This window comes from Thunnus maccoyii, chromosome 9 (assembly GCF_910596095.1).
Source record: "Thunnus maccoyii chromosome 9, fThuMac1.1, whole genome shotgun sequence".
Taxonomy (NCBI): Eukaryota; Metazoa; Chordata; class Actinopteri; order Scombriformes; family Scombridae; genus Thunnus; species Thunnus maccoyii.
The window spans coordinates 12,509,127-12,566,155 of NC_056541.1; the positions used below are offsets into that span (position 1 = coordinate 12,509,127).

Sequence of the window (57,029 nt, forward strand, 5' to 3'; positions counted from 1 at the left end):
ATCTTTTTGGACTGGGGAGATATCCTGGCACAACCTACTGGGCAACGTTGGATAATAGGACTTACGACGGAGTATTAGGCCCACACGGAGGGGGAAAAAATGTGAGATTTCGAGAATAAAGTCATACTTCGAGATAAAACAAACAAACAAAAAATGGCACTGTATCTACTATATCTTAGCAGTTTTATCTCTTTACTTGGATATGTTATGATTGCAATGTGGACCCAAACGCAGACACAGACTAGGAGTAAGATGAATAAAGAGGGTTTATTGTTAGGTATAGGTTAGGAATGGCAGGGTGGATGAATGAGGCATGAGTTGGCAGGAGGGAGCAGGTGGTTAGTGGGTTGGGGAGCTGGAGCAGGCGAGTAATGATCCTGGATCACAGGATAGCGATTAGCAAGGAATTTGACTCTAGTAAACAAACACTAAGAACACAAGAGAGGCCTGAGGCTTCTACTACAACTGTAGCTGAAATAACGATCTGGTGAAGAGCCGGAGTTGATATATTGGAAAGGAGATGAGCTGATGGATGGCAGGTGTGCAGGGAACCAGGACACACCTTCTATGCAGAAGTTTGCTATCCTTGTTAGGACATTGCATTGACTTCCATTCATTGTGGACAGCCTAACCCAAACCCTAATCCCTAACCCCTAACCTTAACTAACTGACCCAAAAATCAGATTTTTCCCAACTCCTCACACGGCTTTTGTCCCCAATTGGACAAGCCATCCCCAATCAACTGGTCTTTAGTCTGAAATTTGTCTCCAAAAGTAGCCTATGACAGACCAGACACACACACAGCGGAGCAGAGGAGACACAGGGGAGGGGGACACACAAGAGGTAAACTGGAGTCACAGGATATGCATTTTACATTTAACATTTAGTAGGTTTTGATCTTGTGATTATTGGAAAAGAGAGAGAGCAATAATTACAGTACCATTAAACAGGATGTGCAGTTAATCTTCTGGGTGTGACTGATACACATTTAGTCCAATCATGTGGCATGGCAGTGCATTTATTCTTTTTATTGATGAACAGCCTCACCCATCTGTTGTTACAGTAGATGTTTGCTTTGTCTTTGTGTCCAGGTCTCGCTCTATAAATGTATCTGTAACTATGTTACATGTATATACAGTAATCCACAACCTATTAAAACCCCTTAAACTCATTAAAAACATAAATACTTGACATTTGAAGTTTTGACAAAGGTTTTATTTTATTTATTTTATTTACCAGATGACAGAGGCTGAGGTCTCGGGGGCTGCAGGCCAGCTCTCATTATGAAGGGTGAGGGAGGGACCTTACACAATGTATCTGAATGAAGCCTATGTGCTCCAGCAACCAGCGCAACTTTTCTCTGTAGTTTTTTGGTTTTGGTGTAGAAGCAGGGGCTGGACAAAGTAGTCCAAATGCATTTCTTTGCCTTAAGTAAAGCACTTTGAATTGCCTCTGATAGATGCTTTACAGATTAACTTGCCTCGCCTCGGCCAAAAGGAGCAGAGAGGAGGAACAGCGCCTCCAGTGTTCAAGTTCTTGTATCTTAATAACGTCACTTATTGTAAGGGTTTTCTTTTTAGCATGTGGAGCTTTAGGTGTTTGTGTGCTTTGTGTGTGAAATACAAAAAATTATACTGTAAGTGTGACTGTGTGTGAGGTGTCATGACATGGTTAACCTGGCGTGTATTGTTCAGGTATTAGCTGATTATAGACTCTGTGTGTGTGTGTGTGTGTGATGTGATTAATGATGACAGATCATATTGTGAGCTGCATGGATTTCATGATGTTGGTCAGCCAGAAAAGACATAAACAACAAACTGTGGAAGTTCAGTCAGACACTCACTGTATGTCAAGGGAAAGGCCATTTACAGCGAATGTTTACACTTAAATTTGGCAGGAGAGTCTCTGCTCTTTGAGGGAGGAACAGGATCCTACTGAGAGTAACTAATCCCTCAGAGAAAAACAAAACAAAACAAAAATGAACATTAGATCTTACAAGAGACAAACATTAAACACTGAAGTGCTTCTGCACACGAGGGGAACGTTGGGCTGGTGGAGTGAGCTGCAGCAGCACTGGTTGTCATGAGCGTCCCAGCAGAATGATTATAAGGCTGATGAATGAGCCACTGATGAATGAAGCAGTAATTCAAGTGCGACTTCAGTGCTCCTCCAGAACTAACGTAATGCTCAATTTAAATACTCAAAGGTTGAATAATTATTGTATTATTTATAGCCCAAGGTATAAATCAGCCAGGCTGCTCATATTAGCTTATTGCAGATATACCAAAGTCTGAATAATATAGAAAATTAGTTCCATTTTGTTTACTACTTTTCTTTACTAGGTTTTACTAAGTTAGGTGTGATAAAAACAGATGTTGACATGACATGTAAATATAGATGATGCACAAAGACTGAGTTGGCTGTTCACATATGAAATATTCCACATTCTTTTGTTTATGTACAACTGTACGATGCATGTTTTGTAAAATAGCAGTTGTTTAGCATTACCAGTGGTGGAATGTAACTAAGTACATTTACTCAAGTACTTTATGTAAGTTTCAAGGTAATAGTACTTTACTTCAGTATTTCCATTTTGTGCTACTTTATACTTCTTCTCCACTACATTTCAGGGGGAATATTGTACTTTTTATTCCACCACATTTATTTAACAGCTATATTTACTAGTTACTTTTCTGATCAGTTATTTTATACTTAAAACATATGATCAGTTGATAAAATGTGCATTATTATAGATTAGACTAGTATACTAGTTCTACCTTGACAACATTAATAAAATAATATATATACATGAATGCTAAATACAACACTCTAAATTGGGCCTTTTTGCATAATGTGTACTACATTTTGCTGACAATACTTATGTACTTTTACTAAGATTTTGAATGCAGGACTTTTACTAGTAACTCAGTATTTTTTCATTGAAGTATTGCTGTTTTTACTTAAGTAAAAGATCTGAGCACTTCTTCCACCACTGAGCATGACACAGAAATAAAAATTTAACTAAACTCTATCGATATCGGCGTATATGTTAGCTGATAAATGACATTCAACCAGAGAGAAGTGACGAGTTTAGTTTAGTCTTGCCCAGAACATTTACAAGTCGCAATAGTTTAAAAAACTAATTTTAGGGAACCTTATTAAAAATGTTTATGTAATGGGTTGTGTAAAGAAAACTAATGTAGGTTGATAGGCTATAACACTGTCAGATTTTTAAACTCTCAAATATTAATATCTAGTTCAGTTATAATTGTAATAGGGACAAAACTTAAAAACTAGTTCAAAATTAGTAGTGAACAATCTTCTGTTTGGGTCTCACATAGAAAACACTGTGAAGCACAAATGAGCCAATAACAACTGCAGATGTGTGTTGTCTTAACTTTCTACACACACAGTACATTCATACACAATGCAAACACATTTAACACCTCACATTTGCTGACAAAACATGCTTAATTTGGGGTTTTTGTGTCCCTTTTTTTCTGCTAATGAATGTCACACTTGTCAGTTCACTTAATGTGTGTTGATTCTTTTTTTTTTTTTTTTTTTTTTTTGCTGCCTCGTCATCTGAATGCCTGAATGCAGGACGGAAAAGAAGTGAATGGACGCATTAAAAAGGAGAAGTCGCAGCTGTCGACACCATCTTTTAATTCACCGACATCACAAAGGTCCTACTGTACTGTACATAATACTGTGGCACTTAGAGTCAGCATGCTCGTAGATACTGAAGAATCTAGATAAAGCCTTAATTCAGCAATATGAACACACTTTAAACAGTCCCTTTGTTTCTTCACAGTACTGTACAGATACACATTATCAATCTGACCAGTTAGAGATAATCTGCCATCCTCCAAAATACAAAATTATGCAATATTTGAATAATCCACTTAAATTCTGTGAAGAACTTTTACTAAACATGATGTTTAACCAATAACTGATAACACAGAGATTTCTTAAACAAATATTCAGTTAGTTCTGGTCCTATTTCATCACCCAGTGCAGCACAGATGAGACCGATACAATGTAGGATATGTAACTATTAGCTATACATATATACATACACACTGCTTTCCATCAGTGGTGTATCAGGTGCAGGTATCTACAGTGCCTTTATTTCAGGCGCATATAATACATAGTCATTAAAATCGTAGTGCAAGCTAATTCCACATCACATATTTGATGACAAACATGCTTTATAGTTCATTTCTCTTTTTTTTTGTGTGTGTGTGTGTCAATGCATTAATTTATTGTGGTGCTCTTAGTTCATCCAGTGCTCTAAAAACTCTTGAAGAAACAGCAGGTCTGTGTTGTTTTTTTTTATTGTGTGTGTATGAGTGTGAATGTGTATGGAAGTGAAACAGTGTGTTTGTGTGTGAGAGAAACAAGGTGTTAAAGCTACAGTAGTATCCTTGTGTGCGCTTATGTCAGTGGATTATGATCATCTTTGCTCCTCACACCCCTCGCTGGTTGTTAATCCTTTTTAGAAGCACGAGGAGCTCTTCTGTTGCTCCACCGAGGACACAAAAAAAACACACTGGAAAGACGGGAATTTTACCCAGGAAGCTCATCTTCTGTCTGTAGTAGTCCTTTTAATCCAGACGCAGTTGCAAGATACAGCTAAAGGAGCGCAGCGAGGAATAGTAAAAAAACAAAAACAAACGTCTAGTTCCTGTATCTTTACAGTACCTACATAATGTGCCAGTACAGTCATGTTTTAGTGTGGAGTTTGATGTGTAATGAAGTGCATGAGTGTGTTGTGTTTGTGTTTGAGGTGTGATGAGAAAAATAACAACAAAAACATCCTGATTACTTAAATCACATTCTCAAACAGCTGCATGGAGTTCATGATGTTCTCGTCCTGGAAAAAAAGAAGAAAACCATTTGTCATCAGAAGTTTACAAAAGTTCTGTTTGATTTTTTTTTTTTTTTACATAGTTTAGACATATTTGTTTTTATTAAGTGGCCACAGTGACAGTGTAGTGTAAAATTAGATTTATTATTTTCATTTTGCAATTATCTTCTTTAACTGGTGCTTATTTGCCTGATTGACATAATTTAACAACTGGAAATTATCTATACCAGGGGTTCCCAAACTTTTTAATGTCAGGGACCCTCACAATAGATGCACAATAGACCACAAACTCTTAATTGAGAGGATTTTGTCTTAAGGAATCTCCTCTGAGCAAATTTATATGGTCAGATGTACAGATTAAAAAAAAGTCTTTAAATTACAGTCAAAACAAACAATCTTATTTGTTTCCTTGTTGTTCCTAATTTTAAAAAAATGTCATAAAAGTTAAAATATTCTATTCCTCTTTTGCAGGGGACCCCGTACAACCCTCTCAATGACCCCTGTTGGTCCCCGGACCCCAGTTTGAAAACCACTGCTCTATACAATATTTTATAGTGTAAAAAGTCCACAACATAACATTGTGCACAGTGCCTGCAGTGATGAGCGTTAAGCTGTTGTATCATGTTTGTCAGAGATTTGTTGTCCAGCTATTGTAGCGTCATTAAAGTGGATCAAGTTAACCTGAAGAAACTGAAGTTGTAATGCAGTAACTAGTCAGCAATAAGTGTACAGTGTTACAATATTTCTGAATTTCATCAGCCTGTATGTACATGTCAGAGCAAAGAGTGTAGCTGATTAGTGTAGTTTAATGTTAAAGTTTTGTCAATTATCCCCAAAGATTAACTGAACTCTCTTCTTTTTTTCTCCATTGCTGCATGTTGGAACAGCTGAAAAGTTATTGTTTGAGTTTGGGGTGAGACATTGACTGAGATTATAAATTAGATCATGGATAGATCAAACTGAATATTTACTGTGAGTCAGAACTGATGTTAACAAGGCAACCAAACACAACATGAGTGAACTCATATTGTTTCATTTCAGCCAGCTGGTAAAATTAGGGAAAAACCCAGTAAATCACAAGTTTTTCTTCAGCTTGTACATTATGATTTTTACCATTTTTGCCTCATTATATCCTATATTTCCCTAACCGACAATGTTTTTTTTCCAACACGTGTCAAGAGTTGTGGCCACATGCAACATCAAGACATAAAATCTTCCACCAAAGCTCATAAATATCAATTAACATTTTACAGCTTTTGGAGCTGTAAAAACATGTTTTTCTCACCTACAGTCTGCAAGAAAGTTGAAGCTACAGAAACATCAGAGTGAACAACAGAGGTGTGGGTGTATGATGGTGTTCTAGCTAAGTTCCCATGAAAGCTAATTCATATATCCCTAATTTGAAATGTAATTTTCCAAATATAATATAATTCATATTGTATGTATAGTTAAATTCATTCCAGTCTCATTCTCCTTTTGAGTAGATAATGAGTAAATATTTATGTATTTAGGGGTGAACTTCTCTGTTAAATATCTCCGAGGACTGATAGTGTCAATCTAAATAACAGAAATCAAAGACCTCAAACTACCGTATGACATGTACAGATCAACTCCCGACTGTATCGGTGTTAAAAATATTCCATGTCTTTTGATTGAACATCGTTCATTTAACGATGCAAATTGCATTTCACCTTCAAATCACACTGTTGTGTTTTGGAATATGTCCATAATTTATAGTTTGAGATGTTTTTCACCCGTTTGTCAGCATGTTTCAGCCAAATTAATATTTTACTGTCATGAACCACCTTCTTCCTCTGGTGGTTTGGGTTATGTGCATTTAAGCTTGTAGTTTTGCGGTAAAGGTGATAAACGCTGAGAATTAGCGTCTGGGTTTTTATCACTGGCTCCAAAACGGAGACAAATCCATGTCTGTCTGATGCTACAGACAAGAGGAACCGGGTGTAGGATCCAGAAACAGAGCACCTGTCTTTCTCTTCAGGCTGCTTTGTCTAAAAGACCCTTTACATTTGCAGTTCAGGCTTTTTCCTGTATTTTCTTTTTATTTAACAGAAAAGAAGAAAAATATTAGAATGGGATTAACATCTTTTGGCTTTTGTGTTTTTCCCATGTTTCTTACTCTACTTCCTTCTGTCCATTCTGTGTTGGTTTGTTTAACATAATTCTCAAAATATAGATTAAAAGAAGACAATAAACATGATTGTCTTTTTTGGCATATATACAGTAAGCATTATACTTCTGCCGGTGCCTTTTCAGTCACTACTTAATGCATAGACTGTTGACTTTGTCTATACTGTCCAGACTGTTTATTGTATATTAGCTTGCATATTGTATATATTGTTTATACTTATTGTATTATGTGTGACGACTGAATAAAAAATACTACCACTACCAAAAACTACTACTACATAGGAAACTGATAATAAGGCGTAGAATGAGAGACTTGTTGCCCTAAAAATCATATGAGCTCATGCAAATCAAGAACGAACGTATGAGCTTCAAGTGCTCGGAAAGGAAATTCATCTTGCTTCAAAATGATCGTCCTCCTGATAGTATTTGCGTAACAGCAGAATGAGCGTATGATTGAGAAGTGGTGGTGGGAGATAGAAAAGAAGATAACAGGATTAAAGGTTTAAGGTTAAAAATAACAATACTAGAATGAGAGGAGGGGTCAGGATATGATTGAGGTAGAAGACGGGAAAGTGAGGGAAGTATTTCTGGAACATGAGCGACGCTTTACCGTCTGTGTGATTGTGAACAATCTCAGTCAGTGTGTGATTAACCAGTGACATCATGTTGTCATCATGCTATTCATAGTATTCCTGTTGATGAGCAACTGTGATTTTGTTTTTTTGGTCGTGCAGCTCTTATCGGTTTGTGGAAGAGTGTGAGTCACCTTCTGACAGGTCTCGATGAACTCTTCAATGGTCACTACACCGTCTCGGTTTTTGTCCATTTTCTGTAGGAAAAAGATAGAAGAAAGAAGACAAAGAAAGAGGATTCATTTTCAGGCTGCTTTGTAGAGGAATAATTGCGGCCTTGCAGCACAGTGCACTTGTGTTATTTCTTGTTTGTGTGGATTCAGAACCTGGAAGAACTTGTCCACGTGTTCAGAGGGAGCCTCGTCTCGCACACATGGGTAGGTGTACCTCCCCATCATGTCATAGATTGACTTCATAATCGCCAACATCTCCTGAAGAGCAGAGGATAGACAGTAGGTGGAAGAGTTAATCCCACTTTTAACTGTTTTTCTCCCAGTGTGACTACATTTTACATTTAAAAAGCCCCAAAGCTCCATAAAGAGGTAACCAACAAAGACAGTCGCCAGGAAAATGATAACAATAAACTGGATGAAGATACTATCACTGAACATCACTCAATACACTCAAAGACTAAAACAAGTATACTTCTACAAATGAAGATGGACACATTTCAACAAAGATGGACTCCTGTGAGGGTTTACTTGGGATTATGAAGGCTTGAAAAGGATACGGACTGAGGTTTTCTCCTGTTTGTAAATGCTCTGCTCAATGTCAAGGATTGTTGGAAAAATAAAGTTTTCAGGAAATTGAAGCAATCTTTCATCAAAACAAAAGAAATCCGTGTTTACTATCACTTCTGTCTAAAGAAATTCTTTGCTTGACTATGACGAGCAGCTGGTCTTGTTCATGGAGGTGGAGAAAGAAACTGAACAAAAACAGTAACTGATTAAAGAATTAGTTTGACGTTTTGGGAAATACACTTGTTTGGTTTCCCATCTGCGTCCACACAATGTTGGATCGGAAAGATTCCCAGGTTATGGATTTGTTGTCGTTGTACAATAACTGAGTTGGTCATATAAGGGCTTAAAATACTGTGCTTTGACAGAAATATATTATATCCATTAAATTTGAGTTTGATTACATTGAACGACTGACTTGAATGACGTGCAGTGTCCATGTTTGCTTGGTTTTCATGTAATTCCATATTATTAAGTTGGATATATGTAATTACGACTTGGAGGTTGATATGAACGCTACATGTCGGAAAACTTGTGACATGAATGCGGCATTAGAAGTTCAATACTCTAGAGTGTGTGTGTGTTAGTTTAGCATAAAGACTGGAGGCAGCTGGCTCTGTCCAAAGTCAAAAACCTGCCTACCAGCACTTCTAAAGTTCACTAATTAACATCTGCAGACAGCCGACATAGTTCCAGCAAGTCTAGACAAAAACACAGATAAACGTTGACATTTCCTAAAATGTCAAACTGTTCCTGTAACTTTGCAGTTCTACTTTGTTCTGTTTGGATGTGGTAAAGTCAAAATCAACACAAAGAGAAATAAACAATTAAACATGTCATCCCTTCACATTTAAAAGGGGAACTCCACCGATTTTACACATCAGAGTCTGTTTACAGGTCTTGGGCGGCACTACTACATTTACTGTCTTTGCCCGTAAAACTTTGGAATAGTTTACCTTTTTATACTTTTAGATTAACCAGGTCAACAGAATTTTTTTCAAAATGCTTATTAAAAGTCATTTACTGTATATTCACTTGCTTTTTTAAACTGATGTTTACTGTTTTGTGAGATTGATTTGGTTGTTTTTGTTGATATTATTTCTGTTTCGTCTGTTTTCTGTCTTGTAATATAAATCTTGTTATTATCACTCTTGTTTGATGCTTTCAATGTGAAGCACTTTGTAACTTTTGTCTTGAAAAGTGCTTCATAACTAAATCTTTATGTACATACACAAAGATCTTTATTGCATAATTGAAAAACATTTAAAGCCTATTGTGGCTCCAGAGGGAGCTGCGAGAAATCTGATGAAGTGATGTCATTGGAGAAAGCATCGGCTCGGGCTGAAAACCAGCGATGTTATAGGAGTGCAATGCTACATCAGTGGAGTACTCTTTTAATCAAGATAATCAGACCAGTGGTGTGAGATTAATCACCTGAAATATGACTGAAATACACAACAAACAGTGTCAAAATTATGTCTCTGTCATTCCACATGCACAGTAAAATGACAACTTTTCCACCACTAGGGGTCTTCTTCAGGTAAAGGTGAAGAAGATGCACAGCGGTGGAAACATCATGTCCATGTGGAATTAAAGATTTGGGAACAATTCAGCAGTGTGCAGGTATTCTTTTGCTCATTTTGGATGTGCATGTGCCCACTGAAACATACCTCTTTGGTGATGTAGCCATCTTTATTAATGTCATAGAGGTTAAAAGCCCAGTTGAGCTTCTCGGTGACCGAACCTCTGAGCAACACAGACAGGCCGATGACAAAGTCCTCGAACCGGATCGAGCCATTTCTGTCTATGTCAAACGCGTTGAACAGGAAGTGAGCGTAGGTGGTTGCATCTGTGTGATAAGAAGGACAAAAAGGAGTCAAGGTCATAGATTTAATGTGTTTTGTTAAAGCATCCAGAAAAGGAAAGAGGAGACATAACTAAAGAGGAGAGATTGTTTTAACGTCTAACCTCCTTGGGGAAAGAACTGAGAATAGATGGACTTGAATGTCTCCTCATCAACCAACCCACTGGGACACTCCTGCCCGAGAGAGGAGAAAAAAAAGGGGTGTGTATCAGAATAATTCAAGTCTATATAAAGCATACTAATGGCGGCAAAGCAATTAAGACAGTCTCAGTTCTCCTTGAGATGCAGCAGCAGCAGCAGCAGCCGGACAGACGTACGTTCTTAAAGCCTCTGTAGAGAGACTGAAGCTCCTTCCTGGTGAACTTGGTCTGAGCCTGCAGCTGGTCCAGCCCCTCCGGCTGGTGACGCACCGTCGACAGCTCCAAATCACTGTCGCTGCTGTCTGTGGGAGAAAGAGACAGAGAGAGAGACAGAAAGGGATGGATAGACGGACAGGAAGAGAGAAAAAGAGAGAGAAGGATGCAGAGAGGGATAGATGAGGATAAAAACAGGGAGGATGGGGGCAGACGTTGAGTGTGTGGATGCAGGCCAACATTCAGGGAAGGGGTGGGATCACACATTTAAGAGGGAAGGCATTGGAAGGGAAAACGTGCGAGTTTAAGAGAGAGAATTAGCAAAAAACTGTAGAGGCAGGCGAACGAGGGAGTTAAAAAGAAGAGGAGGTACTTTCTTTATGGCGGAAATGTCACCAAACAACTATTTGTTTTTATTTGTGTTCGCTTTCGAAAGAGCCACAGCAGAAAATCTGAATTTAAGAAATTCAGCTGAAAGCATTTTTATCTCACAGAACAAATCACAAATGCACATTTACGGCAAGTGTTGCGGCACTGTTGGTTACCAGTTCACACACACTAAGAGAAAGCACTGCACGACTGGGAAAAAAAGAAAACATTCAAAAAAATTTTTAAAAAAGGAGGGAGTTTTCCGGAGAAACAGAAGTTAGTTTGGTTTCTAGTGTTACCATACTCACCATCTTTAGACAGAGAGAACAGAGGAGGAGGAGGAGGGGTGTCGACACCAATATGGAAATGAAAGAGAGTAAATGGAGAACAGTGAGAGAGCGATAGTAAGAGGAAGAAAAACAAAACAAAGAAAACAAGTCAGATCGGACACTGAGAGGTTTATATGAAGAGCACTGAGCGGTCCAGAGGAAAAGACTCAGGTTATATTCTGATAAAACATCCAGCAGAGCAGTGAAACATAATACGCTGTGAGACATAAACCAGAACCGCAGTGAATGGGATTCAAAGTGTGAGGTGATCCACTCTGAGGTAATAATGAATCGTTCCTTTATGGTTCATTTCAAACAATGAGACAGTTTAGACCCATACATACTGTAATTCAGCAGGAGACGACCTCTGACCTCTCGCAAGAGCCACAGATGAATGCTCCAAGCGAGAAAACGGCACCATGTATAAAACCAAAAGTACTGTGAGTCATTCTTGTTGCTCCGTCTTGACCTTGTAAACAGACTTTTTTTCCTTTTTCCTGTTTCCCAGTACTGTACACCTACGCAGTATTTACAATAAATACTTAGAGTATAATTTATTTCTCCTTCACTCTAAGATGCCAAATTGTTTCTGTCTTGTTCCCCTTAGTCTAGCTGTCATCCACCACACCTACATTTAAGGAACAGTAGCAAGCGGAAAGCATTTTTTTGGTACCTGATTCATGCAACTAAATCACTGTAAATTGTGGTTACCAAAAATCTTAACTCAAGGTCCAGTTCAGTGGGTGCAGTTTGCTCCCTCATATTGCTAAGGATGACTATGAGATGCGGTTGAAAAATTCAGATTACTGTTTCTTTGTTTGTTCTTTGGTGAAAATATTTTGGGTGTGTGTCTCCCTACTGATTTGTCAAGGGTTAAAAATGCAATCATCATGTCATCATTATATTTTAGTATAATTTACCTTGAACCCTCCTGCTAGTGTCACAGTTTCATAAAGCTTCACATTGCTAAGTACTCCAGGATTACAGGATTTTAGATATATAAAAAGATATATAGATAAATAAAGTCCAGAGCTGTGGCAGAGCTGTAATTGTTGGAAAAAAAAACCTTCAACAAACTCGCCACTCGTTCCCACTTTGCTTTTTGTTTTCTGGTTTTTACTTTTAAAAAGTGAATCTGGGCCACAAAGCTACAGATAGAAAACATATTTGGCTTATATGTGAATTAAAAAACACCTGATTGTCATTTTACTTTTTTTTTTACTGTCAACAAATCTCATGAAAAGATCAAAACCAACACTGCGTAAGTCCGTCGCTCAACATTTTCTGCCTTCCCTACTCAGTCTGTGGCACCGAAGACCATTCATACCTACTGAAGACAGAAATCTTTTTTTTTTATTTAAATCATTCTTAGAAAAAGGCTCCGTATTTTTCTAAAGCAACTGAGCAACTGTAGTTTTTAGCAAATGTTACTCAGACTGGAGTAAACAGTGCATTTGTTGGGGATTATGATTTCAGATTTATTGCAAGTGCATGTTTACAGCAGCAGGAAAGTGTGCATGTAGTATCAACTAAAAATAAACTGAAGTGTTCATCGTGATGAAGAAACATGTTGCATGACACCCGACTCGTTGTTGTGTTTTAATTTTTTGGGACAACAATGGAGGTCTATGGCACAGAGAAATATCAGGTTTTGGATGCACAGATAAAACTTGTTAGTAGGATCAATTCCTTTTTATGAAATGTTATTGACAATAAGAAAAATATAAAATCAGCAGACTTATCCTTCCGAGAGGGTGAGGTATTCTGGGGACCAAAAGTAGCATTTGATTAGGTGTATTGAAACAATAAGACACCTTTTCTGTCATTGAAAGAAGTTAAAAACATTTGTTTTGTTATAACATGAAATTATTCTAAAAATTCAGCATTTTAATCCCAGATAAACTGAAAATGATTTATGCTGGATCTACGTGGACCTGAATCAAATACAAAACAATTTGCAAGTGACAAAAAATAAAAACTTTGACTCCAGTCTCCTCACTCCATGACAGGTCATCCCCCTCCCCTTGTCTCCTCCTCCTCCTCCTCCTCCTCCTCCTCCTTGCCCCTCTCCCAGGTTGTCTCACCGGTCTCCGTGATGTCGATGAGGCCCAGCAGGTGCATCAACTTGAGGAACATGATCACCAGGCAGACGATGCCAACTGTCTGCAGTCCCTCCGTCTCCCACCTCACACTCATCTTCCCCTCTTCTTCTATCGTTTCTTCCACGGTCCCTTCCTTTTTCTGTCCTTCACTTTGACACTACATTCTCATATTCTCATGACTGTTTCACTTTCTGTTGCACTTTTCTATCAATCCATCTCTGTAACTCTCTCTGTTCTTCTTCTTGTTTCCCTTCCTGTCTCTGAAACAGTGTCACTCACTCATCACTCTCTTTCTGTCACATTTTTTTTTCTTCCCTGCAGTTTCTGTTACTCTATTTAGCTCTCGCTCCCTCTGCCGTTTTAATTGACTGTATTTTTTTTTCCCCGTTGCTCTTCTCTGCTCTAATGTATCTCGTCAGTACCTCTTTAAGGATATTCTTCACAACTAAGAGCAGGATCTGATGGTCCGACCCTCTTATTAAGGCCAGATTATTGCTGTAAAAATACTTCCAAAGAGAAAGAGCGAGAGAAAAAAAAAATCCCCTAAAAAATCTGGACCACCATGTTAATCCATGACAAATCCAATCAGAGGAAAAGCAAGCTCGGATACTCTCACATCATCACACACGTAGGTTTTTTTTTAGCACAAGCATGCAGTTGTTTGGGATTCCTCCGATGAATATTTTTCCTCTAATTGGTGACAAAAACTCTATCAAATTTAAAAAATGTCATTCATCCAGAGGTGAAATGTGTCACAAAATCCTCCACTGACTGAATGACTGATGCTCTGCAACCTCCTCTATATCCCTCCTGCACCTCATGTCTTAGTTTCTGCTAATTAACCCGTGAACTCCTGAAGAACCAGAGAAATGCTGCATTTCTATCAACTTCATCAAATAACTACATAAAACATCAGTAAGAACATAAAGACACTGCATACCGAAGCTTTAAATGAACAAAACTTAGAAATATTTGAATTCTTTTTGTTAAATGTGACATATTTAAAACCAATTTGTCTTTAAGAAAAATGGTGAGACAAAGGTCAACAGGTGTCCTGAATCTCATTTTCCCAGTCAGCCTTGTGATCCAGTTTCTAATTGTTTCCCCGTCTCTCCTGGGGTCCATAACACAGATTTAACATCACATTAACTCAGTGGAGTCCTGTCACACACTCAGACTTTAATAAAGGGAAACAGTGAACATACGCTCCCTCAGGCCCTGTGACACTTGTTCAAAACTCATCTCGTTGTCTCAGAAACATTTTGGAGTGATCGCTGCTTCCCTCTAGTGGAGACTAAAGAGATGACAGGAGCAGAGATGTTTTCCCTCAACACATGACAATGAAATGGATAATATGGGAAGGTCACTTTAAGGACAGGGTCACAGTTTTTCAAGTCTGTCTTAAAACATCAGTCAGGAGCCCATATGAGCACTGAAAGAGGTTTTCCTTGCTGTAATCATTCCCTCTGTTCATATTGGCTATGAAAAGATCCCCTTCAAATGTGCTTTCAATGTAAATGATGGGGGACAAAATCCATTTACAGTGTGTCCACACAGTCATTTTGTGCAAAAATGTATTTAAAAGTTTATTTGAAGCTTATATGAGGCTTCAGCAGTCTGAGTTAGTCATATCATTTCCTCAGACAGTGTTTCCCTGTTGAGCTGTGGTGGAAGAACAGTAACAAAAAGAGGGACTTTGACATTAAATTGACTGTAACGTTGGAAGATATCTACTTGATTTGACTCATTTGGACGGCTGAAGCTATATATTAGCTTCAGATAAACTTTTAAATACATTTTTGTACAAGAGGACTGTGGATTTCTTTCCCCCATGGCCATAAAGGAATGATTATGGCAAGAAAAAAGTATTTCAATGTTCAATTGCGCACTTGAATATTGATTTAAGACAGATGTTCACAATATTTCTTGTTAGTCTTAAGACAATACTCAGGTCTCCATATACAGTTATTAATTGCTATTTTTCCACCTGTCTGTTTTGACCGTGAGATCCCTTCCTAATGTGATTCAGATGTAAGTGATGGGGACACAACTGACAGCCATAGTCTTGTGTAAAAATGCATTTCATATTTCAGGAAATATGAGGCTTCAGCATTCAAACTTATCCAAATCTAGTGCGTATCTTTTAAAGTTTCTGTGCTTTTAGTGTAATATTTCTTCTTTGTGTTACTTTCCCTCCACTACAGCTCAGCAAGGAAAGTCTGGGGAAACAAAAAGAGGGAATTTTGCAAAAAAAAACAACTGTAACTTCGTAAGATCTCCACTTGATATGACTAACTCAGACTGCTGAAACATCACCCCTCATCATTGTGAAGGGTAATCATCCCTCATCACTTATCAGTTGCTTTAGGAAGGGATCTCTGGATGGCCAGTATGGACAGAAACCAAATTAAAAAATCAGATTACAGTAACCAGAAACTCTTTCCATGTACATGTGGGCATGTGAGTATTGTTGAGGTGAGGTGCAGACCAGTGTGAGCTTCAAAATCAAAACTCATGGATGAAAAATGTTTGGTGCATTAATCATGGTGTACGGGAGGAGATTTTAAGTTTGAACTGTCCTTTAAGGTTTTGGCTCCATAGACATGGTGTCTCATGACAGATTAATTACCTGCTCATCCAATACATGAAATATGTCAAATTAAAGGAGAATGAATCTGGTGGTTTTAAGGTGCAGTCTTAGGTTTTCAGATCTTAAACAGAAAAAAGTTTTTTTAATTGCTACTTTTCTAATTTTAGGAAATGAACAGACGGGTCGATGTTTCTATTATTCTGACAGACCAAATGGATTTTTTCCCCCTTAAACACACAATATAAATAATCTATTTAGAGCTGCAACGATTACTCAATTAGCTATTCTGATAACTGATAAATCGTTAAAGTCAATTGTTAAGTAAAAATGCCAAAAAGTGGATGATTCCAAGTTCTCAAATGTGAGAATTTGTTGCTTTTCTTGGTCTTACACATTATACTAACTCTTTCAGTAACACACACAAAATACTATTATTGTACATATAAAGTTTTACACAAACCAGGATATGTGATGACGTCATCTGTTCAATGATCTAAAAACCATCCGGCAAACATGGAAAAGAGCACACAAATAAAGAGACGAACACACACAAAACTACTCATTTCCTTCCCATCTCTCTACAGTATATTGATGTTACTCGCCATTAAAATATCTTGCACGAGACTCAAATGTGGAGTAAAAATACCAGATATTGGTATCAGAAAGCCTCAGAATGGGGCTCAAATTGCTCCAAAGACAAGGCCGCTTCTCTGGCATTGATGTCATCCCAAAATAGGACCGAGCTGGACTGAACCCAAAATCGACATCAGAGTGGAGGACCAGACAGAAACAACAATCAAAGGCCAAAGGGTTTGTTTTATATCTGGTCAGTCAGCGTCACAGACATGCAGACGAACACGAAAACAAACCTTTTCTTGAGTGCTGATGATATAAATAATGCAACAAACAAACCTTATTGGTTTGTTGATTGATAAAAGACTTCTAATGTACTGCAGGAAACTGGTGTCAAAAGTCATGTCAAAAAGGATGTTAAAGGTTATTTTTTGGCATTTTTGAAACAGTATTAAGTAAAAAGAAGGAGAGAAAGAGGGGGATGACATGCAACAGAGGCTCTGAGCTGGATTTAAACCCGAGATGTTGCAGTTACAGAGAACACTAGACCACTGATCACTTCTTTGACATGTGGCATTTTAAAGCAATATGAGACCGCTAATTTACTTCTAAAGTGTAAATAACGGTGCTTCAGGCCATAGCCAAGATTTTAGAGTCTCATTTTCATGAGTAGAATCTCATCTATCGAAGATTTTTTGACTCTAGCCACCAACCCAACCTGTGTAAAATGTTCTCAATATTAAAAAAAATAAACATCACATCACAAAATTTCACATTTTTAATATCAATTTAACACTTAAACTATATTTTTTGTCAAATATAACTATATCATAGTTTAAAATGTTGTTTCAAAGCCCTACAGATGTGTAAGGTATTTGTAATGACAAGTCAAAGTTTACAGACTAACAAACTATAAAAGAGCAGCAACAATAACAGACAGGAAACACCACAAAATGACTCATGAATGACCACGGAGCTGCGTCAGCACAACTGAGAGATTCTCAGTAACAATGGTGAACATTAGAAAGCTAGTATTTATAGCTGGGCTGCTATTTGGGGACTATTTATATCCTAGAGTGCAACATCTCAACTTTTCTGAAAAGTCATATTTCCCCGCACGTTGACATTTGATGCGAAAGATACCTTCAACTCACAACATCTGCTGCCCAGTGATTAAACACGGTGAGGTGAGGATGACGAGGAGATGCAAAAGCAGATGAGAAAATGACACCGCAGTCAGTAAATTAGTCCTGCTGGGAGATGACGACATGATGAAGTGGCAGGAATAAAAGATGAAGACACATGATGAGAATTTTGGAGGCTACTGAGAGATGGCCAGTGTCCTTCAGGGTCCTGGAGATGTACTCCAGGCTCCATATTTAGGCAGCCTCAAAGAAAGCCTGTTCGATACTGCATGTATAATTGATGTGAAGTAATGCTAAACCGGGGTGTGGGCCCGGCCTCTCTGGATCACCACAGTGGGAGGAGGAGGAGGAGGAGGAGGAAGAGGAGGAGGAGGAGGGAGCGCTACAGGAGGAACTGAAGATTGAAGAGATTGAGAGGAGTGATAAATAATGAAAGGACATTACTGGTGTTTTTGTTGAATTAATTACTTATAATGCCGAGCCATATGAGAAGCACTAATGTGCCGGCTGGAGCCTTCCTGCTGTAATTGTCTTGGCACGCTGACTGCAGGGCACTCTAACTGGCTGGCCTTCAGCCCAAAACTCTAATCAAAGGGAACTGCATCATTCAAAGAGCAGTATCTGATGTCTCTTTTACAGTCCCAAATGTACACAGTCTATTGACCCATCAAGGTTTTATGGTATATCCCTGAGTAGGCAAAATAAACATCCCATTAACCTTTTTTCACTCTAATGTCGTTCAGATATACATACATCACGGGACATTTTGTTGCACAGGATGACAGTTAATGAAGAGACAGAACAAAAGTCCATAGACAGACTCGAACCAGGGACTTGGTCATCTTGTCAACACCTCAGGACTTTTGATTCTTTCATAGTGTCTATATTTTATATCTTCTTTTATTTGTCTTTCACTGCGAAACTTTTTGTGATGTCGGATCTAGAAAGTGTCATGAATAGAGTTTACTTTAAAAGGTGTTGTGGGCAAAATAATGACTCGATCCCAATGATGGAAGAAGTCTTCAGATCCTTTAAAAGTATCAATAGCACAATATTAGTACTATATTAAGTATAATCAGAAAAATTTACTTGCGTACCGAAAGTAAAACTACGCATTCAACAGCAGAATGGCCCTGTTGGAATGTTTAAATGTTTATAAATATTATACTATTGGATTAGTACTTTTATTACTAATGTCTGTCTTTGCTTATGTCTGTTTTTGCGAAGCTGTTCTGTAACTGTTTGTTTTTGCTCTGATTTTATTTCTGACCATGTCTGTGTTCTGCTTTTACTGTAATTGACCGTCATGATTATTGTTTTAAACTTGTTTCTTGACTTTAGGCTGCCAAGCTTCACACAATAATGTTTATTAACATTTAGTGATAACTGTCCTTGAGAAATAAACTGAATAATGCATGAACATGTAAGACGTAAGCAACACACCGATGTTTATAGTTGTATCTGGTGGAGTTGGATTCAATTTGAAGTACTTAATAAACTGTTGGGTAGTTAAATCTATCTTATTTTAATTCAAATATAGGAGATATATGGAAAAAAACAGGTGGATAAAGCCATCTGAACAGTTTATGACAAAATTAGACACAAGTACTGTATATTAAACATCAGTAAAACTTCAAAGAACTCATGGATGAAAATTATTATTGGAAGTGTAGAACTGAAGTAGATACCTTCCCTCATTTAATGTGGTACTGTTCTTCTGGTTCTTTGTTTTGGAAACAAGTACTAGAGAACAGTTGCATAAACCACTGATAGAATCTCTCCAGCTCTGTTTATTAGTGGACACGTCCCTCCTACCAGCAGGGTACATCCAAAAACAAATTTAGACTTGAACTGGAGAGCTTTTTAAAGTCAAAAAACTCAGCTTTGTATTCTTGAGATAATCCCGTGGATTTAGAAACGGTTTATTTAGTTTAAGAAGCAAAGAACACTTAATCTTTCACTTAAACTGAAAAATTAACCTAATTTGGAGATACAATGACGATATGTGAACTTTTTTTCTAACAATTTGGAACAACTGTTTTTGTTGTGACTAATAACACTACAGTTTAACGGATAAACACTTGTAGTTGTGAAGTAGTGCGTCAGACGTACAGCTTCCAAACCGCAGGTACCTGTTAGCCAGGAGAGGGGTCCGAGGTCGCGCTTACCTTCAAACGAAGACATCGGCTCCAGGATGCCAAACTGCTTGAGAACTGCCATGAAGAGGATGATGACCACGCCGATGGCAAACAGCTCCATGCCTTGGATCCCCATAGTTTCTGGACGAGTGGGGGTTGGGGAGGTGGGGGGGGGGCACTCAGGGCCAAGCCTGCACGCCAAGGCCTGGCCCTGGGTAGAGATGAAAGGAAGCCTTGGCCGACCCCAGTTACGTCAACAACAAGTGTTCTCACAAGAGGTGCGTCAGGAGGTGACACGAATCAGGCTGGTTGGTGGAAGACCGCGTGGGTTTGTATCCAGGCTCAGGCCACTGAGACAGCATGAGAACCAGGCCTGCCAGCTGGATGAAGGCCGCTTTAATGTCAACACTGATGCTGAAGTGGAAAATATGTGGAAGCCGACATATATGGAAAGCCTCCCTCTCTAGACCCATGAGGGAAAACGGGGGTTGTGTCACGAACCATTTATTACAGTGCATTAAAGGAGACGTTTAGAGTCACTTTCCAGACTTTCGTCCTGCACGCACTCTGAGGAGCTCGGACAGATTACTACTCACCCTCTTAATCCAAACAGCTATTATCGGTCCTCACGTCATAGTACACACTAATAAATCACATTGTGGGTTTAGATAAAGATGTCTTCAAGAAGAAGCAAAACACTCGGTGCAGCTATGGTGTCCATTTCTTTGGTCCCAGATCTTTTCATTAGGTGGGAGAAAGTCCGGGTGCGTACAACCGACTTATTGAAATACAGAACATCAGAGAACAGAGCGTGAAATACTCGAGTCCTCTCATCTTCCATGCCATAAAATGGCAAAACAACATTAGCAATTATAAATAAATTATCCCATTATAAGCGCAAACCACATGAGTCATTTCTGAGACCTCAGCTCTGGAACAAAAACATACTGTAAATATACTTTATCTGCGTGCTGAGAACAATCTGACCTTCCAGTATGAGCGTCATCTACTCACAATACTCAGAAGGATATAATGTTTTGAAACAGATATGCACAGCAAGATACAATCAGCAGTATTTCATATGTAATATAAAAACTGTGTAGAATAAGGCTGTGCTGTCCAAATAATCCAAATAATTGATCAGGTTTTTACTTGTGGGACACTTTCTGCTTTCTCCTGCTGTGTTTCTCTTGCAATAATCCTTAGATCCACCAAACACCTCTCAGCATGGACTCAATTTAGACCCTGCGCAGCTGTCCCGTCTGATTCAGTCCACTTTTTTCCGTTTGTCCAAATCCAGGTCCAGATATGGAAGAGTATGACCCTGGAGAGAAGACTCTTAGAGCAGCAGCAGCAGCAGCAGTGTCCCGGGAGGAAAATCCTGAGAAACTGAGAGGAGCTGAAACCTCCTCCTCTGGTGACTACCTCCTCCGCACATAGTTTCCCATCTCTCCCCCCTATCTTCACCTCCCCTCAACGTATCTGTTGCTGCCTTTGCTTGCAACTTTTCCCCCTCCTCCCGTCGACTCACTTAGCAAGCACTCACTCTCCAGCTGAGGTTTAAAACCAAAGTGCCCCGTTCACCTTAAACCTTCCTCCCATCCTGTTGGTCCTGTGGTCTCTCCCCCCTCTGCTGCACTCCTCCTTTCTCTCCATCTGTGCGTCTGATTCGCTTTTGCGCCCCGAGCCCCACCGCCTCCTCCCTCCATCTCCTCTGTCATTCCATAACTTTGGCCAACCGCAGACTCCCCCCCCCACGCCCCTCACCCCCCACCTCTCCTCTGCTCGGCTTCCTCTTTCTTTCTCCAAATTGTCCCTTTTTTCTCCACCATATCCACCTCTTCCTCTTCGCCTTCTTCTTCATCTTCCTCAGTCGCTACAGTTTGCGGGTAAGGGGTGAAGTCAAATTACCCAAAGAGGAGGAGGAGGGGGGTTGTGTGATCTCTGTGTGCCAGACCAGTATGCACACAGAGAGATCAAATAGCAGAAACACCCCCACCTCCTCCTCAAACCTCCTTCTTTCATCTATTTTTCTTTTTCTCACTGAATTAAGTGGAGCGACGAAGAATCGAAAGTATTATGAATGTATCATGATATCGTTAATGTCTCGCGATCGCAATGATTCCCGACATATGTGCAACAGTTTGTCTTAAACAACATAGAAAAGCACGAGTGTGTATAAATGCGGTTGTGAGTGTGTGTTTGTTTAGCAAGTCTGGGGAGGATAAGTGATGATTCTGCACTTAATGCATCAAGATAAGATGGGGAACAGAGATGTGTGTGTGTGTTAATGCATTGACTTGGTTGGAGATAGGAGACACAGATGGGAGGCCAGAGTGAGAGAGATCAATATCTTTGTGGTGAGATGGTGTTGGTGAGCTTCCCCCTTCTTTTTTTTTTCTCTTGCTGCTTCTTGCACTTAACCATAAAAATATACAATTCTGAAATCACAATATCTATTTTCACTGTTACTATTACTCCATAAGTAAGAGTCTGTGGTGTTTACTGCATGTTTAAAGCAGATAAATCACCCTGAAGGTCAAATTTACATTTCAGTCACCACTTTCTGAAGCAGAGTGACACCGTACACCATGTATGTAGGTATTCTGAGTATTTTGTGTTGTTTTAGAGGGATGAATGTGTGTGTTGAAGGTGTATTTACGTGCATTTGTGGATGCCAGTGTAGTGAGTTCCTGTGGTCTGTTGTGTGTGTCGGTTCCTCTTGGCAGGCCATTAGGACACTAACAGGTTTTTAAAAGGTAGGCTTGGCTCTGCCTGCTGACACAACAGTCAGTAAATAGTGAGAGAGGACCGAGACTGTTTCCTCTCAGTCAGACACATCAGCAGATATCATCTAAGTCTTCACTGCAGTCACAGAGAAACAATACTTTAACCTCTCGAATGTGGAGGCATTTGTAAAATCATCTTTTTAAATCCAGCTTTAACTTTCTGAAACTTTCTAATATCGTCACATATTTAAATGCAGCTCTTTATTACAAGTGATTACAACATACAACCAGTTCATAAAAGCTGGCTGATATAAAAACTTTATATCTGGTATCTTATAGGCATGAAAGTAGTATATAAAAGTATTCAGATGCTATTGTGAGAGCCAAATTTGACTATAAATATCAGAGTTTAGTTTTTTTTGTTATGTGCATATCATAAGATTACATTATGATACTTATGTTTATTGTTTGTGGAATAATTTATTTGATGCATGTGCAGTTAGTGAGATAACCTACGGTGCTTTTAAGAACTTAAGACTGGAGCAGAAAAGGTTTTTGACCGTATAACAATGTAGAACAATGCCGAACAATGCAAATCATTGAAAGAATGAGGACAGGTTGGATGTTTCCAATTGTTCCCTTTCTGAGAGAAGCTCAGTGGGATTTACCATGTGGATGCAAACTGAATACCTGATTGGATATGGACGTTAACAAACTGTCAAAACCAGATTGGATCAGAGTCATGCAGGCAGGTGAGAAAATCATTGGTGTCTCTCTCTCCTCCATGCAGAACATTTTTCACTCACGCTCTGTTCAGAAGGCCTCCGGCATTGTGGGAGACCCCTCCCAACCCTCACACTTGCTTTTTATCCCTCTATCATCCGGCAGGAGGTTCAGAAGTATCTGTGCACAGACTACCAGGCTGTGCAACAGCTTTTTCCCCCAGGCTGTCAGATTGCTGAACTCACAGCTGCCGCCACCCATTCGTCTCAACCTGGTCCCCACCCCACCCCTTAGACCCCACTACTGCTCTTATTTCAACCAAGGGAACGCTGTCACATCCATACTTAGCTACTTATTTATATTTTTATTATATTTATTAATTCCACATGTAGCCTGTACTTTTGAACTTTTACATTTATCCATTATTGATGGTTCTTATTCTATTGATATGTGTCTTTTCTTTTGTTATAACTTGTTATATTGATGTGTCATGTTTATTCTTAATCCAAACGTATATTTGTGGGTCTTTTGAGAGAAATTGAACTTAATCTTACTGTTTACCTTTGCTGTGTAGAGTCGAGACAACATTAAACTTGACTTGAACTTGAAGTTTAACTTGGTTCTCTGCCCTTCGTTGGATTTGTAAGTTAATTGAAGAACAAGGGTATTACTGAATATTGGGACAAGTGAAAACGTGCTACTATAGTTTGAACTTATACTTAAGTAAAAGGAGCAATACAACAATGTAAACATATTCCAGTAGTTGACATACTCATTAGGAGTCAGAATGACCCCTCTCAGTGTTATATTATTATACATCATACTGACGTATTTCATGATGTAAGCAGCTTTTTAATGTTGCAGCTGGCTGAGGTGGAGCTAATTATTAACTGTGAAATAGTTTAGTGTTAAATCTGAATTTGAAAAGTAACTAATAACTATAGCTGTCAAAAAATGAAGTGGTGCAAAAAGTACAATAATTTAAATGTAGTGGAGTAGAAGTATAAAGTCACATGAAATTGAATAGTGCATCAGAATTGTACTACAGTGTAGTATTTAGTAAATGTGATACTACTGGTATTGTCTGGAAAAAAACCTTCTTGGGATTTCAAGAAATGCTGTGTTTAATGTAAGCAGTAAGTGGGAGAAACAGTAGCTACAGTATCACCTCCGAACTGACTCAGAAAAGAGCATCAATGACTCAAATCAACTACGAGGAAAATATTTCAAAGAATTAAACACACTCTTTGACTCTTTGACTGGGATATGAAGTGCAAACACACCACAGCACTGTCCTCATCTCACCAAACTTCATGAAAACAAGAATCTTATGGATTACAACTTTAATTACAGGAAGAAAGAGTGACAACATCAGTGACAAAGTGAGAGTAAATGATTTGACAGAAGAGTGGATAAAGACAAAGAAATGAAGTCAAAGGTGAAATCATACGAGTTCCTACCTGAGCGATGGTACCTAGCTGCACTGTGGCCGCAGTGAGAGAGGCAGCTGGGCCGAGACAGACGCCTCCGGGCCTCCACAGAGAGAGCAGCCATTACAGCTCCCATAATGCAGCTGAACTACAACAACAAGGCTCCTAACAAGCTGCTCCGACAGTCATACAAGACGAAGAGGATCCGAACTTTAAAATAGTAAATGTGGACACTCAGGATTGATGTTAATAGACTTAAAATCGCTGAGATGCAAAGTTTGATAAGTTGTTCTAGAAATCTCAGTCTGAAAGAAGGCAAACGAGCAAAGTTTGAAAGTCTGAACCTCATGTACTAACAAAAGCAACTGACTGACAGTGTGGAAAAGGCTTCAGCTGAGTGTGTGTGTGTGTGTGTGTGTGCACATTTGAAAATCTGTTTGAGTTTGTGTCACCACGTCACGGTGAGAGAGATAAAAAAGGGCGAAGGATCAAACAGCACTGCAGAGCTTCTGACCTTTCACATCACACATATCGCACACCTCCACATTTCTTTTTTTTTTTTTTTTTTTGGTCTGTCTCACTCTCTTCCTCTCGTCTGATCCCTCTCCCCACAGAAACATGACTATAACTCCTGTACTGTCTCTCTTAGATAGACTCTCTCTTATACAAATTCCTCCTGTGTGCTTATAAAAACACAAGCAACTGTTGGCAGGAAAGTATTGTCAGTGTGGGAGCACGTGCGTCCTTGTGCGCAGGCATAATACAAACAAAACGAGGACCCACTTGAAAGAGTTGATGCAACTGAGATGCACACTGATGCTCATCTCATCACAACATTGATGAGAGGGACTTTCCTCTCAAGAAAAATGTCACGAAAGATCATAATGTCAGTCGCCCATAAAGGACATATAGTTACGTTTGAGTGACAGATGCAGTGGCGCATTTCAGATGATGTTTATACATGTTGACAAAGTTCCTCATTCAGGGGAGGAGGGGTGGTGGGAGGCATTAACTCAACAGACTTTGCCACAGGAGACAGCTGTTTGTTTCCTGTTTCCAACTGCAGGTTGTCAGGGCAATTTTTCAAAAACTGTAACTATGGTCGTCTCCTAACGTTAACCCCATGGTTATTATGGTAGCCATGCCTAAACCTGACAAGACTTTAACTACAGCGTTGTCACACCATAAAAAAACATTTTTTAAAAGTCATTTGTAACAGTTTTGGAAAGCACAGACAAATTATGTTGTCCTGCTGATTATTGCCGATAGGGGTGCCAGTCATTCTGGAGTGCATGGAAAAACTAATTTGGAGGACTTTAGATGTGAAGATCAATACCACTCTCATGTGTCAGTTAAATTTGAAGCTACTGCCAGCAGCCAGTTAGCCTAGCTTAGCATAAAGACTGGAAACGGGGGAAACAGCTAGCCTGCTTCGATCTGAAGGTAACAAAACCTACTGACTAGCACCTCTAAAGCTCGGTTTTTGTACAGATTTTAAAAATTACATATGTGTTAATTAATGAGTTTTAGAACCAAAACAGTAAAGTTGCAGCCAAGCAGCTAAACAATGAGCTGAAAATCAATATAAAGCTCCATAAAGTCAAGTGGAGCTGATAACTCTGTGGGTTCATCACTACAGTGACGCCGCTGACATTACACACCGCCAATTGATATATCGTTATCATAAAAAAATATTGATTAAAGCTTTAAAGAAACTGCAATAAATATTTCTTGCTTTCTTGAAGATGGCTCAATTATAAATATATCTTGCCTTTGATTGTGACCACTAGTTTTCTGCTGGGTTTATTGCTCATGTGGAAGCTGCTTCAGTTCTTGGTGAATGGAAGATAATGGATCCTGGCTTCCTTTGCCCACATATCCTGTTTGTAATTACCACTTATAGATAGTTGTTCTCTTTTTACCAGTCCACAACTTGCATTTACAGTTAATCCATATGATGTAAACAGAGCATTTATTCCTGGATGGGATACTTTAATGAAGTTCTGGTGAAGTGTCTGAGTGTTTCTCAGTTTCCTATCAGCGATATAAAAAATGACAGAATCTGTGATGATGAACTGGGACGAACTCTGCAGGAAACTTGGTTTGAATGAAAACATTAATCACAGACTTTAGAACAACAATCAATTCTCACAAACATAAAAGCAATGTAAAATCCACAACAGTTGCCATATTATTTTGTGTTGATTATAGCAGTGTATGGTCATTACTGACGATTTAGTTTTGTTAGGGACCTACTTTCTCCATAATGTATCATTTAAATAGCTGCAGCAAACAGTGCAAACAAGCAGCGCTAAAGAGACAGTTATAAGCTGCTTTCATTGGGGGGTTTTTAAGTCTAGAATGCATATTAGGGCAGCAACTCTTGATTTTTTAAAATAATTTTATATTGATTAATCTGCTGATTAATTATTTTGTCCATAAAATGTTAGAAAAAAGAAATACTCCAATTTGAGAAGCTGGAACAAGCAAATGTTTGACATTTTTTCATGGAAAATGACTCAAATGATTATTTAATTATTGATACAGTTGCAGATTAACTTTCTATTGATCAAATAATGCATTATTCCTTTCAGCTTGAGTGCATATCACCAAAAAAGCATGTTTTTGTAAATAAAATGGAAAGGTATTTTCAGCTGGCTTTGACATGATTGCTTAATTCACACACAATAAACCAGTACAGTCTGTAGGATCTCCACCCACCAGATCAATATTAGATCTTTGATTTGATTGGTTTTTGTAACAAATGAATTGTCTTCATGATGAGGTAAAGCCGTAAAACCTCCAAAAAGTTTGGATTCACATCCCTGACCGTTGCAGACAAATGCCAATACACAATATTCTTGTACATAGACACACATGTAATATCTCCTCTGTCCACTAGAGGACGCTGGACACTGATCAACGCACAGCAGAGCAGAGCAGCAGCTCACATTCATTCACTTACACAGAGGAGAGGGAAGGAAATGAAACATGAGAGAATGGATCAATTTTTTTTTGGACTATTCCAAGATCACATATAAGCTTACTCAGCTGCAAACCAATGAGAGCATGCTGTGTGGTTTGTCTCATCATCAGTTCCTGCGTTACACAGGGAAATGATTGATTAGGAACAACCGATACAAGGATAAAACAAGCCAAAGAGAAATTCCATATGACAAGAAGCCTGCCTGTTTTTCTCTCTGAAAAACAAGGCTGAGTATTCATGCACACAAGTGAAAAATCAGCATATCTTTCACAATGTGTTCGTGTTTGGAGCAAGCTGATCAAACACTGAGCCTCCAGGAGTCTGAACACATCGCCAGAGGAGAGCTCATTATACCATCTGTGTCTTTTTTATGCTCACATCTTCCCTAACAACCTGCTCCAGGGACTGAAGATGAAAACTTTTCTTCACATTGCGCCATGTGTTGACATGAACTGCCCTCACCAAACTCAGTAAACAACACCCCGGACATTTAAATATGCCGTATGGCTCCTTCACAAAAACTTTCTACAAGAACTGCAGAAATATATAACACTGGTCATCAGGGGAAAGATGGCTGCTCTTTCAGGCTTTTCCCTCTTTGGCTATCTCTGCCTCGCCCCTTCAACTGCTTGTTCCAATTAAGACCAAATGCAGTCTCACTTCCATGTGAGATAATCCCCTTTTTCATAAAACCACCTCGGCCAGGCAGGATCAAAGGCAGCCTGAGCTGTGTAATTAAAACAGGGACTTCTTAATCAAAGCTTAAGTTTTTCTCCTCTCTCTCTGCCCTGGTTGTTCATTTATTCCTTTCATTTCTCTTTATCTAACACTCCAATATCTCTCTGTCTCTCCCCCGAAGGCAGAATTAGGTTGAGGTAATGGATCAGTAGAGATTTGAACCTCTACCTGAGCACATCTATATTATGAGGATTCAAACTCAAAAGGAGGAGGGTACAATGAAGAGAGGCTAAACAAAGCAGGAGAAAAAAAAAGAGGGCCATTTTATCTCTGCAGAGAACATTCATCATCGAGTCCTTGTCACTTCTGCACTGCACCCCGAGGTGTCCTCACCTGTCTCTACAAACTTTAGGAAAATCTGGGGCAGTTCAAACACCAAGAGGTAACACACAGAGTGGTTCTGATGATCAAGACAACAAGAGGGAGGAGAGACAAATGAGTGGGGATGAGGAGAAAAAATGCAGAAGAAGAGAGGGATACTGAGTGCTGATTCAGCTGGTGGCTTGATGAAGTTCATTGGATGGAAGGACACAGGAAGAGGACAGAGGATAGACTTACATCTAATCAATGATAAACGGAAGAACACACAGACTAACTCAAGAAGGACAGACTGGTAAAAAGATGAGCAGAACAGTAATAAATAAAAATAAATAGTAGTCTTAATATGGAAAAGGTGCCACTGCTTGGACAAAATCCAATGAAAGTTTACTTCAGCAACACTCAGAAAAATCTCCTTTAACTTAATGAACACAAACATAACAAACTATGATTTCAATGAATGACAGCTGTTAGTTTTTGCTTAAAGGAGCAGAGAGGACAAACAGCGATACCTTGAACTAGCGTCCCAGTGACGAAGCCAAAGAAGCAGCGCAGCAGTTTGGTGATCTCCTTTTGACACTCTGCCTTGCATGAATTCATCTTCTAAACTTTGACAAGACGAGAAGCACCAGATGCTCTAAAAACCAGGTAAATGTGAAGCTTTCACAAGACACAAAACAGTCAAAACACCCCCAAAAAACTGGGTTTTTTATAAGACAAAAAATTAGGAGAGGCTTTAAAATCTTTACTCCAAAAATTGCACAAAAGAAAAAAAGAGAGATTCTTGATATTGAATCACTTAGTTTGACAAATGTTCAAATTGCACCAAAAAAAAAAGTTAAACTTTTATGTTTTCGTTTTCCAGAGTTTCCTTCGTCTGATGTTGCCCGTTTCTCCTTAGTTTCGACACTAATGCTCCTTTTTAAACGTGTGTCCCAGTTTTCTTACAGGTGATGTTCACTCCCTCCTCCTCCTCTCCCTCCTCTACGCTTGTTGCCTCGTAGGAGGAGGTGAATTGAATCGCATGATGTTGGGTCCGTTCTGAAGCTCCGGTCACTGTCGTTTCATATGACTGACCCTGATAAACCACAACACACAACACCGATTAACACTCCTCCTGTTTCAGCCTTCATTAGTCCAGAGAGCTGTATGGTCACCGGGACACGCTCGCCTTCTGAAGTTCATCTCCGTCAGACAAAAGTCACGAAATGGTGTAGAAAGATTTGACAACTCAGTGAAGAAACCGACCCTCGCTTCTTTAACCCCCCCCCCCCCCCCTTCTATATCTAATCCGACTCATATTACAGTTTCCATATTACAGTCGTTCATATCTCTCTCCATTTCCCCCACAAGGCCTCGTTATCAGACTCTTCTTCTATGGTGTGGGAGTTACTTTTAATTTAGAGCTTAAACTTTGTGCTCTATATGCAGATTTGGCTCATCTGAAACATATATAGTACAAGAGCAGGGCTGGATGTATGACAGCATCTATATGTTTGGTTTTGAGGTACGGCTGCAACCAGTGATTATTTTTATTATCGGGTTATCTTCTGATTATGTTTTTAATTGATTGATTGATAGTTTTGTCTTTAAAATGTCAGAAGATAATATCATATAGTATAATTTCCCAGAGGTCATGGTTACATCTTCAGTTTGCTTCTTCTGTCCAACCCAAAGATATTCAGTTTACCATAAAAGACAAAGAAAAGCAGCAAATCTTTACATTTGAGAAGCTGGAAACAGCAAATGTTTGGCTCAACCGATTAATGGATTGTTAAAATAGTTTCAGATTTATTTTCTGTTGGTCAACCGAAAATCAACTCTTCCTAATGACTATTTTGACAGTTATTGACTTTTTAAACTGTTTATATTATATTTTTTCACATCTTATTTATTTGTTTGACTGTTCAATTATGTTACTGCTATATTGAATACAACTGTACCATCAGACGTCAATGCATCTGATCCTCAAAGAAAAGCTGTAGCATTTGCAAGTCTTTTGACACTTTGTGTGGAAGTCTAACAAAGATTTTTCCTTGCGTGGATACAGTGGTTCAAAACTGGTTCAAAAGGATTGTTCTATTATTATTTTCACACCTGGACATCATGTATTGTTCATGTAAAGTCACATAAGAGATTGTCAGTCCTATTCACAAAATGACTTGTACCCTGATCCACTGTGCGGGTGAATGACACAAACTTTAGCACAGTGGCGGTTGAAACTAAATGCTAACATCAGTGTGTTCAAAATGACAATGCTAACAGGCACGTTTAATGTTTACCATACTCTAGTTCAGCATGTTAGCATGCTAATGTTTGCTAACCAGCACTGTACATAAATTAGCACAAGTATTGTAGGTATTTGGTCACAAACCAAAGTATCTGGCAAACTAAAATGTTGACCTGATGATGGCATTAGAGTGGAAGTGTGAGGACCTAAAATGATTACAATCCATCCAGAGGGGGGCGTGAACATGTGCACTAAATGTCATGGCAATCCACCCAATAGTTGTCACTCAAAACCAAAAATGCTGACCTGATCATTGGCACTAGATAAAAAAAAAATCAGTGGATCACCAAAATCAGTACAGTTCATCCTCTAGTGTGACAATCCATCAAATAGTTGACAAAAACACATGTTGATCTAGACCACAGTGGTGCTTCAACTGCTAAAAAACATCAAGGGGATTTGTATAATTGCAGAACATAAACCCTTCATGTAAAAATATTCAACAGTTTATTGGATAAACAAATATTCATCAGTCAGCCTTAATGTAAATTATTGTTTATTTAATCCAACACTTCACATATTAAACAGGACACTGCAGATCAGAATAATGTCCATTTATGGCCTAACCTGGAAACACACCTCTGTTAACAACACCAGTATCCTCGTTGCCTCTAACCATTTTATTTCCCACAAACCCTCAGCTGTAGTGCTTTACGTCCGGCAGTTTATTAAACTGAGTGGTGATCCTGGACGCACCACTCCTGTCTAGCTCAAACCCTGCTCGCTGTCTCAACCTCTGGAGTCTTAACTAAACCACAGCAACCGCTCCGGCACCATCGCCCCACCTCTCTCTGATACACATCTCCATCTCAATGCTGCTATTTTTAGATGCTGGCCATTACTGAGGTGAGGGCTTACCCACCAACAATGCTGAATCTCTCCTCCCTTGGCACCGCTCAGATGAAATAGATTGCATCACAGCCGAGCTTTTCTTTCTCACTCGGTGTGACTTGTGTGCTGTTTTTCTTTACTCACTGTGCTCCTGTGTCACCTGCACAAAGAGCTCTTTCAGTGATTTTGCAACCAGACAGAGAAAATAGACCAACAGGATCATCTGATTTTGTTAAAGACTGATTGTGTGTGTCAGTGTGTTAAAGAAAAATACATGTTGAAGCACAGACCAGCTGCCTATAAGACTGAAGAGATGTAATTCAGGTGCATAAGGAGGGTGGGAATCAACTACAACAAGAAGTGAAATCTCTCTACAACAATCCTACAAAAGCGTTTCTCAAAATCTCCACCACTGTCATCATGCAGTTTACTGACACCTCTACATCGTCTCTGGATAGTGAAGTCCTTCAAACTTTCAAAAAACCTTCAAAAAAAAAAAAAAAAGAGCTGTCTCCCATTGCCACTTGGGGCCACCAGAGCGCGAAGTTGTCTGGAGAAGCTGTGAGGAAAAAAAAAAAAAACCCCAGCACTTAGTGAAGTGCTGCTGCTGGAGCCAAGGGAGGAAGAGGAGAGGTGACACCCACCTGATACAAAGTCTGTGTGTCTTTGTGTGTGTATGTGTGTGTGAGAGAGAGATAAACAGGATTGCGTGATAAACCACAAGGACAGGTCTTATACGACTGAGTCCAGCTCTCACATTTCACTGACCTGCTTGAGTACCATTACATGGTACATGAAGCTGAACTGACCTCGGACCTTAAAGACAAGTCACAATCACACATACAGCACATCCGCCTCATTTGGTTTAATTAACTATTTAGTACAGTTTGTAATTTTGCCTTCTGTTGAATTTAGCTTTTGTTTACAACTGTTTTTACATCCAAAACGTGCATCTGTTTTCCTCTTAAAGCTGACAAGATCAGCTTTAAGAGCGAGAGAGGGAAATAAAGAAGGTTGGGATGGGAAAGAGGATGCAGTGATGGAAAACAGGAGGCAAGGATGAAAAGTTGGGAAGGAGACAAGAGGCTAGTGAAGGAAAGGAGGTGGCAGGAAAAGACAGAAAGACGAAGGGAAGAAGACAAGTAAGTAGTGAAAGGAGACTGGGAATGACAGGAAGATGTAGGGAATACAGTAAGAAGGAGACAAGTAGGTAGTGAAGGAAAAGAGGAGGAAGGGGTGGAAATCAAGATATAAAGAGGAAGAAATGTGGATAATAAAGGAAAGGAAGACAAAGGGTAGAAGAAGAGAAGGAGACAAGGAGGTAGTGAAGAACAGGAAGAGGCAGGGAGAAATAGGAAAAAGTAGAGAAGGAAATAAGAATTTACGTGGACCTACTGAAGGAAAAAGGAAGACAGGGAAGGACAGGAAGAAGTAAGGAGGGAAACAAGGAATGGAAGGGACAGAGAGGAATAAATAGGGAAGTAGTGGGGACAGAGACAAGGAGGAAGAGGAGGTGAGAAGACAGACGTGACAGGGAGACGTTTGAAATAAGGACATCACGATGGAAACAGGAGGTAGACAAAGAAAGGAAAATACATAAAGGAAAGCATCTGATTGGTTTACAGACTGAATTGATTAAATCAACAGAAGAGTTGAAGCACATTCAATATATCAAACACTAAAATGATGATTAAAACTACAGTATGCATGTTTGCATGGCACATTTTTTACAAACAGGACCAATCCATTACCAAATTTCTAGACCCAAAAGCTCAATTACTGCTCACTGTACACTTCAGTGGCTATCCCTGCATCCATCAATCCATTTCGTTTCATAGTTAACGAGTGAAAACCGATCAATAAACACATGAAAAGAGGCTAAAAAAAGGTTGCAACTACAGTGGATTAAACTACAACTATATACAAGCATGCAGCAATGCTGAGAGCTTTGAGGACATTTGATGCTTTCATTCCATCACACTTACTTCTTCTCCGTCAGGTAAGTGATTAATTGTGTATGATCACAGCTGGACCACTGGGTGGAGCACTGAGACTAAGTGCAGGGACAAACCAGGACCTGGAGCTGCAGTCCAAACAACACTGGATCAAGGAAAGTAGTGAAAAACTCAGGATGTCCTAATAAGCCTTTAAAGTAGTTTATGCCACCAACATCGTGTGTGTGTGTGCAGTACACGTGTGTTTGTGAGAAAAATAAATCTTTAGAGGCAACAAAAAGGAGGCAAAGGAGTATTTCAAATCTATGTAGAGAATATTAATGGTGGACGGAGGTGTTGAGACATTTGATGAATGAGCATAAGCGTCTCAATGATTTCTGGATACTTGACCCTGAGGTCAACAGCCCAGCACAGTAAGTAAGTCTTACCCACAAGGGACCACATGAGGTCAGGAAAGGTCCAGAAAGTCAATTCACTGATCAATTCAAACCCTGTTAGTCACACTTGTTGTGCATTCACCACATTGTCAGTCTCAAAAGAGATTGGTTTTGCCCTCTCTCACCTTTGTCCTGCGGCTGCGTGCTGGCGATGATCCATTTGACCAAGCAGCACTTCATCAGAGCTTTCCGAGAGAAACGCGGCTTCTGCCACTTCCCAGAATCCTTCACTCTGCCCGGCGCAGGCTCGACGCCATTGGCATCTCCCAGCAGGCTGCCATCGACCACCTTGCCATCCGCCTGGAGGGAGGAGGGAGGGAGGGAGAGAGGGAGAGAGGGAGAGAGAGTTCAGGTCGATATGGAAATCAAACACGCTAGGCTGAGATTTTTAAATGAAGCAGGCGATTATGTGTGTGCCTGGAAAATATGATTAGCCTCAGATCTGGAGGTGTCTCAAGACGGCTTCACAGAGGTTCAAAAAGAGTTCAGCTTAGTCTGTCAGTTGTACTTATTATGATACACTTGTACTTTTATGCATCTGTCGTTATATGACCAGGCAACTCATACCAGCTGTACTGTAGCTCACCACTTTACCTCCTGCTCAGACGTCTGAGACACTACCAGGAGGTTATAAATGCTGTTTTGTTAGTGATGGGGATACAGATGAGCTGTAAGCTGTGACCATTCAAGCCACACTGGCACAGCGCCGGGTAAAAGGTGTTACAGAAAACAAAGTACGAGCTTGTCATCTGTGACAGCTGTGGTTGTTTCTGTTTTTATATTATTCCTCCCTGCAATACTTTAAACTGACCCACTGACAAAATAGAGCAGAATATAGTTTATATCTTGCTGTGTAGACCTCTTTTTATTGAAGACTGCTAACGATGTTGTGTTAACTCGGCAACAAACATATTACGTTTCCTATAGCTGCTTCAAACTAGGGCTGCCTGTTATTTGATCCATTCATTGATTTGTCTTTACAATGTCAGATAATAACAGTCCAAAAATCCAAAAATATTCAGTTTACTGTCATCCATAACAAGGAAAAGCATAAATTCCTCACATTAAAGAAGCTGGAACCAGTGAATATTTGGTATTTTTCCTTGAAAAATAACGATTAATCGATTATCAAAGTTTCTGATTAATTTTCCATCAATCGACTAATCATTGCAGTTCTACTTCACGCTTAAAGCTTCATGCTGGTTCACTGGTGGAAAACTTTAAATGTAAAGCAGCAGCAGGAAATGTTTGGTTTGCATCAACAGTAACTTAATACAACTCCGATACAGCTGAAAGTGATCAGTATTGATTAAATAAGGCCGACAACCAACAGTGACAAGCCTGCTTCACACTGTGATTGGCCAGGTGTGTTCAAGTGAGAGAGAAAGCAGGGCGTGAACTTCTTTCTCATGCTCTCTTTTTTTAATCCTTCACACAACTACGTTCTTCACTTTTGGTATGAATATAAATGAGCGCAACACCATGAAGGCCTTCGAGGAGCAACTGACTGAAAATATGCGCTGTTATCCCCATCTTGTCCCTATCTATGACAGCAGGCCTTGTACCTCAGCTTCAGATGTTGTTGTTCCAGGAGAGCTATAGACACTTGCATCTATATACTGTATGTGTTTCTTAAGGCTAGTAGAAAAATGTAGAGAAAGAGTTTTTTCATAAATACGTGATGGATTTTAAAAAGTTTTTCTGGTTAAATTGAGCAACTTAACCTTAACATCTGCTTTCTGAGGAATGAGGGTAAGATGAGGTTACTTTGATGTTTCTGAGTTAAATGCTATAACATCTTCAAATATCTCTCTTCAGCTCTAATTTCAGATGAATTAAAAGGCTGTTTCATTCATTTTCATATTCAGTTCCACTTCATTTCATTCACATTCAAGGTTTATCTCCTTTCATCAGTGGAGATAACTTTGACATTGAAGTTTTTCACTCTAATATATTTTTCAATTTCTTGCCTTGGCATCTTTTCAGTTTCTTTTACAGTGAACACTGATTTGATCTGATTTAGCGAAAATGTCTTTTCTTGAATTCTCAAGAAGCTCTATTAAGCTGCTCCTGCCGGGCGAATGCAAAATACACACACACACACACTCAGAAAACACACACGCACGTACATACTGTACGTGTGTACACTGGAGCAAGTGTAGGGAAGAAGATGAAAGAGGTGAACACAGAACAAACAGAAGCTCTGTTTACTCTGTGGGGAGGAGAGGAAAGCAAAGGATGACAGAGGGAGAGGAGGGGGAGAAAAAGAGGGAGATGAAGGGGGGGTGAGGGAGGGAGGGAGCACTGAGGATTTTAAACGGCTATTTGATCCTGTGGGAGTCTGACCATGCAAATCTCGAACTTTAAGGTAGCAAGACAGAGTGAAAAAGAGAAAATATATAGAGAGAGAGAGAAAAAAAGAAGATGTGAGGAGAACAAGGTCTGCTCGTGTTCCTGGAAGAACTGAAGTCAATTAGCATAATGAATCCTGGCCTATCTGAGACGAAGAGCAAAGGACGGCCAGAGGACGGAGCCAAGGAGGATAGAGGATGGAGGATGGAGATGAAGATATGAAAGCACTTTGCTGGTGAATACATTTGCAGGGCTATTTCTGTGCATCTTCCACATGAACACATGGATGAAGAGAGAAAAAAAAAAAGATGGGAGAGAAAAAAGGCGGGAAAGGAGGAGGACTATGATGAGAGAACATCTGCACAGACACACACACACACACACACACACACACACACACACACACAAACACACAGAGCTGAATTGGCTCGTAACATAATCACAACACACTAAAATGGAAAGAGATGAACGGAAACAGTTCCATTCATCCCAACATCTATTTATTCACAGATCAACAGTGGCACAGCAGAGAGGAGTAATAGGGAAAAAAAGGCAGAGAATGAGCTCAGTAGTGACTCGCTCCTTCAGAGATGAAAATTAGGAGGAATTGTTTTCAGTGTGGCTTTTCAGTGGAAGTCACAGATTGGAAAGAGAAGGCCGGGAGACAAACAGATGCAGACAGATGCAGTGTAAACACTGGAAAGTTCAGCACTACATTATTTGTTTATTCATGGACCGCTGGACACACAGGCATACTTACATTCATAAGGCAAGCGCACAAACACAGTTTCAACTAGTTTTTTTATCTTCTGTTCCTTCTTAACGCTTCAGCTGACTTCGCCCTGAGGCGGCAATTCCCTCTTGTAATGTCTGCACAACATCCTGCAACATCCTCACACGCGCACGTCCTATAAGGCATAACATATACCCACAACGCTCAAAGCAAATACAGAGCGGCGACACAGTGCACGTCACTGTGCTCTGCCATCAATTATTAAATATCATTCGCCATGTTGTTGGTTCAATGAATGTTGGTTTACATGAAGCGTAAACTCTGGCCTCATTACACGAGTTAGTCTACTGTAGATAACAGATAGAGACACAGAGAGAGAGAGAGAGAGAGAGAGAGAGAGTCTGGACCAGCCAAATTATAACCAAAGAAAAAAGAAGTACATCAACCACCAGACACCTTCCTCAACAACTCAAAGAAAACTGCAATGTAATTTGGCATTTAACAGGGAACACAACCCGACCACTGAGACTGTTCTGAAAACAACAATGCTCCCTGAACTGAAGGCTTGTCTGGATAAACACAGAAGCATTGGATTCTATAAAAAAACCTCAAATACCAAGGGTTCAACACATTCTCAGACCAAATCAAAATTCAATATTTACTTGGGGAGAAAATGCTGATATTGCCATGGAAGCAACAAAATATGTCCCATCCTGAGTGAAAACCAGCAGAATAACACAACATTGTTTAGAGTGTCTTCAAATCTCTTCTCTCTGATTTTTTTGACTTTTCTGATTTTTATTTATTCTACTCTTCTGTTTTCATTACAATATTGTTCAACCATATCTCATCTTATATACATTTAAAGCCTGACAGGATATGGTGAACACGTTAGCAAAGATTAAGAAGAAACACATTAGCTTTACGTTAGCACTCATTTGTTGTGTTTCTGGTCGCCTGATGAATGTAAGTCCAATATTCACTCTCCCTTTAGCTCTGTTTTGGTCTCCTGAGGGAAATATCTGAATCTTTAGCTGCTAAATGCTCCACTATGTTCACCAGCTAGTCGCTAACTTTGTCTACCATATGGTGTTGGGCAGGTATGTAGCTACAGTGGGTTTCAAGAAACGTTTTTTTCTGTCACAGCTAGTTGCTAACTTTGTTTTTTCACTTTGTTTCTCAGTTTTTTCATTGGAAACTGAGAAATGAAGGTGATGAGAGAGATGAGAGTGAACCAAAACAGCAATGTTTGTCACTATGAGTAATGATCTCCCTACGTTATGCATTGTTCTTGATCAGTTATTGGTGTAAAAATATTGATTAGCGCACCTTTAATAATTTGCATTTACATTTTTTTTCTATTTCATAATAGCATGCTTTTTAGTAATGTGTTTTTTCTTACTTTCTGAACTTTATACTTGCTTTTTAAATCTTGTACAACACTGTACTTAAATATGGTCAGGCCAAAAAAGCTAAATTTATTGAGAGGGAGAGGAAATTATGAGAGAAGCTGAAGTGCGTCAGATGGAAAAGACTCGAACATCGACGAAGAAGGAAGTGATGGAAAGGGGAGAGAAGAGAGAGCTGTAGTCTCGTAATGTCGTATTAGCGGATGGGAGCTTCCATTAATAAGTTATATGTGATTAACATTCTACCAGGCCACAGCAGATATACAACATCTCTCTCTCTCATGTTCTGCTAATGTCCCAGCTCACATGTACTCCCTCAGTATGACTCAAACTCAGGTTCATCTGTTGTGCCTGACTGCTTCTCCAAGGTCAAAATGTTCGTAAAGGTGCAACCCGTCCTCACAAGAAAAAACAACACTATGGGTTGAAATTTCAGGCCGGCAAAAACAACCTATTGTTACGTTTATGCCTTCTAGCGACCGTAGTAATTATGGGGAAAGTGACACAGTCCAGATAGTGATGTCAATATAAGGTGATGGGTGGATGGATAGACGGCAAAAAGCAAAGCAAAAAGTGGACTTAGCTGCAGGAGACCGCTGTTCGCTTCCCATTTCCAACCACGAATTGGTGTTTACTGTTGCCATGATTAACCTTAACCCTATAATTTTTACCCAAACAATGATTTTTCCCTAACCCTAACCAAGTGCTTTTTGTGCCTAAACCTGACCAGACCTTAACCACAGCGTTACGATCAACCTATGTGGTCGTTTCATTATGAGGATGTGTTGTAAATGTGTGTAAAAAAACCCCAAAAAGACAAACTTGAATCACTGATATTAACCTTTCTTTCTACCATTTTAAAGATACTTGTACTTGTAGAAGTATATTTTCTTTTTGTTTCAACAGACTCTGTGACTGAGTGCCTCTGCTTCTTTGCACTGTGCTTTATAGGGCTGTGTAGCCGGGTTAGCATCACATCAAATCATTAGCATAAAATCAAATCAACTTATTAAATCCCTTATCAAATCCTTTTGGGTTTATCTTTCAACATTTGCAAATAACTGAAAGCTAAAATTACTACAACTAGATGTCTGGTCACGTTTGATGGCTGAGAGGGCAGAAACGCGACAGCTTTTAGTGACAGTTTAATTAATGTTCACAACCTGTATCTACAACCTGAAAACAAGATGAACAGCAAAAGATATTAAATGTGTCAGACACATTTAATTAACAGCCGTAGCCTACTGTACTTCAGGAGCTACTTACTCAAAATACTGAAGGTCCTGATTCAGAACTATAAAGCTGATCAGATTAAAATGCTGATATTATATTAATCAAAGTCTAACTGGAGATTCTTAAATTGACGTGAGGTCACAGTTTCTGTGAAACTATGAAAACACACAATCCTCTCGAGGTTGTACAGTGGTGTTACAGAGTGACAGAGCTCTGGAGAGGGCAAAGTTGTTGTACTGCTACCTGTGTTCAGACATTTAACATTTTAAAGGGGTTTTGTAGAAACACATGTTTGCATTTCTCAAAGACGGTATCAGAAAAGTATCAGTTTGGTACTTTGTGTTAGCACCACTAATATCAAATGCAATGACAAGCTTTAGTAGTTTGTTAACAAACTAATTCTTAGTGTTGGGGTTTGATCAAATAACATTTTATCAATTCTAATTATTGAGTTTTAATCATTTCTTAATCCATATAACTTTTCAACAAATTTAAGTGATAAAAGTTGAACAAAACACAATATTTAAGAAGCAAACACTGAAAGAACTAAAAACACACTTTGCCAGACAGATATTTGTTATTTAGTTAAATGACTACATGAATGTTTTTACAATGTTCTTAAAGTAAAAGAGATGAGATAAAAGATTCGATAAGCTTATTGGATCCCGAATCAGATCTAATCAGCCCTAATAATATTAGAGCCAATTTTGACATAACGATAGGCTAGCTTTGCTGAGAGAGTTGGTTGTTTAGTATCTGTGCATTCAGAAAATGGAACATCTGTCTATCATAAATAGTCATCCTTTTTTAAGAGTTTTATCACAAATTCGCTATTGGCTATGCAGCTGCACTGCTTGAGTTTTATACTTTATTCTTGTGAGGACACTTGAAGTGCAGAAATACAAGACTAACCACACAGACTTATGTTAGACCACAGAGATGCCTTCACAACACATCTATAGACGAGCATACAGAGCAGGGACATGAAAGTTGACACAAGTGCACAGGCTATAAACACCGAGAGCCAAATGCACACAAATATACCTTCCCTCACATCTGTCACACACACAACAACCGCCCACATACCCACACTGCAGCTCAGTGATACTGCATACAGAAGTTCAAACGACCCTCTGAACTGGCAACCCAACAAACCCGACAATCCTGGGTCCCCTCCACCAAACAGGGCTTGTCCAATCATAGCTTAGCAACCGTAACTAGGCATGGCAAGTTTGTCAAGCTTAGTGTTTCTTCACATACTGAAATTGTGTGAACAGGGATGTAGTGAGAGCGATATTTGGCATTTGGAGGGTGTTATTTTTTAGCCTTTCCCAAGCCAAAAACACAACAGCAAAAGTGTGAATAGAAAACCTGTTTTTGCTCTCTTTTGTAACTCCTGAGGGAAATATCTGGCTCTTTAGCTGTTAAATGCTCCACTATTGTACATTCACCGACTAGTCAATAACTTTGTCTGCTGTTAGGTGCTGTGCAAGTAGCGTACAGGGGGTTTATCAGAGCTTTTCTGCCTGCAGTAGCTGGAAAAGAGGTTGATAAAACCGTTGACAGTGAACCAAAACATTTCTGCTGCCAGAAAACCAAAATAAAGAGCTGAAAGGCTATAAAGCTCTACAGATAATATACTAGGGCTGACTCTAATGATTATTTTCATTGTTGATTAATCCGCAGATGATTAATCTTTTAATTGTTTTGTCTATAAAATGGCAGAAAATAGAGAAAAATGCCTATTAGAATTTCTTAAAGCTCAAAGAGACGCCCTCAACTATCCTGTTTTATCTGACCAAAGATATTTGGCCAAAGAGTCCAAAGAGTTTGGAAGGTGTTATTTTCCAGCCTTTCCCAAACCAAAAACATAGCAGAAGTGTGTTTATCTGGAACCAAGATGGCATCCATTCACTCAAATGAAAATTGCTTGCATGGCCCAAAAGCAAAAACAGTTTTCAGTGTTTCTCCTGCTGGTCCCACCTGCAAGTTCCTGGTCTGCCTGCAGACTTGGGATGATATCAGGAACTTTTAAATCACTTTTCTAGGCTCTGGGAAAGTTTTATAATTATAAAACTATTGTGATTAAAAATTCATAATTGACACAGTCATAATTGACCTTGTTTGAAGTTGTCAGCTGAACAAACGTCTCTTTTTTAATGGTGCTCTATGGTTAAAATGCTTTTTGGGCCTCATCATAAAAGCCTTTCCTCTTGTAACATTAAAAGTGAAAACATACCACTTGAAAACACAAACATGTATAAAGTCTAAGTAGCTATACAGTGTTATGAACAAAATAACAGTCTGACATTTTTATCATCATACTTATAGGACTAACTAGTTCTATACTGAAGGATGCTGTTTATTTCCATGTCTTATAAGGATAAAAACTTTTTGCCTGGAACATGCAGCTGTAGCTTAAGTCTTTTAGCATTATGTTTCATGTATGCAGCCATCAAGTGCATATTTAAGACCCATTTACAAAGTTTTCACCTTAAAATGAGTCAGCCTGAAACTTAACAAAGTCAGCCAGACACACTGCATTTTAAACCAACTCATGGAGCTAATATTAGCTTATTTAGCTAGCTAGCTAGCTAGCTGATAAAATCTACCAGTGACAGTCACTCGTTCATTTCAGCCGTCAAAAGTCGCTGCCTGTCCAGAAATGAGAAGCCTGCTTTTGTCTACTCCTGTCTGAAATCTAGACCCATTGTTTCAAAAATTACTAAGAATTTCGATGGTGAATCTGCCACCGTTATCACTGTAAACTGCATATCTGCCGTGCGAGAGAAACAGCGACCTGAAGTGAACTGTCAGTTATAGCAGATAGATTTCAGGAGGCTAATCGCGAGTTACTAGGGTTTTATTTTTAAATACTGTTGAATTTAAAAAGTCGTTTCTTTTCTTTCCTGCTCATCCCATAAACCCAAACACAAGCTTTCACTCCTTCTTGTGCTCTTTTTGTCTTTCAGTATCTATTTATTGCTCAACACACCTTCAAAAAACTGAGGAGATGTAATTGATCCACAGGGCTACATTTCAAAGACCTAACCTAATTTAAATCGGAAAATAAAGACTGCACAAACACACACACACACACACACACACATTCAATGGGAAACCTGAGCAACAAGAGTCATTTTATTAGCCCTTCATATGAATATTTATTGTTTCTCTTCACCCTGGATGTCAACACAAATCTGTCCTCCATCCCTCCTTCTCCTCATCTCTTCATTCCCTCCAATTTATTTCACAGTCAATCACTCCTTCTCCATCAAACACACACACACACACGCACGCACACACACACACACACACACACACACACACACACACACAAGCACACACACAGTTCACCCTCCTCTCTCTCTGTAATGTCACCTGTCACACGACTACTCTCCTGGTGATGCAAAAATACCAACTGAGATCTAAACATAAGGGTGGCAGACTAAGCCTCTGTGAGTGTGTGTCTGTGTGTGTGTGTGTGTGTGTGTGTGTGTGTGTGTGTGTGTGTGTGTGTGTATGTGTGTGTGTGTGTATGCATGTGTGGGTGTGTGTAAGCACATGTGTGCTCGCATATGGAGAGAAATGAGACAAGCAGACGGGAGGAGTAGCAACAGCAGCACGGTGACAAAGACTGACAGCACAAAGAGAGAGATACAGTAAATACTTGATAAAACCCTCGCATATAAATCCTACCACCCGGGATTTCCTGCAGAGGAGCCCAGCTGTGTGCGAGAGGAAGATGGTCTCAAATCTCTGCCGTGCATGAGCACGACATACAGATTCACTCAGAGTTACTGTAGTTAATGTTGTTGTTACCGTGTGCAGACACAAATAGCATGGAGGAGATTTGTTCCGAAGTAAGTCAGAATAAAGTGATACCCCACCGGTGTTATAAAATGACTGGCAGCAGGTTGTGTCCTTCTTTAACAGATAGCAGATATAAAAGAGAACTCATCTAATTTTAAACATCAAGATCAGTTTACTAGTGACAAGCAGCGCTACTCAGCCTGTGAAAACGGTGAGATAACGTCTCTTCAGTGCTAAGTTAGGAAGCAATAACTCTGTTGATGCCATCGGGGGTTTGGAGACTTCATATTTATCACAGAAAGTCTGCGTTACAGCACAAACAGAGGATGTGGAGTTTAAAATATGAATATTTTACCTGGAAGGAAAGGTGTAATGAAGAGATGCCATTAAGTTGCATTATGAGAAATGTAGTATCCAGAGTTTTGAGCCATATAGGGACTAAATGTCAAACTGTGTCGGCAGCTGTTTTGACTTTGATTTTAATCTGTCTCCTCCATCTTTATGGAAGGAGATTATTAAATTGCAGCAGTACTCTTTCAAACACACATTAATTAATTTATGGCCACTTGGGGGCAGCACAACAGGCTGGAAACACAACCCTGATATTATCTTATAATGCATAACTTAGCAAACAGTTGCCTATTTACACATCCAGCAGATATGGAGCAACATTAGCATTATTTTGGAGTCGTGTTTCTGACCACCTAATGAATGTAAGTCCAATATTCACTCTCTTTTTGTCCTCTTTTGGTCACCACCAACTCCTGAGGGAAATATCTGGGTCTTTAGCTGCTCTGGTGCTGGAAAAGAATTGATCAAACCGGTGACTGAACCAAAACTGTTCTGCAGCCAGAAAACCAAAACAATGAGCAGAAAGACACTATAAAGCTCCACAGTGTTGTGGAGAACTTCAGAGTCCATAATATACAAATTAATTAGAGTAGCTTTAAGTCCTTGATTGATTTTAATGCATTTCTGACTCTGACTTCATTTTATTTTTTTATTTATCATCTAGAGCTGCAACAATCAGTCTATTAATTGATTTGTCAAAAGAAAATTAATCAGCAACTATGTTGATAATCAATTAATCATTTCAGTCATTTTTCAAGGAAAAAAGCCAAATATCTTCTGGTTCCAGCTTCTCAAATGTTACGATTTGCTGTTTTTCTTTGTCATATTTGACAGTTGATTCAATATTTTTAGGTTTTGGACTGTTAATCAACAAAACAAGCACACTGAAGACCTCATTGTGGCCTCTGAGAAATTGTGATTGCCATTTGTTTACTGTTTTTTAACATTTCATTGACTAAACGATTAATCAAGGAAATAATCGGCAGATCAATCCATAATGGTTTAGGGCCACATAACCTCCTGGTTGGACGGATGGCAATTTGTCTTCTGTCGACACTGTTTTCTTTTAACTATGAATGAGATTGACTGAAGCCAAGTCAGTTTTTTAAAAATCCAAACCTTGATCTCTTTACTAAGCATCACCAAGTACATTTTGTGCCTAATCCTAAACCATAGCAGTGGTAAATCAGAAAATAAGTACCATGATTCAACATTTGTAATAGTTCTGAAAGGCGCTGACAAACGTAGTTGCATCAGATCAGAAGACGTGTATATTCTACTGTTCAGTGTTTGGAGGTCCTGTTGGCAATTTTTTCCTATTTGGTTACATTTTTCTTCACTCAAATGTTTCTTCTCTTTACTTTTAATTTGCTTCTCTCTGTTTATCTTGAAATAATGCATGTTTTTGACCTTTTATAATTGTAATGTAATTTATCTCAATAAATAAATAAATAAACACAGGGAGGGAACACAGACAAATTGCAAAAGACAAGCAGTGCAGCTATAGCCAAAAAATTAAAGTTTTAATGAAGAATGTAAAAAAAAAAAAATCCTCGGTTGACAACCGAGTAATTTAGTTTAACAGATGCTTGATGCTTATTAGAGAGCCGGGATGATGAACTTTTGGAAGTGAGCCATCTTCTGGTTTCAATTTGTTGCATAAAATTGGCAGAGCTGCAGACTTTACTGGACGTTGAAAACATCCACACTATATGTTCTTAAGAATGGCTCCGTCTCTATATGTGGAATCAGCCACATCCTGAAGAAAATATGCGAGCGGGTTGATGGTCGAGAGCTGATACTATTTGTGTCCTGACTGCTTGAGCCTCTCAGTATGGCTGTCAGTGCGAATCAGTGTGTCTGTGGGAGGATGGCACATCCATATGGACTGCATGCTGTGTGTGTGTTTGTGTGTGTGTGTTCTTGTGTGTGAGAATGAGCGAGCAAGAGAAAGAGTATTATATTGATGTGTGAGCCTTCATGTGGAGAAAGAATTAATACTCTGGGGAGGCTCCGAGCAATAGAGGAGCCATGTTTAAATTATCAGCTCCTCTCTCTCTCTCTCTCTCACACACACACACACACACACACACACACACACACACACACACACACACACACACACACACAAAGTGAGTAGTTCCTTGTCAAACACATCACTTTGTCTCATTCTGTCCTATCATTCCTGTCTGTTATGAGGTCTATTGACACATGATAAGGATACTGTGTATGAGCATCACAACATTGTTGAGTTAATTGATCAGAGATTGACATTTTATAGCAGCATCTTTTCACCTCACTGCATTTTTTTCCCCCTCGTGGGTCGATAATACTGTGCCTCGCTCAGTGCAGCATGTCAGCTGTGTGTGTGTAGCTTCACTGCAACATTCACAGCATGCTGAAGAAGAAGAAATTCTACATTTCTCTCTTTGTATCAAAACTAATTTCTGATTAACAATATTACCTTTTTTAAAGATGAACTTTATTATTATCCCAGATGGAAATCGGTTTGCATTGTGTGCACAAAAATTAACAAACACAATAAAAACATACACACTAAGAGAGAAAGAGAAACAATCAGCAGCAGCTAATCCGAGACATAATCCACACATGGCATATATCCTTAGTAAAAGTACACAAAACTACAAAGAAGCCCAGTTTCTGTGAAATTTTAACTACGATAAAATAATGATTTCCTTGAAAAATCCTTGAAAAAAAACCTGATTTTCCTCTCTTCTATTGCTCAGTTTTTCTGCAGTGCTGAGAAGAAAAGCCTTCCTCTGGTGTGGTAGTTGGTGGTGCCCGTCACTGTTCCCACTTTGAGGTATACAGTTACCGGACCTGTTAAATTATTTAAAGCATCTGATACTACCAATCACTCCACCTATTGAACAGGTGGGTCCCGCAGACACTATATCAGGTGCAGCACAATGCACTGTGTGTCCGTGTTGCCGTCAGCCTGTCTGGTGTGGCGTCACTGATCGGTGCAGGTCGACTGTGTGTGACTGCTCTGATTGACGTGCTGCTCTGTGGAAAACTGCAACATCAGACTGAGTCTCTTAAAGGACAAGTTCACCTTGAAAACAGCAGTTTAAGTGTCTTAAAGAGGACGTATCATTTCCAAGTCTATATTTTTATTCTGGGGCTCTACTGGAATATCTTTGCATGTTTTAAAGTTCAAAAGACTTGTTTATTTTATACTTGCTCTTTACACAGCCCCTCAGTTCAGCCTCTGTCTGAAACAGGCTGTTTTAGCTCCTGTCTCTTTAAGGCCCCCCCTCCCGATGAGCCCACTCTGTTCTGGTTGGCCAGCTCTTGGAAGCTGCCCCTCGAGAGACTTATGCCAGCTCCAGAGGCTTCATTAACAAACCATGAAACAGTAGTAGGATTTCACTACTTCACTACTCACTTTCACTACTTTCTCGTTCTTTACTCGAAATGTCAAATACACCCGTACATGTTCGAGCCGAAAACTGATCCAAAATATGAGAGTGGACAAAGCAAACAACACATGGAAAAATCTTAGCAGCAACCTTAGCAACCAAGGCTACAGAACGGACGGCCGTTTATGGACATGTGCAGTGAGCCGGCGTCAGCTCATTGGCAAGGTAGAAAAAATTGTTGCAAATGAAGTGTTCAAGCACGTTGAAGCCCTGACTTTTGACTCGCAGGGAGCGTTTCTACATACATAAACCCCAGGTTTTTGAACTTTGACCATGTTTAATATAGATATCCAACATCATAACAGTATATAAGTAAGAGATAATAACAAAATGCATAATATGTCCCCTTTAAGCTTTTTTAATGTATTTCCAAGTGAAACTGAACATGTGTGGAGGGATTTCAATCAAATCCTTTAGAATGAGAGATGTGCAAATGTGGGTTGGTCAGCATCACAAAACCCAACATAAATGATGAATAAAGAACAGAATACATCATCTGTGACTATCTGTAGTAGTAATAATTGAACACGTGATAGAATGATAACAGAGTCCACTAAACTGATCATGCAGAGAAGAATCGATCTCAGATGCATATAAACCAATAAGGAATCCATAAAGCTCACTCTGGTTTACTGAAGGTTGCTGAAGGTCATTCTGGGAAGGATAATCTTATAGAAGAGTAAGGATAAAGATATTACTTTTTTTTGTTATGGTCAACAATTCCCATGAAAAGACCAAAAACCCCACAATGTATTCTCAGTACTTTTTGACTTCACCAGTCTCTCTGTAGGTATGAGCCCAATTGTGCTTAATGAAGTAGTAAATTTATAAAATCATTGAGAAATATTAAGTTTCATTTTTAAAAAAGGCTAAATAATTTCTTGAAACAGCTGGATACTAATATTTTTAACAACATAATTCAAACAGGAGGTAATAGTGCTGTTTTTAGGAACTATTTTCAGCTGCCGATGGTGCTCTAGTGAGTATTTCCGGCAGCAGGATGGTGAACGTGGGATCACCTCAAAATAAACTACAGTGCACATGTTCATCGTAATGAGGGAACATTTCACGCGGTGCAACAGTGTGGCTCATTGATGTATTTTTCATGGTTTTTGGACAACAATGGAGCTCCACAGCACAAAGGAATAAGATATATCAGGCTTTGGCTACACAGACGATAGTTGTTAGAAGGAGGATCAATTCATTTTTGACCTTTTCATCAGATGTTTTGTTGACAATAAGAAATATAAAACGCTACCAGACTTCTCCTTTAAATGAAGTAAATCAACAATAAATAAGATTAAAGTGGATTGAGGAAATGGTGACAATAAATCAAGTACGTTCAAGACTTCAACACAAAGTAATACTTGAATCACACTGAGCATTTCAACCTGATGAAAAACTTGATATATAACGATGTTATATATAAGAATATGTTATATACTGAGTGGTTTCAACTTCAGTTATTCTGGCTGCCATTCTGATCCCTCTGAAAATGACTCAGATTGAGTGAACAACTACAAATCCTATTGATCATACAGTCATTCTTCAACAAAGAACAAACTGAAGTGAGTCACACACTAAAATATCAGACACCCAGGCGCCTTGCAGCGTGACTTAATTCAAACACCTGCATGTCAGTACCGAGAGAGAGAAGAAGGGGAAAGAAAAAATAATTGAAATGTTGAAGGTGAGGTGCTGCAGCAGACGACCTTTGGGAGGTGTTAATAATGGCTGCTGCTACTAATTTCCAACATTTTCCCAAATTAAACTGATCCCAATGTAAATTCTTCTGTAACTTAATTTTTGACGTTTACACAAGTGGAGCAGGAGAGCCTGAAACAAATAAAAAGCAGAGCTCAAACAAACACAAACAGAAAATGAATCAGAGACTATTTTGATAATTGATGAATTGTGAAAGTCATTTTTCAAGCAAAAATGTCCAACATTTCTTACTTCTAGCTTCTCTAATGTGACGATTTGATGCTTTTCTTTCTCTTTTTTGTGAACTAAGTTGAATATTTTTGTATTTTTCACTGTTGGTTGGACTAAACATGCGATTTAAGAGGGGCGGCTGTGGCTCAAGAGGTAGAGCGGGTCGTCCACTAATCCCAGCTCCTCCAGTCCAGGTCTTGAAGTGTCCTTAGGCCAAATACTGAACCCCAAATTGCTCCCAATGGTCAGGCCAGCACCTTGCATCATAGCTTCATACCATCTGTGTGATTGTGTGTGAATGAGCAACAAATTGTAAAGCGCTTTGAATAAATACAAAACTACAAGAAAATCATGATAAGCATTTTTAACCATTTTCTGACATTTTATAGACCAATCAATCAATCAATCAATAGAGACAATAAACAGATGCAGATGTTGCATCCTTCATGAAAACTCATGAATAAAAAACAAATGCACATGTGTTAAGAAAATGCATCCACATGCATGTGAGCCTGGGGACCTCAGCTCTCCATCTGATTATATTTGTGTGTTAGCCTGACTGATTTACTGACTCACTCATTGAGTTATTGATAGTGAATCTCATCAATCACAGAGGGAAACCATCAGCTCCGATATCCAACCAGATTTTCTACAGTGAGAGCTGGTTCATTCAGATATGAGATGTTTGTGCGCATCCAAAGGTGGAGATCATTTGTTCTTGTCTGGTGTGATCATAAATTTCCATTTTTTTTCTCCTGTCAGCGACTGTACGGTTGCATCTGTGCACAAGCAAACAAGTAAACGCTCAGATTAAACTAAGTACACACAGACTGCAGCTTAATTCCTGCTGGTGATGGTGTGCAACCATGCCAAGAGGGAAAGGACTTCACTTGCATCTGCAGTAGCAGGTTTACCTTGTTTTCAGCCCACTGTGAGAAACCTTTATAGAGGGTCAACTCAGCCAGAAACAGATCATTCTGGGAGCATTAATGAGCCTTTGCAAGGTGTTGGAAGTCACTTTGCGGAGGCTGGCCTTTCACTTTACTATTCTCTATTTACCTCGGATTTAGACCCAGAGGCTGCTTGTTGCTAAGGACTGATCTGCTAAATTGATTCATCAGCCGGGAGGAAAACAAGCAGTGGCAGAATTACAAACAGAATCCGCTGCCTGGAATTGAGGATTTGGGGATTTTTAAAGACAGACTATTAACAGATTTGAAGTCACGCGTGAATCACTTGGAGCCACACGAGGAGGTCTTTCTCCATGTCAACCACACGCATTAAAAAAGCACACATGCTGAAACCTGACGGAGTGAGAGGGAGGCAAAAAGTCGCGGTGGAAAAGACGTGATGCCAAGTGACACTTGGTGGAAGCCGCCTGCAGGATTTCTGCTGCGCGCTGATAGCGAAGCGTCTCCTCCACAGGCTGCTTCCAGCAGGGCTGCAATTACATAACTTCAGTCCGAAACTCAGCTTTCAGCAAAAAAAGAGTGAGTGAATATGAACGAAAGGGATTTTAAAAAAGCAGATAGAAATTAGTAGTTTGAGCCAACAAGTAGCTTAACGAGCCGACACAGGCTTCTAATATTGTGCCATTGCGCGCTCTTGCTTTTTGCCACCTGCAGAAAATCATCATTTCAGGCGGTCAGATTGTCGCACATCCGGAAAATGAAAATGTGTTAATATGATTTCTTACCTGCATGTTTTCTTGTGTTGTAACGGCGACACTGATGGCTGATTTCTGCCGAGTGTGTCCTCTCAGCGCGGACCCTCAACCTCCGACTGACTGACGCTCCTCTGGATGCGAAGGAATGCGCGCGCGCACACATACACACACACACATATGCAAACGCGCGCGCGCGCACACACATACACACACACGCACGCACGCACACACACATACACAGAGGACCTCCCTCTCTTTACTTGACAGGCTTAAATTGGCCGCAGTGATCACGAAGGAGAGAAAAACATGAATGAAAAAGGAAGTCAAACAGTAAAGAATGTGTCTTCTTTTTGAGGTGCTGCCTTCAGGCTACTGCTGTAAATCTCATCATCATCCATCCAATCCCATCATCATATAACAATGTAACGCAATAACAACCTCACAAATTATGCTTTTCAAGATGATTGTTGAGTCAACCTCTGTGACAGCATTTAACGTTAAAAGCTTCACAATATTTGTTGCAAGACTCCTCTGAAGTGAAGTGAAGATAAACCACATTATATAAAGACACCTTATAAAAAGGATTTATAGGCTGGAGGAGGAGGAGGAGGATAAACATCAGTCATGGGGATTTTACACAACCTAAAGGTTCTTCTTATTAATGGCTTATTGTTGATCTATAAAGCACTAATACATTATTTATCAACCATTAATTAAACTATTAGTTACACTTACAAATCCTTGACAAAGACTGCCTCATTACCAAGTTGACTGAAGGGAAATTTAGCTTTGTAGCAGCACAAGAAACAGCCCACAGAAGAACAGGATAAAGGCAGACCGACAGATAGAGAAAATACAGTAAGTAACCCTTGACAGGTGTCACTAAATGTGTGCAGCACAGTTTCCTGATATTGCAGATCAACATCCATCCAGGTGTTCCTCCCCTGCAGGTCATGTTTTAGGCTGATTCATTAGTAGAATTAAACCCAATGCCATGAAAGTCCACTTGTTTCCTCTCTGGCTGCACCCCTCCCCATCTCTCTCTCTCTCTCTCTCTCTCTCTCTGTGTGTGTGTGTGTGTGTGTGTGTGTGTGCATTAGATTACAGTACGTGATTGTCATGAGAGTGATTGGTACAGAAATGCAATTAAAGCCCTGCTGGAGATTCTGTGTGTGCTCGGTGAGGAACTGGATCAATTTAGGCGACCTTGGCTCTCTGTGAAGCTGCCTGGAGCAGAGAGAGGAAGAGTGTGTGAGCAAGAAAGAAAGAGAGAGAGAGAAAGAGAGAGAGAGAGAGAGAGAGAGAGAGAGAGAGAGAGAGAGAGAGCCTGTAGCAAGATGCTAAATAGCAATCAAGTCAGGTCAAGCATCCTCACGCATCACGTTGATTGCATAATGAACAGCCAAGAAATGTAAATAGCCTGCAGGATGAATGAGGAAAGGCCATCTGTCTAATAAAACCGCCTCCTATTAGCCACCAAAGCTGGAGACACGTTTCCTGACAGCACGCAGAGGTCATCTGGAGCGAATACACATTCACATAATTTCGAGGGTAGCCTACAGTATATCTACTATTGGAAAAAGAAGTACACCTACTGTTGAAGGAAATTGTGTTAGATGTACTTGTGGTGGACAGGAAAGTGGGAAATTTATCACCCGAGGCTGCTGGCATACAGTATGTAGAAAAATCAATGCCATTATCCTGAATATGCAGTCATTTATGCTTTTTATCCTCAAAAGACCAAATTCTCACTTCTACTCATCCAGTGTGCTTCCCTTGTTACATATTTACAGTTTGCATAAAAAAATTAAGTTTTGTTTTAATTTAACGAGCCAAAAAAGCAGAATATTACAACACAATACACAACAACACACTAAATCTAACATACAGTAACAGTGGTGGAAAGTAACTCAAGTACTTTAACCAAGTACTGTACTTAAGTACAATTTTGAGGTACTTGATTAGTTTCCATTTTACTTCACTACATTTTGCAGGCAAATGCTGCACTTTTCACTTCACTACATTTCTCTGACAGCTTTAGTTACTTTGCAGATTCAAATTATTAATGCAAAGTAATTTTATAAATCAAGCTACTCAGAAGTATAAATGGTTACAATTAGTGCTACGCTTTATCAGCTCTGCACATGAATGCATTCTACATAATGAGTACTTTTACTTGTGGTACTTGGGAGTATGAATCAATGAATCAATGAATGAAACTTTATTGATCCTTGCAGGGAAATTCACTTGCAGCTCAAAATTAGAAGAAAAAATAAGATACATAAGATAATAAGATAAAAGATAAATAAAAAACTAAAAACTATATATACACATATATTCACTATACACACCTGTCACATACACAGATATTATGATATCAATACTCATGTATTTGAAAAAGTAAAATTTTGAACTTTAACTCATAACAGAATATTTCTACACTGTAGTATTACCAGTTTTAATTAACTCTTCTGTTTTATATACATTGGCTTTACTTGTTTGGGTCCCACACACCTCACTGCTGCATGTGTAAAAATATTCATTGCCAAATCAACCTTTTTTACATTCAAATATTTTCTCCCTTCCTTATTCTGAACTTATTAAAACTCCAAATGAGGCTGTAACTCCTGCGGTGGTAACACATCCTGACACCTGAGCATCCAATAAAGGTGACAGAATGCAGCGATGAGCTTCAAACATTACAACAGCAAATCATTTTTAAAAAAAAGTACAATATGTACAGTGACATTATGTTTGGGTTCAGTCGGTTAGACCTCTTATGAACAAACTGCAAATAAACTTCCAATAACAGAAATTCAAGTAGAGATATTTAGGATTTAGGCAAAACTTACTTTCAGCACCAATCATAGATTTAGAGCATATAATCGTACATTATATTTAAGCATGTCTTACAGCTGGGGTCTCTGAGAATATAAATAGAGGTAAAGAAGTGTCGTTTTCTGTGGCAGACTTGTGAATCATGTCATCAGTTCAAACGTCGTGTTTGTGAGCAATTCTCATTTAAGTGTGAAAAGTCATGAAGCATCTGTCACGGCTGTGTGTACAAAGCAACAGGAGGGAGGACCCGGAACGCAGATAATTGAGAAAGCACAGGCTGATGAAAAGGGATTTTACTAAAACTAGCGTTCTAAGAACAGGCTCACAGTCAAGAAATGAGAAAGCAGTCCAAACAAGCAAACAAATCCGGGAAGGGGTCAAGGCAGGCAGCAGATCAAAACACAGGCAGCAAACAACAGGCGGAAAACCAGGAACAAGGAAACAGTACTGGATCAGGTTTAGGTAGCTGGAGCATAAAGGCACATAGCAACATTGACGATCAAGCTACAAGTGAATGAACCTGAGCAGATATACAAACCACTGGGGGCTAATGGGACAATGAGAGGCAGGTGAGAATGATTAGGGAGTGAGAACAGGTGTCTGTGGGAGTCAGGTAACTGGGATCCGGTGGGAAAGTCTAAGGGCATCTGGTGGACAGGTGGAGAACAACAAGGACTGAAAAGCTCAACAGCAATGCAGCAGCCTGCAGAGGTAAGAATGTGGCAGGAGACAGAAGTGCAGATCAGGCAGTTTAAAGCTAATAAAACAAGGTTATGCATGTTTTCTGAGCTGGTAAAGAGAGCTCAGGGTCTCCAGAGTTAAATGAACATCCATCATAAGAGACAACCAGGGCTTTGAGTTCAACGTGTGGCTCAAAGACAGAAACACCTGCACATTTTCCTGCAGGTTGGTGATAAATTTACTAAATTGACTGTGAATATTTTGAGAATTTCTAACACAATACAGAGAATCAGGTCCCATACGAAAGGTCAAAAGGTTAGAAGAAAGTTAAAACTCTTGTTAGAAGTTTATCTTTGAAATGACTTTGAACAAAGTGGATTTTTTTATAATCATAAATCCTTGTCAGCGTCCTCTTCTCTTTTGTTATCTTCATTTCCATCTCCGCCTCTCCTCTCTCGTCGTTTCCCACCTTATCTCTGCCTCGGTGGCTTTTGTGTAAACCATGCACCCTCCTCTTCTCCCAACACACACATCTTCACATTCTTTAAGCCTCTAGCCTACCCATGACAACAAACACACACACACACACACATTCAATTCATCTTCCTCACAGCGAGGAAGAAACAGTTATCAGAGAGAATGGCTCAGTAGGACAAACAATCAGTGCAAGGGTCAGCTCCATCTGAACAGAATAAACATGATGGAAGCCGCTCTGGTTGAAGATCAACAGCGGCTCTCTGTTCTCAGGGGAATATCAGATGGTTGAGTCGAGCCGTTTGAATCAAACCCGCAATCCCAACCCCCCCGCCCAAGGACGTCCACAGTCTCTGCTGAAGAGGAGTGATAGCATCAGGCAAACAGGAAACCCACTGTGAGAGGAGTAAACGCCGTGTGTGCTTACAAGAGAGACACGTGATGGTGAACAATGACAAGAGATCTGTCAACAGATCTGTGTCATATTATCACTTTTTGTTTGGCTTGTGACTAACCTGAAATCTTAGCCTAAAGCAAAGTAGTGATGGTGTTCGAAATGAACATCAGCCAGGAAAATGAAGGCACCTGAAAGTGTTGCAGCATGGTGATACTGTGTTGTTATTTTACAAGCTCAAGGCCTCAGCACAGATACAGTAATAAACCAAAGGGCGCACATCACCTTCCTGGAGTACTGGAAAACAAAATAATCTTTCAAAAAAATCATCCTATCTTTAAGACAACGGTCATTTGTCTTTTTCACATTTTTTTGTTCAGGCAAAGTAAAGCTAGAAGTCGGTGTTTTCATGTCATTCATAGATTAGCCACAGATTCACACACTTCTCCCTTTGCTACTGTAAACTAATGTGCATGAATCTACGCCGCGCCTGTCGGCTTAAACCCGTCACCGTGAAACAGGGAAGAAGAGGAGACGGCGGGGCGGGGGTGGTGGTGGTGGGGGTGGTGGTGGTGGAGGGGGGGTGAGGATGATCATCAAAGCACTGTAAAATCCCGTCTGCTGCAGGCTGACAGGGAGAGCGGAGATTCCCCAAGAAAGAGCCTTACAGCTGGGATGATACAGTTGGTAATCGCTTCCCACCTTTAGAAGAAACAGAAGAATAACACACAGATATTCAAGGTACACATATACACACACACACACACACACACACACAACAGCAGCAGCTCGAGAGTAATTTGCCCCTCAGAAGGATTTCATGTTTCTATGGAGAAGAATGTCTATTTTTAGGAGCGATATAAATAGATCTTTCTGTAGCTCCGACGCTTGCGTTCATGTCTGAATGTACCCGGCAGCCTTTACTGTATATTATTTTCTGATCTCCAAGTGTTTCTCTGTGTTTTTCAAAATCACAAAGCCGAGATTCATCCCTCGTCCTCCTGACTGTGTGTGTGTGTGTGTGTATGTAAATGACAGTCCACAGTCCCGAAAACATGAACACTTTACTGGGCAAGTGAGGACAATGAAGTGCAATTTGTCTCAGTGACATTAGTGCTGAGGTGCGTGGTCTCACTGACACTCATGGTGTAGGAGGACAACACAGGGGGAAAGGGAAAAGTGCCAGAGTGTAATTGGTGTGTGTTTGAGTGTTTTAGAGGATGTCACGTTCATCAATACTCTCTCCACAGCCCTCCTCGGACCAATAAAATCACCAAAAGCACCGAGATAACAACCATCTCTTCACACGGAGAGGAATACTGTGTCGTGGGGCTGGTTGATGTCCTCTGAGACAAATAATCCTGAAGCTATTGTGACAGTTTGGCGTCCTTATATGTTTTGAATTTAGATAACCAACAGG

General features: G+C 39.5%; 1 protein-coding gene across 5 annotated transcripts; it reads right to left on the bottom strand.

The window, feature by feature from the left end:
• Window positions 1-3,649: 3,649 nt before the first annotated feature.
• On the bottom strand, window positions 3,650-51,337 carry LOC121903225 (calsenilin-like). Of its 5 annotated transcripts, XM_042420052.1 has the most exons (9): window positions 51,253-51,337; window positions 34,413-34,587; window positions 28,073-28,075; window positions 10,569-10,693; window positions 10,356-10,425; window positions 10,058-10,236; window positions 7,977-8,081; window positions 7,785-7,847; window positions 3,650-4,876 (listed from the first exon to the last, which is right to left on the bottom strand). In XM_042420052.1, exons 1-9 carry the CDS (start codon window positions 51,256-51,258, stop codon window positions 4,829-4,831), a joined length of 774 nt encoding a protein of 257 aa, XP_042275986.1. In that variant the 5' UTR covers window positions 51,259-51,337; the 3' UTR covers window positions 3,650-4,828. The 5 variants fall into 5 exon arrangements, with proteins under 5 accessions (XP_042275986.1, XP_042275987.1, XP_042275988.1 ...); XM_042420053.1 differs by lacking the exon at window positions 28,073-28,075; XM_042420054.1 differs by lacking the exon at window positions 51,253-51,337 and having other exon boundaries at window positions 10,569-10,689; window positions 34,413-34,532.
• Between the last annotated feature and the right edge of the window lie 5,692 nt (window positions 51,338-57,029).

What these genes read in the sequence shown, in the direction of transcription:
- LOC121903225 (XM_042420052.1), bottom strand. An exon ending in TCAGTTCTTTCCCCAAGGAG is followed by an intron (nt 10,237 to 10,355) that starts GTTAGACGTTAA and finishes CTTATCACACAG; the next exon opens with ATGCAACCACCTACGCTCAC. An exon ending in ACGTGGACAAGTTCTTCCAG is followed by an intron (nt 7,848 to 7,976) that starts GTTCTGAATCCA and finishes TTTTTCCTACAG; the next exon opens with AAAATGGACAAAAACCGAGA.